We start from the raw sequence: 72,089 nt of genomic DNA on the forward strand, positions 1-72,089 counted from the left end.
CAGTACACCCCACTCCCCAAAGGCGCGTCCTCGCGCCAAAGAAACACATGGGAGGGGGGGTGGGTAGCTGAGAGACTCGTGCGGGACATACAAACTAGGACGGGACAGGGAGTCTCTCAGCTGGCTTCCCCTGGCTTGGGGTCAGGAGGCTTGGGCTCGGGGTCCGGAGGCTTGGGCTCGGGCTGTGGGTCTGGAGGCTTGGGCTCGGGCTGTGGGTCCGGCGGCTTGGGCTCGGGCTGTGGGTCCGGCGGCTTGGGCTCTGGGCTATCCGGGGCCATGGAAAGACTGGTGGGTGCCGGACTCCTCGGATATAATGTGCACCCCCCCAAAAAACATTTGGGTTGGCCCCTGGGGTTCCTTGGGCTCTGGAGAGAGCTCGGAGACGGGTACGGAGGCCTGGTGAGGCTCGGAGATGGGTACGGAGGCCTGGTGAGGCTCGGGCACGGGTACGGAGGCCTGGTGAGGCTCGGTTACGGGTACGGAGGCCTGGTGAGGCTCGGGCACGGGTACGGAGGCCTAGTGAGGCTCGGGCACGGGTACGGAGGCCTGGTGAGGCTCGGGCACGGGTACGGATCGGGGCGCTGGCACGGGAGTGCATCGGGGCGCTGGCACGGTAGTGCCTCGGGGCGCTGGCACGGGAGTGCTTCGGGGCGCTGGCACGGGAGTGCCTCGGGGCGCTGGCACGGGAGTGCCTCGGGGCGCTGGCACGGGAGTGCCTCGGGGCGCTGGCACGGGAGTGCTTCGGGGCGCTGGCACGTGAGTGCTTCGGGGCGCTGGCACGGGACACCAGAGGGGCGCTGGCTCGGAACACCAGAGGGGACCCAACTCTCGGAGTGCCTCTGGTGCAATCAGGACCGGTATCTGTGCCCGGGAAGGCCGGAGATTTTGACACTCATGGCCTTCCATATTCCGCTGCGGCGGAATCTCAGGAGCGCACTCGCGCTGCTTGCGCTGTTGTGCCCGCCGACATGGATGGCGCCGATGGAGACATATCTCTAAACATTTACTTTATTTCCATGAACTGAGAACAAAAAGACATGAGTTTTTAACTTTAAGACACACATTTTTATATAGTCTTAATAGTAGGCCTATGTAAAATGAATGTGGTTTGGAATGCATACCCTACATCTGCTTTTTTAAACATAAACTAACATTGGTAAACATAATTAAATAGCTTAATTCTGTCAGGAACCGTGACAGAGAACCGTGCAGACAGCAAAACGGAGATGAAGGGGACTTTAATATATGTACAGAAAACAGGAACAAAACAAAAACCCACGAGGGGGTGACAAAACAGGGTACACAATAAACTGAACTAACTAAAGACTAAACACTTGACAAGAATTACAACTACAAAACACCTAGACTAACAGAACACTCACACTGACTAGACTAACAACTCAAAGACATGGCATAGCATTAAGCAAGAAACAGTAAAGCATACCAGTACAACGAACGAGCACAAGACAATAGACAAGAGGGCATTAAATAGGGGAACTAACACAGGATAATTACTAAGGGGCAGGTGAAGGTAATGAAACACTAATGGGAAGGCTAACGAGACAAAAGGGCGGGAAACACTGACGAGACACGAGAAAGCACATGGCAGGTCAGAATCAAAACAAAGCCATATCTTTCTCACACAAAACCTAAGGCTATGCCATGACTCCGCTGCAAGACCAAGAATAAACATGACATGATAGCAGTATCATGACATAAGCCCCCCCTTAAATGAACACCTCCAGGTGTTCATCAAGGGGTAGACTGACAAGACAGGGCAGACTGGGACAAGGACAAAACAAGGCAAAACATGGAAAACAAGATTAAGGGCAGACAAGCATAAATTACAAAGGGGTTGGGATGACATAATAAAAATAACTAACAAGGGAGGGGGAGGGGAAACAGCAGAGTTCATGGGGGGAACAAAAGAGTCCATGGGAGGAAGTCCAAAGGGTTTGGGACATGGGGGAACAGTTTTTGTCCCTGGCGCTCGGAAGCGCGGAGTCCCAGGGGACTTAGGGGACACCCTGGGGGGCGGGACACCCGACTGGCACTCTGGCCTCGTCCCGGTTGATCACGAACCTGACCATATCGTCGAACCCCAGGGGCTTAAGCATCGTCTTCTCCGATGGCATGAGACGGTTGGTGAGGCAGCCATCAAAGATCACCTTTAATTCCGCATCACCGAACTCTGTATCCCTCGCCACCGAAGAAAATGCCCTGGCGAACTCCCGCGTCCCATGATCCCCCTGACGGAACCCAAACAGCAAGTGGGCAAGGCGATATCGCAGGAATGATGCAGAGCTGTCCATGTTGGCTGCCTGCTGGGTTCGGTTCTGGCTCGTTCGTTCTGTCAGGAACCGTGACAGAGAACCCAAGTGCAGGCAGCAAAACGGAGATGAAGGGCTTGAACAAGGACTTTAATATATACAGAAAACAGGAACAAAACAAAAACCCACGAGGGGGTGACAAAACAGGGTACACAATAAACTGAACTAACTAAAGGTTAAAAACACTTGACAAGAATTACAACTACAAAACACCTAGACTAACAGAACACTCACACTGACTAGACTAGACTAGACTAGACTAGACTAGACTAGACTAGACTAGACTAGACTAGACTAGACTAGACTAGACTAGACTAGACTAGACTAGACTAGACTAGACTAGACTAACAACTCAAAGACATGGCATAGCATTAAGCAAGAAACAGTAAAGCATACCAGTACAACGAACGAGCACAAGACAATAGACAAGAGGGCATTAAATAGGGGAACAAACACAGGATAATTACTAAGGGGCAGGTGAAGGTAATGAAACACTAATGGGAAGGCTAACGAGACAAAAGGGCGGGAAACACTGATGAGACACGAGAAAGCACATGGCAGGTCAGAATCAAAACAAAGCCATGTCTTTCTCACACAAAACCTAAGGCTATGCCATGACTCCGCTGCAAGACCAAGAATAAACATGACATGATAGCGGAATCATGACAAATACAAACAATTAGACAGCAAAAAGTACTATAATATCAAATAATTATTATTATATTTTAACTACTACTACTACTGCTTTTGCACAGCTTGAATAGAAGACATGGATACATTTGCACACGTGTGCGCATGCGCAGGCGTGCTTCAATGAAAGCAGCGCGTTAATTCAAAACTGCGAACTGCCTGGAACAAACCGTTTGGATCCACATAGCAGCCAATCAGAAACTGTTGGGTCAGTTGATATAATACGAAAGAGCGACGTTTGAGACGTCATTTTCCAGGGTGCTGCAAAAAGACATAAGGTAAATCAAAGCAATGTAAATAAATATAGCTAGGATGTAATTTGTTACTCTCCCATGTTTTGTATAACGTTTAAGCTATTGTCAGCGTGATAAATTGACCCAAATGTCATTTTAGCAGTTATGTTGACTTACTGTACAGTAGACAGTGGAGGTGACTGAAGGTGTTTTTATTTAGATGAGGGACAACTAAGTTGATGTGTTTTACTAACTTGTGCATAAAAACTGAAGACTAAAACTAGCCACATTTTTTTGAGAATTATACAAAATGTGGCTTAAAATGGACAGCGGTGTTGTAAAGTTAATATAAATGTACCAAAAATTGAAAACAGAATTACCCGCCGCATATGCTTAACTTACTGACACATACACCAGAAACACACAACTTCACAAATTCATCGATTGCACTGCAATCCAAATCATTATAAGATCCAAATTCACTCAGCCGACTGCTGACGTCATTTCCCGCTTAAATGATACATTCAAAAACTGGCGCCTAAATGCGCATTGCATCATCTTAAACCGCAGTGAAATCAACTCTTATTGGCTCTCCTCTGACCTATGTTATAGGAGATTCGCCATCACCGAGTGATAGCTCTACGCCGCGCAGAGGACTGTTCCATATTCGTCATTTGAATTGGTTAATATTTTTTAATGATTACATTACACTTATTTAATTGTTATTTTTAATAAGACAAATTATTTATTTTAATCTTGTTAGTTTTCGTATTGTTGAATACTTGAAATGTTTAGAAAAAGCCCTGATAAAGTTTGCTAATGTACCGCATTATTGATTGCACGATAGAACCGCAACATAAGACAAATGCAAAAAAGTATTTGTTACTAGCTAGGATCGTCTCCGGTATGCTAGGGCGAGGTGGAAGCAAAACCAGTCTATGCGCCAGCTCCCTCGATCGTCTGGGGAACGCGATGGCGTGTGCTGTGTGTGCGTTTTCTTTAGAGAAAGCAATTTTACCTTAGTCTGTGATTCAAACTGACCATAATCTTTCGATGCAACGGTATGAGCTAGCAGTCACGTATGACGGTGTACGTAGTAGTGAGCTGTCCCAAGTCGCAGACAAGTTGACATTCTGTACATTATGTATATTCTTAATATTTTTACACTCTTTATTTCTATTATAAATTGTCTTGTCATTATGTTGAATGTGTGTACTAGATCCGATACCATAGAAAATTATTTGTGTGTGCAAGCACAAGTAACGTTAGTAATAAAGCTCTAATCTATTCTGATTATAGTTCTGCCTGTCATTATTATGATAAATGATGCACTTGACATGTTTACTCATACATTCAATTGTTTGTGTTCTTTCTTTACAGTGAAAGCAGCATGGATGCAACATTGTGCTCGGTATGATCAACTTCTTTTCTGTGTTTTCAGACTTATCTTTTATCAGTATATAGTTGCAATGTCAGATAGAAAGTACTCTTCCCTCTGGAAAAGAGCAAAAAGATTAGAAGAAAAATGTGCAAGTGCTCAAACGCCTGCATCAGAGTTTTGGCCAACAAATGTCTCTCCTCCTTGTCCATCATTGCTTTCCCAAGAACTTGCACAAAAAGAATTGGGTTGTGTCAAACAGAATAGTGCAGATGACAGAGATGTTGAGGAGTTTTGGTCCCAGAGCAGCAATATGGAGACTAACCTACCACTTAGACATTCCATTGCACAGTGGACAAACGATTTTCATATAAAACACAATGCATTGGATTCTTTGTTAAAACTTCTGATAGAAAATGGGCACACAGAACTGCCAAGGACAGCAAAAACACTGCTTGCCACTAATGAAAGTGTTGAGTTTGAAATGAAATCAGGAATGAAGTATGTCTACCTTGACTGCAAAGATCAGTTCCTCAAACATTTAAAAATCTATCCTTCACAGGATATTTCTGAATTGGATTTCATTGAATTTTCGATAAATATTAATGGCTTGCCACTTTTTAAAAGTACCAAAGTGACACTATGGCCGGTATTGTGCAAATTAAATTTATCTCCTCTCTCCATATTTCCATTGGCTTTGTGTTTAGGTACGTCTAAACCAACTGATCTTGACTTTCTTATCGATGTTGTCAATGACCTTTCAAGTATTATACAAAATGGATTAGAGACAGACAGTGGTTTGATCAAGTTCAAGCTACGTTGTGTTACATGTGATGCCCCAGCTAAGGCACTTGTGAAGTCAATAAAACTTTGTTCAGGCTACTATGGGTGTGACAAATGTACTCAAAAAGGACTGTGGGATGGTCATCGTGTGATTTATCCTGAAATAACTAATCTAACATTGAGAACTGATAAAACATTTAGAGATCAGTCTCAGGAGTACCACCACCTGCCTTCGGTTGTGTCCCCCTTCTGCCATCTTCCAGTAAACATGATTGAACAATTCCCTTCAGACTATATGCACCAGTGTTGTCTTGGTGTTATGCGCAAATTGATTGTCCTGTGGCTGAGGGGACCACTGGGAATCAGGCTGTCATCTGGGCATGTTAAGCAGGTCAGTTTTCAGCTGCTGAACCTTAAACCATGCATTACAAATGTGTTTGCAAGAAAACCAAGAGGCTTGGAAGAAGTTGACAGATTGAAGGCCACAGAACTGAGACAATTTGCCCTCTATACAGGAAAAATTGTGCTGAAAGGAATTATTTCTGACCAGCTCTATGAGCACTTCATGGTTTTTAGTGTGGCATTATGCATCCTTGTTTGCCCAAGACTGGTAAAACAGTACAGTCACTATGCCGAGGAGTTGTTGGTGTACTTTGTAGCACAGGGAACACATTTGTATGGGGATGAATTTCTCGTTTACAATGTTCACAGTTTGGTACACCTGGCTTCGGATGCAAAAATGTTCGGCAGTCTTGACGAGTGCAGTGCTTTCTCTTTTGAAAATTACTTGCATCAGCTGAAAAGATTAGTTCGTTCTGGCCGAAACCCTCTCTCACAGATTGTGAGAAGGCTAAGGGAAGGAGACAAACTGAGAAGAATACATTGCAGACCAAAAGAGACAGTGAAAATAAAACAACCCAACAATGTTTTCACTCTAAGTGATCTAGAGTGCTGTGAAGTTGTTGCAGAATCTGGTGAGACTGAACATGGGGAGAATATCTTTCTCTGTCGTGTCTATGATCGACTTGAGGCATTCTTCATGCAACCCTGTGACTCAAGTTTGATTGGAGTCTACATAGGACAGTCACACTCGGATGAAAACATTATCTGAGAGGCATTTGAGTAGGAAGGCATTTATGACCAAGGCAGAGCGTGGTTTGAGGATTGTAGTTACATTGCTTCATTCATTCTAAGAAGTTGACAGACTTTATACACTGTTCCATAGTTGTTTATGTATTATGTCTCTTTTTTTTGAGCAATGGTTCATTAGTAAATATTGGACACATTTGGCTGTTTTGTTCTAGTATTTTCAGTCATTTTTCATATACCTATTGCTTCTGTTTTAAATTGTGTGAAAATTCAACAACACACATACAAGTGGTGCGTACTTGTAAGATAATATCAATTTAAATCAGGAAATTGTTCGAAGAATCACAGTGTGACAACATTATTGTATTATATATTATATATTTTTCAGAGCACTGTCAGAAATTATGCTGTTGTCAAGTTCCTGAAGACAAACACAGTTGATGCTGTGCCAACTAACTGGCTAGAGAGAACTGATAAGGTATTTCCTACTTATTATGCAAGATATAATCATGTAAGCTTGTGCTGTCTTTAAGAAAGTGATTCAAAGCTCGTGATGTATTTCAACGGGGACCAATTAGCTATCAAGTGTTCTTGTCAGTTATTCTGCAGGTCTTGCAAATTTTTTAAATCCATAGTCATTGCTCCATAGTCCATTGCTCACGTTCGAGTTGGTCCAAATCTGTATAAATAACTTTGTTTTTATTAAAATATATTTTTAAAAATGCTTTTAAGCAAACAGTTATAGGACCCTATTGATTACCATAGTATAGGAAAACTCACAATATCATTTTTTTATGTTGAACACGAACGATAATATTTTGAATAATGAAAGAAAGCAAACAGTTCTGGGGCACTTTTGACTACCACTGTTATCTTTCCTACTTAGTCAATTGGGTCCAAGAACTGTTTGGTTACAAGAATTCTTCCAAAAAAAATTCTCTGTGTTCAACCAAACAACTAAATTTGTACAGGTTTGGTACTAGAGAATGAGTAATTCATGATAGAATTTTCATTTTTGGGCAAACTATATCCCTTTTTGCATGCACACCAGGTGAATAGATCTGCTCTAACATCACACGAATCCTCTGTTAAAAATAAGTAATGTTTTTGGTTTTTGCATCCATTGCTGACCAAACAAAATAGTCGATCTCACAACTGCATAGCCTGTAATTGCAGCAATTATTCTTTGAAGATTGGAAACATGAGTATTTCCATCAATTTTTGAAAAACACTGTTATCTTAATAATTATAAGTCATTATTATTATATTACGCTTTATACAGTACAGAGTAGACAGTTTCAAAGCAGCTTTACAGTGGTAACAGGAAATCTTTTAAACTGTACTGCAGCTTCAAAAGAATGGTATCTTTATTAATTTGAAGTCAGTTTAGTGCTGATTCTGTTTGTTTTTAAAGTTAATTTATTATTAAAGTTTTAGATTACATCTATAAACCATTTCTGCAAAAAAGCAGATTGTCATTGATTGTCTGGCTTAGGGTAAAAAACCACTGTCATAATGCAAAATGTCGGTTCCTTTTTGTCCTTTTCGCTGCTTGATGCATTTGATGTAAAAAAGCGACGCACATTTTCCAGATAGCACAATCCATCTGGCTTTCATAAGACGTCTGCATTTACATCTGCAAGACATCTACAGTAGATAGTTTGCCCATCTGCAATATGTCTCGGAGCTCTCTGACTTCTGTTATACGTCTGCTAAAGATCTGGAGATCTGCTGTGTAAAAACATCTGCCAAACAACTTAGAAAGAGCAGCTTTACATCCAATCTAAATCTTAAACATCTTACCATGACGTCTGACAGGAGACGTATCCGAGACGTATTGCAGATGAGCAAACAATGTATTACAGAAGTAAATGCAGAAGTCAAATAGATGTAAGCCAGATGTATGTGTGCTCACAGGGTTGTTGCATTTTATCAAAAATTGAGAGGTCTGTGTCTTTTTTAAATCTACAAGTTAATGGTTTTAATAAAGACATAGACAGACCATCTCTCATCCACCTGCAAACCCACCCTTAATTATTAGGCTAATTACACAAAGCCGCCATATTAGATTTCATATCAGCGTGGGCATGCTAACTTCCGGTCATATAACACTTTTTGGAAAATACAGTATATGGATTTTTGGCCTGCAAATATGAGCGTTTTTACATAAAGATATAAACTGATATATCAGTGATATTAAAAAAAACCCTCTGTACATTTCTGAGTACCTCGTTAAGCCAACACAACTGGTTATAAAAAAAAGGCAACTGAAGTTTTATACCACCAGTTCGTGCAAATCCATGTGTTTCTCCTCATATCACCATCTTCTTTAATCATAACAACAATAACCTTTCATTCACTGCTTATACTGCTAGTAGATACATTTTATGTCTTTGTTTTAAGTCGTTACAAGTTCTATATGATGAAAGTCAGGCAGATGGAATACTCTACATTGTGGGCAAAAGAGCAACTCATTGAACACGTTTGCATGGACAACAGTAGTGTAATTATCTGCCTTATTCTGAGTAAACTAATATTTTGATGAAGGTGTTTACATGAGTTGCTTAAAGAATATACTTTCATGTTCATGTTTTACATGTTACACATGTTATTTTTAATATAAATAACATCTATATTTGTGGGCCAAAGATCCTAATTTTCCCATACATGGTTTTACTGAAATCTAATAGGGCGGTTTCGTGCAACGAGCCCATTAGAAAATATAATTTTTATTACTTGGTCTACCTGACCCAAGGATTATTAACACTGGATGTAACCTTGATTTTATCCTTAGCTTTTTAAAAAGTTCAGTCAATGTGTTTTTCATTAAAGGAGTTATTTTAGTTCACTATTTAGGGCAAAGACATAGACAGTAAATTTTTTAGAGCCTTGTTCTGGGAAATGGCAAGTACATTAAGTAAAAAATGGTTATTGGTGATAAGTTATCAGCTTCTTTCGCAGCAACATTATACTGGATACATCCTGCAGCACCTATTGATTTCCCAAAATTTTCCGTTTGACATTTAGATTTTTTAGTCAAATTGACACCTGTGCTTGAAGCATTTAAGCTACCTGGAGTGGAAATGGTCACACTTCTGATCTATTGTTTACTGTACAGAGACACTTGTTTTCTTATATTTTCTGTAGACTATACTCTGCTATTGGCCTCAGAAGAATGTCACAGCAAGTTAAAAGGAGAGAGACACCAGACAAAACACGTTGGGTCAAATGCATAGTCAATGTTTTAACTTATACAGGTATTTAATTTTTTCTTACTATTTTATTTTGGTATCTATACAAACATTCACCTTCTAAAGAGATCTTTCAAATGATTACACTATTGTCACGTAGATAAAGGCATAGTTCATACAAATTGAATACATATTTAATATTGTCTGTCTCTGCTCTTTTATCTATTCTGACATTTTGTAGACACCAACAGCAAGGCCAGAGAAAAGGTCAACCAAGCAATAATAACCTCTAATTTGGAGAGTGACCAGGAAGAACAAACAGGGAGGAACATTGTTATTCCGGCTCGGTACCTCGACTCAGGTAAAAGACTGCTTAACGCAGCTTAGATTTTTGTGGCTTTGCCCAATTTTTTTCGAAATATAATGGTACCCTGTACATGCTTATTGGACATGTATGTACAAATATTTCTCATTAGATACAGATATAGATGAGCCCTCAGCTAAGAAAATGAAGAAAAACCCTGCCACACCTGCCACAATGAATCATTATCCACAGATGCCAACAAAGCCTTCCTGTAAGTAAATAGGAATTGAAAACCACAGTGTTTATTTGTGTATCTTTGTGTTCCTCATAAATTGGCAAATAAAGATTACAGTGACCTGCACTGACTTTACAACTTGATATGACCTTGTGTTTTTTAGTCACTCCATCAATGGATTTATTTTCAGCCAGACACCACCAGGACAGTCCAAGTAAGTCTTTATTTTAGAACATTATTAACATTGTTTTTACCTCTGTCCAGAGAACATCTGTTAATTAATACCTTCTGAAGCGAATCTATGCGTTTGTTTAATTTTTTTTATTAATGACACTTCTTTTATGTCCTTTTTGGAACTTTTTTGGACATCAGGATTGTAATCAAGAGCCCTTACAACACTAATTGCACCTCTATCCTTTTCCCATTTTTGTTTTGCAGGTTTGCTTACACATTTGGATGTAACCTCAACCAGGACTGTGCTACAGAGCAGTGGCAAAGGTATGTCTGTCATCACTGTATAACTTGCTCATAAGTACATAATTTAATTGTACATGTCTTTTATTTTGTACAAAATTAGATCCCTCCAACATCAGTGCTCCAAATACAAGTCAGGGCACTCCAAGTAAGTTAGCCATTTTTCCTTTCCATTAACTTGTTTATGTTCAGTGAAGTGCTGCATGTAATTGATGTGTCGATGAATCTTCGTGTTCTGTTTATGCTGCATTTTTGCGCATGTAAAAGCACATTTTTAATGGGTTACAGACTATTTAATTCTAACATATCATTATCTTGTTGGTTTATGGTTAATGATTGCCTAGTGCATTTTGGTTAACGTCACTATCTTTTGAGACCCTGATTATATTTGTATCCCTTTCTTTCTTTTTGAAGCTTTGGGCACAAATTTGTCTCTAACCTCAACCGGGACTATGTTACAGAGCAGTGGCAAAGGTATGTCTGTCATCACTAGAAAACTTGCTTATAAGGACATAATCGAATTGTACACAGTTTTAAAGTGTTATTTTGCAATTAAGGTTCCTCCAGCACTCCAAATACAACTTCAAGCACTCAAAGTAAGGTGGATTGTTGATCGTTGACATGCAAGTATTTTCAAAGAATGGCAGACAGTTTTAGTGTAGTTATATGTAAATAAAGAGAACTATTCAGTACCTGTGCCCTGTTTGACAGGATATAAACACATAAAAGCCTTGTGTGAAGAAAATGTTTTATAAGCAAAGCTTTAAACTGTAATGTCACCTGAACACTACTGAATTGTAATTGTAGAGTGTATTATAATGTAGAGCATGTTATTATCTCTTGTGGTCAATATGGACAATTAAATGTTTTTTTTCTGCATTTCAGATGATTCTTGCACACCTATGTGAGGGCAATCTTCACGAGACTAGACAAGATTGAAATGTCTCTCTCAAACATCCAATCAATTTTAACTAAAAACATCACTTCTGATGACCCTGAATTGGAACCGATAACCAGGCCACTACAGACTACAGAAGAACTAGAAGAAGCTTCAGACAAGCTGAAAGACACATCTCACAGAAAGAAAGTTGTATGTGAAAATATGTCATCGCTGTGTATTGCCGGCTTACCTTCTGTTTTTCTAATAATGTGTTAAAAACATTAGGTTTATGTTGTGGGAACATTATCTTCCTGAAAATTTCTTCAAATCATTTCAACAGCTCCTTATTAAGCTGAATCAGTGAAAAGAAAAAAACACAACTGACTTCCACCTACAGCCTTAGATAAAATCAACTGAATGCTGACTTCCTTCCCTGACACAAAATCTCTATTTCAGCAGATAATTAATCAACTCCACAAAAATGACTATTTAGTTTGAATTTATATCTGTAATTAATTTAAAGAAGGTTTAAAAAAATTCTCACAGACATTAGATTATTAAAATACCATAAAATGTCTAAAACATTAGAACAGCTAGCTAGGTTAGCTGTTTACCTAAAAATCCATAGATATCGCCTACTGTTATACACTTTTTCCAACAAGCAGATGTAACGAGACCCGGTTACTGATTTAGTCATGTCACATTCTACATGTAACCTATATGGTGATGAAGAAAGGTTTTTCTGAAGATGAATACATTGTTTCGCAAGTGCGTAAAACTAATATTTTGTAAATAACCATTTTTTGGAAAGATTTCTGAGTGACTTGGAGCACAAAGGACCTCAGTTCTCTTTTTACATTCTTGGAATTGAGAGCCTTTGTTGTAAGCATCCAACATTAACCCATTTTTTGAGCCAAAAAGTAATGAAACTTTATCTGAAGAATGGTTTTAAAATACAGTTTTCTGACAACATTATGATAACATTCTTCCAATAAAAGTAATAATATACATTGATTTCTTTAACATTGTTTTAAAAGACTTTAGTTCTAACTCTTACATGACCTTTAAATAAAGATAGGAGAAAAGTTATGAACAATAACTACGGGACAGGCTGTAAAACTCTTCCATATTTCAAGGGTATTCTAAATCACCAGACATTTGAAGTTAGTTTGAATCTAAACATTTTAGCTATGTTTCATGAATGTTTCACTTACAACGTCTTCTCCCAACATTATGTGGACTTTTTAAATGTTTTGGTTCTACTCTTTCAAAAAGATTATTAACATTGAAGAAGCATTCTATTCTATTCAGTAGAGTCATTCAGGTTCCTGGACACCACCATCTCTCAGGATCTGAAGTTGGACGCTCACATCGACTCTATTGTAAAAAAAACCCAGCAGAGACTTTACTTCCTCCGGCAGCTGAGGAAGTTCAACCTGCCACAGGAGCTGCTCGTACAGTTCTACTCAGCTGTCATTGAATCCATCATCTGCACCTCCATCACCGTCTGGTTCGGCTCAGCCTCCAAAACTGACCTCGGAAGACTACAGCGGATAGTCCGGACTGCAGAGGGAATCATTTGCACTACTCTTCCTACACTTAAAGAACTGTACTTATCCAGAGTGGGTAAAAGGGCTCACAAAATTACCCTGGACCCCTCACACCCAGCACACTCTCTGTTTGAACTCTTACCATCTGTTCGACGCTACAGAGCACCGAGCACTAAAACATCCAGACACAGGAAGAGCTTCTTTCCTCAGGCCATCTACCTCATAAACAGTTAAATGTTCACCTTTTGCAATAAATGTGTGCAATATTTTTGTGCCAGATTTTTCGTATATAGCACCTTAAAATGTGTATATTTTAAACACCTGTAGATATCTCATAGAATCTGTATATACATATCATACACCCTACAGTGCAATAAATGTGTGCAATACTTTCCCTCAGACATTTCACATGTATAAACTCATAACTTGTATATTTTAATATGTCACACTGCACTTTCACCTTTGTGTGCTTAACTTTTATTTTTATTCTGTACTTTCGTTGCCTTTGTTGATTGTTACTTGTCTTGTAACCTTACTTGTGTACTGGAAGCTTCTGTAACCAAGACAAATTCCTCGTGTGTGTAAGCACACCTGGCAATAAAGCTTGTTCTGATTCTGATTCTGATGTTTTTGAAAAAATGTTTTATAGCTTAGTGAGTGTGTCCTCAAAGCCGCCAAAGTGAATAAACTTCAAAGTCACAGACAAAGGTTTTTGTGGATTTAACATTGGTGCAGTTAAATACTGAGGTGATACTGATAGGTGACAGATGCCAGATCTTCTGATTGTGATAACTGATCTTTGGGTAAATCGGATTTCAACTAATTTTCTGATTTTATAAACATTTCTAGATTAAATAACTAATATTACTGTGTTTTATTGTTTATTGGGGGGGGGCAGATATATTGACACTCAAAAACATGACCAGAAGGTTTATCAAGACAAGAATAAAACAACCATCAGACAACATTTTAGTTGAACAATTAAACTTAAAAGAAACTGTGAAAGAACAGGAAAGAAAAGGAAATCACTATATAATACAAACCTTGTTCTATCAAGTGTTATCTTATCAGGTAACTAAATGTTCTCTCTTTATAGGTCCAATATTTGTCTCTGCTGGGAGGTAAAAGTCCTGGTGACTCTGTGAGACGAATAATGAGAAAACTGGGAACCAATCCCCTTTGGGCCAACTACAGTTTGAAGGGTCGAAAGGGGAAAAGAAATTTCCAGAATCTGACTTTATATTCCACCATAATCGGTATGTATTTTTTTTGTGGCCCAAAACCTTATCGTATATTTATGTGTCCCCATTAAATCAATTTTACAAAAACAAAGAAAAAACGCTTTAAACCCTTTTTTACCTAACATTGTGTATATATGGAAGTATGTAGCCAGTCAGAGACATACCTGATGTGTCTTAGCCAATCCAAGGTGTTTAAGTTCAAACAAAAGTTAAAACCTTTGATCACAACCGAAAATACCTTTTTGTTTAGAACAAACTCAGAGGTCAGCATGTTTGTTTCATTAATTATGTTGTTACTCTTTTTTGTTTTACTTTTTTTATTTCCACAAATTAATATCAAATTGTTGGTCTTGAAATACTGAAATCTTAAAGATACGATGAATTAAAATCAAAATTTTAACCTGAGCTTTTGATATATAAGAGGGATACGTATTCAGAACTGAAAACGCCCTTGTTACTGTGATTACATCTTTTATTAACACCAGGCCCAGCGAACACTATCTATGAAAGGTTGAACACTGCCTCCACAGAAAAATATCAACTACTACTTCTCTAGCCCCACCCACTGGTTCACCGCATTACAGAAGCAGGGCGCAGAACCAGGTAGAGCGAGCAAGCAATACAAAAACATGCCGTTAAAGATAGCTTAATATTGTGCCATCCCTGGTTGGGGAAGAGCACAGTCGCTGCATAACCTTCCTTCGAATTCCGATATTAGGAATAGGGGCTTAAATTTGTTATTAAAGACGTTCCAGCTGATGTGGGAAAAACATGAATCGTTTGTACGTTTCGAGGATTCCTTTGTGAACAAGGCACAGGTCGACACTGAAATTGTGGAGAGTTTCAAATCAAAAAGCAGTGCTGTGCCTTCAATTGGATCTAATAGTAATGGCGCAGCAATCTTATGCGAGTCAAACCTTTTTGTACTATGCGTCACATTGCTTTAATAGAGATTGCTTGATGTGACCCGAGCACTGTTCGAACCTCTAGTCACTTGTATTAATTGCAGAGGTTGTCTGTGATCTTAAGTCCATGCGAATCGCCATCTCTGTGATTTTGTGGTGTTATATATAATTTTCCAAGATTTTCTACACTGTTTGCGAATAATGGAGGCTGTTTTGTAATATTTTGGGTGCTGGGTGATATCCACAAGTTACCGGGAGTCTCTTGTTTGTTTATTTATCATGGAAACTCTCACAAAATTTGAGACACGAGATCGGGGTGATCTTTTTGTCTGGTTCTGGATCACTGGTCTCAAATGCTGACAGGTACAGTCATATATCATTTAATGCAATACAAGTATAGGCTATACAAACTCGCAGAACCTCGCCATCACATCTGGTAAATAAGTCAGTAAATTTCAGTAAAATTGTGCCCTGAGATTGTGTTACATGAAATACTGATGTGGGAAGGTCCTTTAAAAATCACAGAAGTAGTCCAGATAATGATAATGGCCTGCAAAAACTGAATTGTGCTTATGTGTAACTTAACATTACGTATCAAACCAAATTCACAGAAGAACTACGCAAACTGCTCTCCAATCAATGCAGTGGGCGTTAACTTAAAAATAGGCACGCCAATTAACACCGAGCGTTTGCAGAGCTGGCCTCAAAAGCTGGATAGAAAATAGCCTATTACTTATTGATTTTCATGTTTCTGGATGTAAAAACCTTCCGGGCGTCATAAGTAGACCTCACATAACAGTTTAAAACAATAAACAACACTACTTTAAGGCTACACTTACTTAATTCTTGTTTTTTTACCTCTTTTCTACTGTATATATTTAGAGGCCTGCCACAAGATTCATCCCACAACCCAGCAGAAGACATTTGAAAACTGTATTGCTGATACCCTGAGATATGCTCCACACAGAGGGACTCGGGTCACTGTTTAGTTGTTCAATTCTGAAATTGTTAATTAAAGCAGTTTCAGTACTGAGTATTTCAACATTTCTCCCTTTCTTAACCGTGACAGAGATTTGATAGTGTATAACACCATTTGCAGGGATCTTTCAAGATAAAAAATTATTATAACAAATTATAATACACTCACATTATATCACACCACCCCCTTGCATTTATTTATAATTCGACCACAGTATATTTTTAACTTAAGTAAACTGAAGTAAATGAGCTAGTAAAATTGTGCTACTTAATAAAATAGAACATTATGAAAAAATATTACTTCAATTTAAGTAGATCTAAATACAAAAGAAAAAAGAAAATGTCACAGTAAGATACTGGTTTATTAACATAATTGAACATTATACAGGCATCGGTTATAGGTATCTGTATCAGCGAGTACCAGAAAAAATATATCAGTACTCGTACCTGTTTTTTTTTAAAAGGGTATTGGTTTATCCCTCATGTATACAGTGTATATACATAAATAAATCCTGAAATAATAAGCTGACCCACTGATGTACAGTTTACAATGTAACTGTAGCTGATATCTGAAAATTGATATGGTATAAATTGGATTTTGTCGATTTGGGGGTTTGAGATGGTATTGTGCATGTCACAGTCATGTTTTTCATTTGTTACAACATAAGAAAATACACCTCTTTTTAAGAAATGTCCTTCGTTAGATTAAGATTGCAGAATTGACATTAACTTAATTGGCATTTTGCCCAATTATTTGTCTTTTTTTATGTTTATAAAATACCTAACCTTCAGAATAAATAATGTAATAATGTGAGCCACATGAAGGAATAAATGACTTCCCAAAACAAGTACATCTTATTACAAATAATTCAGATTTTACATGATATTATTGTCTGTGCAGGTGGACAATGAAGTCACGTGTCTTGCCACGAGTCACAATAAGGAAGATGCACCAGAGGAGAGTGCCACGTTTGAACCTGCTGCCTCCGATTAATTTCTTTCATAATGTTTTTTATAATAGTTAATAATTTTTCATAGTGTTTCTATGCTGTTTTATTTTATTGTTGTAGTTTTTTATTCCTACAGTTTACCCCTTAAAATGTTCAATATAAAAATGGCTTTTTTAATTTCACTTTCAAAATTATAACAATCTTTATATGTTTAATATGCACATTATTTTAAGAGAGTAACTCATTGTTCTGTTGAAGCGAGTACATTTTTGTTATTAAAGCATTATTTGTGTAAACATATTTGTGTATGTTATTAAAGCATGTACATTTAAAAAAATGTCTGGAGGGCATATAATGTTCCAGCAATGTTACCCAAAAGATAAAAGGTTACAAATAATAAAGGTCCAAATAGTTTTCACTAAATATTTTTTAATATTAACCCGTCATTTCTCTTCACATACTTTAAATGTTGCTCTACCTTTTAAAATAACACTCTGGGAACATAAATAGAATGATCTGTTGAAAATATTAAAATTATGTTATAACAATGTTGTCACTAAGTATTTTTTGAAGATTTTGAAAATAATGTTAGCTTACCTTATAAGATAACGTTTGGGGAATAAAAATAAAACTACCTGTAGAAAATTTTCAAAGAACATTATAGAATGGAATGTTTTAACAATGTTTCAATTAACATCCTTTGAATGTTGCACTCTTTTAAAAGAACGTTTTTGGAACATAAATAAAATTACCTGTTGGAAACATTAAAAGAACATTAGCAAAGTATGTATGTTGTCACTAAAAATTTTTGGAATGTTTTTAGAGAATGTTAACCTACCTTACAAGAGAATGATCTGGGAACTGAAATAAAACTACCCGCTGAAAACGTTATAAGAATGTTAAAGTATAATGTTCCAAAAATGTTTACACTAAACGTGTTTACGATGTTTTTTGAAAATGTTTTCCTATCATTCAAGTGAACGTTCTGGGAACTAAAATAAAACTACCCACTGAAAACGTTATAGGAATGTTAAAGTATAATGTTCCAAAAATGTTTACACTAAACGTGTTTACGATATTTTTTGAAAATGTTTTCCTATCATTCAAGTGAACGTTCTGGGAACTAAAATAAAACTACCCGCTGAAAACAGTAAAGCAACATTGCTTGGTAATATCCTCAGAACGTTTTTAGGCTGACACAGTCTATTGATTTTGCATTGATCATCTTTTCACTGTTGAAGTACGAGTTTTTATAAATAGTTTGTAATATTATTTCACTTCAGCATATTCTTGTACACTGTGCAGGGGCAGACTGGCCATCTGGTGTACAAGGACTTTTCCTGGTTGGCCGCATCTAAACTTAACCTGGAACCCCTGAAACACAAAACAAAAGCACGATCGAGCCAGAACCAAGTTGTGAATGGACGGAATTGATTGGACCACTCTTGGCCAATGAGCTCAGGGCCAAGAAATTAGTCCTATTTTTTGGGTAGAAATTATATTTCAATATGATGAATATTTAAAAAAGATTATTTTTGGGTCTAGTGGTTGCAGACAGTTTGTCAAATGCACCCCAAACACTGAATTTTCGCCACAGTACACTGTAAAGACAGTGAAGCATGGTGGCCCAAGCATCATGATATGGGGATGATATTCATACTATGGTTTTGGGCCTATTTATCGGATTCATTGGGATCATGGATCAGTTTGAGTACATTAAAATACTTAAAGAGGTCTTGTTGCCTTATGTCGAAGAGGAAATGCCTGTGAAATGGGTGTTTCAACAAGACAACAATCCCAGGAACAACAGTAAGCGAAGAGTATCTTGTTTCCAGACCAACATGATTAACTTTATGAAGTGGGCAGCCTAATCTCCAGACCTTTAAACCAATAGAAAACTTTTGGGGTGACATCAAAAACTCTGTTTCTGAGGCAAATCCAAGGAATGCAAAGGAATTGTGGTCTGCAGTGCAATCGTCCTGGGCTGGAATACTTTTCACAGGGTCAGAAGTTGGTCATCTGCATGCAACACATGTGAAGCAGTTCTCAGAAACCGTGGCTATAAATATAAGTTCAGTGATTCAAAAGAACGCAAAATCTTCAAGCATACTTCATTTTATACAGTAAATGTTTGACTTTGTAAAGAAAAATGCAGACACTGCTATTTTTTGAACAGCCTAACATTCCTTTTTCTACACTTTCTCTATAGTAGGAGTTGGAGTTTTTGTGGCTTAAATAAGTGTGATAATATTGCAAATGTTTTTTTGAAGATGACTAAGTAGGCTTAATAAATACAAATTCATGCTAAATTAACATTTGACTTCATTTCGTTCTTAAAATATTAATGCATATAGAATATGACAGAATATGATCACAGTATTCTGTTTTCACTGGATTACAGTAATTTGACCACATTACACGAAAAATTAATCACTTTTGATAATCTATAAAAAGATCTGTATTAACAAATGCAGAATAAAAAAAGTGATTCCTTGGAGCGAGAGAAGAAGAGGTCAAAGTCAATAGTGGCTGTCTGTACAAAGCTGCCAATTACCTGACAGTCACCCTATGAGCGTTTTAAATGTGATTAATCCCCTGATAATGTTGATAAACTATATGACCATAATCTATATGAACCAATGCAGAATAAAAATAATGTAATTTTTTCGAGAAAGAGTAGAAGATTAGCCTTCTCATCAAAGTCAGCCCATGTTTACAAGGGAGAACTAAATAATCTTTGGGAAAAGAGAGAAGTTTTCTGAGGGAACAAAAAATATTCTTGGAGGAAGTTTTGCAAGTCAACCATTGTGCTTGGGGAGAGCAAAAGCTTGAAAATATTTTCACTCCTGTTCATATTTTTTTTCCACCACCTATGTCCCTTTGGAGGCTCATTACAGCGTCGCAACAGGTTTGACAGTGCGACATAACTTCTTAGATACAGAAAGACTTGCATATAAAAATTATAGTAACTTTTAAGATAAGCACAATATAAGAGCATCCACACACTGTCAGTGTCTAAGCGCAACATCTCTGTCTGTACCATGTGGTGCACTTGAGCATGCATGGATTTTTCTGAAAAAATGATTTTAGCATTTTATGAAATTAAAGACAAATAATAGACATTAATCTTTTGTTTTAGCGTCATAATTGACAAAATTATAATTTGCTTATAGGAGGTCCAGGATCGGTTGATCTAACTAATGTTGACTAAATCTTAGAAGATTTGTATTATGGAAGTGTAGTGTGTGCAAGATTGAAAAGATGTGTCTTTAGTCAACATTTAAACTGACCGATTGTGTCTGCATCCCAGACAGTACAGGGAAGACTTTTCCAAAGTTAAAGCGATAGACAGGAAAAGGATCTGGACAATTGGCACTTGATTTTGAAGTTCTAGGTACTACCAACTGAAGCCTGAGAGTGTAGGTGCACATGCAAGTCTAGGTTTTTTTTTTACAAAGGGCCTTATAACAGCCACTTTATATGTTTTAGGCACATTAGTTCAGATCAGAGATTAGTTAGTAATGTCAAGAAGAAGATCTATAATTCTGGATGTAGGCCTATCTCTTTAAGTAGATTTGTAGGTATAGGATCTAGCATGTTGTTAATTTAGATGATTTAATGATTTTAAACAGTTCATTGCGATCTACTGTAGAAAAAAAAAAGTTCTCCCTAGGGATGCTGTAGTTAGTTGTTTGTTCAATGATTGTCGCCTCTGGGTGCATTGTTATAATTTTTTCTCTATTATCTTCAATTTAATTTGTGAAGTAGTTCATAAATTCATCACTGCTGTGCTGCTATCCACAAACAAAGTTGCTGACTGTTTATTTTTGTTAATTTAGCCACTTTGTTAAATAAAACTAATTTAGCCACTTTGTTAAATAAAACTTATAGTGATTTTCTTCTATTAGGGGTTTTTGGAAATTTTCCCAGAAGTCTTCCAGTATACTTGCACGCAGTATGTTCCTCCACAGAGATATGACTTTAGTGTAGTATGATGACTTGAGAAAATCCCACATATATGGAAAAGAATGTGCAATCGATTACCTCTGTAGAGTGGTATGATCCCGAGAGGGAGATTTTTGTCATTCAACAAGATCTTAATTCCACAAGGGTCACCCCTGCCATCCTTTGGAGAACTCTTATTCATCTGAACCACAATGTTGGCCCCAATGCACTCTTTCCCCTTGATTTTCCCAGTAATCCCCATGGATTTCTTAATCTCCTTCGGAGAACGTCTCGGTTACGTATGTAACCTCTGTTCCCTGATGGAGGGAACGAGACGTTGTGTCGAACCGACAGATGGGGTTCGCCCCTGAGAACCTATCATCTTCTGACTATTTTGAAAAGGCCAAAGAAATTGGCGAATGAAATTTGCATGCCGGGTTCCGCCCCCGGATATCCGGGTATAAAAGGGGAGCCGGCGTGCTCATTCATTCACCTTTTGTGCTGAGGAGCCTGAGAGCATCTCACGATCGCTGCAGCGGACGGCTAATGTTATGGCATGAGGGACACAACGTCTCGTTCCCTCCATCAGGGAACAGAGGTTACATACGTAACCGAGACGTTCCCTTTCTGTCGGTCTCTCGATGTTGTGTCGAACCGACAGATGGGGTTCCTATTGAAAACGCCACAGCACTAAGCCGTGTCACAATCTCTAGCGAAGCGACGTTGACCGGCCTGGGTGAGCCACACGTGAGCGCTATCGCGAAATTTGTAACCTTCCAGTGGGCAGGCAGGGGCTCCCAGAGCTGTTGGCAAAGATGCGTAGCCCCTGCCCTCGGCCACCACAGACGGAGGCCTTGTTCTCTAAACGAGAAGCCGTCCGGTACCGTAGGGCTACTGGGTAAGCGCTGTTCCCTCAATGTGGACGTGCGCTACGGAGACCACTTCCCACCATAGGGGGGAATACAGTGGAGACACCAACATGGTCTCACCAAATCAGGGGAGAACTCATGGGAGGTATGTGCGGAATGCCGCAAGGTGGATGTCCACCTGGGGGAGGTCATGGGTTGCCACGCGGGGAACCATCTCATGACGACATCTCAGACGGAACCACCCTAGTGGGGGGTTACTACGTGTGGGGCACTAGGTCCGGTTAGAGCTATATGTAATAACTCAGCTTGATACCCGGCCATAGGCGGCAGGGCTGCTCTGCCGAGCCCGCCGCCCTGAGTGCTTATTGATGGATGGACGGACTGCCTATTCTTCACCCTTGGGTAAAGAAGGGAGGCAGCCCATAGCGCACTGATCCACCTAAGAAGGGGAATGGCGCTATGCGCAGGCGTACGCCCTACGACTGCTGGTCTCACCTGTTGGCAAGACTCGAGCTGCCGACTCCCCACGGAGGTTGCAAGCCTCTGCAAGGTATAGCGTAGCCCAACCCGCAACTCTATAGATGTCTGCCAGAGAGGCGCACTGAGCCGATGCCCACGAGGAGGCCACACCCCGAGCGGAGTGTACCGTCACTCAAATGGGCACGGGCTAGGATCGGCACGCCGTAGTGACGTCGTGTGCGATCCAGCGCGACAACTCTCCTCGGAGACAGCACTCCCGTTGCTGACCTCCATAACAGACAAGAGCTGCTCAGGGCCTTGAAGCCCTCCGTGTGGTTCGAGTAGAGGCGCAATGCGCTTACTGGACACCCCACGTACAGGTTGGGTCTTTCTCCCGCTGTGGGAGCGCCTGCAAGTTCACCACCTAGTTCCCAAATGGGGGCGGCGGAACTTTGGGAACGTAAGTCGGCCGGGGTCTCAGGATCACGTGAGAGTCACCGGGCCTGAATTTTGGGAATCGGTGGACACGGAATGCTTGCAGGTGCCTAATTCGCCAATTTCATTGGCCTTTTCAAAATAGTCAGAAGATGATAGGTTCTCAGGGGCGAACCCCATCTGTCGGTTCGACACAACGTCGAGAGACCGACAAAAAGGGAACTCTTTGTCTTTGAAGCGATTGTTTCTAGAGGATGAAGGTTGCAATTCAGCTCATTTAAGGCCTTGTTCCAAGATGCACAGACTAAAAGAATGGCCGCATGATTGGCAGCACAGTGGTCAGTGACGTGTTTGATATATTCTCTATCATTTTTTGAAGAATGATTTCGTAGTCTGCCTAAAAAGAATTACAGTAGACATTTGCAAGGTTACTGATGGAGTCACAAAATGGATCTGGTAATCCTCAGCAGTGCCTCCTGGAAGTTCATCTACAGCAAAAACATAACAGTTCTCTTTGGTGGTGAAATGTATGCTGTTTAAGTGGATTCCCTCCTGTGTGGTTGCATCAAAACCTATGGTACAGTGTGAGTTCACTAAAAGTGCTTCGGCAGTCTGGAGGTCACTTATTATCCCTAGTTCTCTGGTCATGGCTTCCACAGTAACTAATTTTGAAGCGCAGCACGAACTCTTTAATCAAATTGTGGATGTTCGCAGTGGGCACCTGATTGGATATCACATCAAACACCATCAATCGCATTTCATTTGAGTATGACTTCCCATCTGTTTTTGTAATCTTATTTTCACTTTCCAAATCCTGGATTTTTTCTCCCAAAAGAAGGTTTTCGACCTGAAGATCATGAATCTCACTGTCCATTGAATTAATTATTTATTCTAATTCGCAGCATCTTTGTTCGACATCATCTACAGCTTTTGATTTGTCCTCTCGCCTCATGTGTGTAAGGGTTTTCTTCAGGCACATTGGACTTCTTGCTTTCACTTTTGTATTACTTTTTTAATTTAGCGATGGTTTCAGCTTCATGTGATTTCAACTTATTTTTCAAGTCGGGTATTTGCTTTTGTTTTCTTTTCACTTTCTGATTAAGTATCCTTATTGTTCCCTTATTTTTCTGCCGTGCTCTGAGTGCCTTAATTGGCAGGTACTTGCTTCTCTGCATCTGCAGATGTTTCTGCCTCACGTTTTTTAGAGACTCCTTATATCTGGTACAAGAAGGACAATTGGTCCTAGCAACCTGTCTTGTCTTCAAAGGACTATGTTTCGGAACTTGTTCAGCAGAAGGAGACTTTGCACAGGGGGACTGTGGTGGTAGTGGAGATTCCACAAAATTTCCGGCTTCATACTTCTTCAAACTGACAAAATTCTCGCTCATTAGTTAGCTTTCTGTATTTTGTTAAAGTTTTTTCAACAAGCAGCTTCACTTTAGTTTTCGCCTGATCTTCAGTAATTTCTGGTATGTAGATAATAATTTCTCTTGCAGTTGCAGTTCTGCTGGATTCTCCAGCTGGGATGTAAAGATAGAGAATATGTCCAATTTGTATCAAATGAGGAGATGGTACATCACAGTACTTGTCCAGGAGGTACTGTCTGGTTAGACCTGGCTGTGTGTTGGGCCCCTTTCTCCTTCTTTTCATAATTAGCTGTAAAGACATAACATAAAATATTAGGCTAACAAGCCCCTCAACTGTACATACATTGATTAAACCTGAATTTCTCTAGCATAAGCAGCAGAAATAACAGTTAAAGCCCTTTATAGGCCACGACATGTTGAAAAAAGCCTCGATAGGCCACAACATAGAGACGAAGGCCTCGATAGGCCACAACATGGAGACTAAGGCCTCGATAGGCCACAACGTGGTGATGAAAGCCTCGATAGGCCACAAAGTGGTGATAAATGACTCGATAGGCCCTGACATAGTGACGAAAGCCTTGATAGGCCACAATGTGGTGATGAAGGCCTCGATAGCCCCCAACATAGTGACAAAGGCCTCGATAGGCAGTAACATAGTGATGAAAGCATCGATATACCACAACGTGGTGATGAAGGCATCGATAGGGCTGTGACATAGTGACCAAAGCCTCGATAGGCTGTGATATAGGGACAGAGGCCTCGATAGCCCACAGCTTGGTGATTAAAGCCTGATAGGCCACAACATGGAGACGAAGGCTTGCGTCCCGTCATGAAGTACTAAGGCTTTAGCTTATAACTGTATAGAAAACATATTTAAGAAGTAAACATAAACATTATCATAATACTTGTATACCAGCAGCCTTAATTGTATAGAAATGCCCTTTCATTTTAATTCGCTATTGAAAGACTTATTTGCTACGGGATCACAGCCTGGTTTGGAAACTTGTCTGTTCAACAGAAGAACAGATCGACTCATATCCACAAAACAGCCATGAAAATCATTGAAATGAAACAATATGAGATCATGCAGACTTTATATGTACGGGAAGTGATGATAAAAGCAAATAGATTGAAATTTAACAATTAAAGAGTCATTATTTTGTGATTTTTAAGGTACTTGAAACAAAAACTGAAACTGATAATGTAACTAAATATAATTGACATTGGTTTGAAAGCTTTTTGAATGTTGTTTTAATAAGACGAGAGAAAAATAATAATAGGGCTACGGACTTAATTGCAGTCCTGCAGATGGAGCAACGAGCACATTCTTTGCTCGAGCAACAAAATATATGCTTTTAGCAGAGATAAATGCTTACTGTGCAACTAGGAGTTCTCTGATGGTTCTCAAATAAAGTTGGTTCATGTTATAGCACTTTGAAACCTTTAAAACATAAACGTAGCATCTTCAATCAGAGTTAGATTATCAAAGCAGCTGTTTAACGAAACGCCTGCCATAAACTGTATGAGGTTGTAGTAACAAACAATATTAAACGACCCAGAAATCATTGACTCTCGAAAAAGAACTGGGGAAAGCAAGTGGCTATATGAGCTGAAAAGATTGCAGCTGATTTAACCTAGTATTGATTTAGTAAATAGCCGTGTAGTCATAAACAGCATCTGTAACATCCTTAGATCACAACTGAACAGGATTACGTGAATATCAGCAGCTTTAGAGGCAAACAAAGCAAAAGAGTAAGTGGTGATCTTATATACTCTAGTGTAAGATGATGATTGGTTAGGTCTTTACGTAGTAAAGGTCTTCCCGGCAGAACTTGCACTGGAGCATACATGGACAGAGTTATTGAGATATCAGAATAAGTTAGCGACGACAGTGATAAGTAACGACTTTAAAATACACTAATATTAAAACAAAGAGAGGGTAGTCAGCCTCAGCCCACGGATCATTGGCTTAATGTTTGATGCATAAGGCAAACTTTTCTGGAAACACTTCAGTATGTTCGAAGTCGTCATCTGATTGGTTAAATTCCACAGGATTTCTGGGAGACGTGGGTGTCATGAATTTTATTGGTCTGCCTGAAACAACATGAAGCAATCTGATCAAAGAAGTGTTTACATCGGTTACAATAATAATTCATCACGATTGACTAAATGCAAAAAGTTTCAAAAGTATGTTAGATTAATGACACACACTCTTAAACATTGTAGTAGTTGGTGTTCATTTTTGACACGTTTTGACTCGTCTGTTACCGTCTGGACATGTCTATGCCTCTAAGACATGACACAGCACAAAACAAAATGTTATTGGTTGCTTTACCTGTCAGTCTTTAGGCCTCTTGGGCGGGCCTTTTCAAATGAAAGCAGCCAAATTTCCCAGACCTTCAGTATAAGGACTTGAGAACTGACACAGGGTAATCTAATGTAAATATACCTGTATACTTTTTACTTGTGAGAGGGCCATCTTATATTAAACTTCGGATATAATGTAGATGAACCACGTGACCACACAGTGGCAAGATTGTGTCGCAACTCTTATATTCAACAGCTCTGATACAGACTAATCATGTACTAATGTAAGCACACATGACACTTATTTAAGAGTATGACTGTTTGCAGCTAAAAACATAATTATAGAACATTATAAGATACCATCTCCTTTTGTTTGTGAACATGATGCTTGACAACATAATTAGAATCATGGGAAGATGGTGTTTCACAGCAGTCTATGAAAGCGTCTGTGTTTGTGGCAGAAACTTTATTCAGAACAGCCCAACTAAAAAGTGGTTAGTGTTTCTCCTAGTCTAGTTTAGTCCTTTTTGCCTCAACTTAGTAAAGGCACTGAACACCTAAAAGTCCCAACCTTAGGTATGTTTTTTTTTCATTCCTATTTTAGTTTATATTATTGAGTTCTATTTATTCCAAAGTATATTTTTCTCCACAGATATCATAAAGAATGTTAACAAAAATTATTTTAGGTAAGTATTTGTATTTGTTAGGTAAGTACTATTGAGTCTCAAGTCTTTTGAATAATAATAGTTTTACTAGAACAATATAAATGATTGTTTTTGCATTATTTTAATCTTCTTTAGGATTTGCCATGCTTCTTTTTTTCATGGATCCAACAGCAGAGTTTGGAACCACTCCAAATCTTCAACAGATTATTACTGGACGGTGTTATGAATATGTTACCTTGGTTAAACCCAGCTCTAGGTAAGATATCCCTTGTGTGAAAAAGTGCTATTCCGTCTACTTTTTAAAGTTTACTTATGCATATATAATAACTTTCTTTGACAATTTATTTATTTATTAAAGTTATTATATGGCGGTTCTATGTGTTTAAAATATAGGTTAAAGTGTACTGTTCAATGTACAACATGTCAGTTTACACTACACTTTAAAGTGAATTAAATGTAATGTATTTTAAAAGCTATTAATGGAAAACCTGTAAGTATGGTAATTCAGTAATTTATTAGCCTATAGTTTAAATTGATATGAAATGCATTTCGTTTAACTAAAGAGTGATTTTTGACCCACTTAAGTTGTTAATGCTTATTTAGTTTTGCACACTTAAAAAACATTTGAAAACTGTTATTTCACAGAATGTTAACCATGCATATGACAAATAAGTATAATCCAATAATTCCAAATGAATGACAGGCACAATCACACATGTAACACAAGATAAAACCAGACAATGAACACATGCTAACACAGGCAAACACAGGGCTTAAATACAAAGAGAGAACATTATCAGGGAGAACATAAACAGGTGTGGTGCAATACTCAACCTGGGAAACTAATGAGGGAACGCAAGCAAAATAGGCACACAAACTGTAGAATCAACATCCAAATTCCATGCAAGGGGCCCCGTGGTGTAGATAGAAATGTTTATTCTAAGGTAATTAAACATTTATCATTGTGTAAGCACTGTTGCCAACTCCTAAGTAAGGAAAGTAGCTATTGGCTGTCCTAAAAGTCGCTAGAAGTGATGTCATCACATACTTTGCATAACTCTCTGGTGAAGTTACTTAGTTTTTTTGTGTTCGTTTCTTTTGTGTTTATTTTTTTATTTTGGCTTGGGTTTTAACCTACAACAAGACATAGTAAAACATGAACATTTTAAACGGTAAATATTTTTTGTATATAATTTGTTTTCTTATTTTTGGTTTTTAACCTAAGGTTCACTTAGGAGGCTACAACAAATCGGAGTGAAATATGTAAATTTTTAACCATAACATTTAAAAACTAAATGCTTACACAATCTAGATTGACAAAATTTAGACTGAGACATGATGAGCTAGCAAGCTAGTTTAGCTTATGTCACAGAGAGGCACACACACAGTGGACGAGAGTATAGTGACTGAGGTTGTGTGAGTCAATAAAATGCAGTGATTTATTTTTGTGCAGTGATTTAATTAGTTTAGAAAAAGAACATTTTATATCCCATGCTGAATTGTAAGCCAGGGCAGGATCAGCCAGCGGCGGCTTCCTGCACATGTGCGCAATCATTTGCAGTCTCGACGCGGAGGGATGAACATCTCCTGCTCTGACTGCAGCTGGGGGAGGGGCTGCTTCGCGAGGACTGATGTGACTGCTTTGGTGCGGCTCACGGCAGTACCCGCTGCTCGTTGTGAAGAGTAAGAACGATATGTCCTTTCAAGTCAGAGAGTCTCCAAAAGTCTCCAATAATATCAGAAAAAGTTGTTAGATTTGTCGGTAGTCTGTTTTTTGAAAATTTTAGATTAGATTAGATTCAACTTTATTGTCATTACACATATAAAAGTACAGTGTAACAAAATGTTGTTTAGGTCTAACCAGAAGTGCAATTAGCAAGTGCAGGATATACAGTTGAAATAAATACATAATACAATATTGAGAAAATATTAAACAGTGGGCATGGACTATGAAAATATGACAGTAGGTATGTACTATGAACAATATATACAGATGACTATATACTATGAACATTAACACTTTGAACATTAATGTACAGGTGGATATGAACAGATAATAATTTAGACTAAACAATAGTGCAAGTGACTTAAGTGTGCATAAATGATTGACATTAGCTATTTAAGTTGCAATGCAATAGGTGAGTTAATGCAGTCGTTGCAGTTACAGTGCAGTGGATTAGTTAATGCGGTTATAAAAGTTACGGTGCAGTATACGAGTTAACAGTTAATAGGTTGCAGTCCAGAAGATGAGTTAATGCAGTTAATAAGGTTACAGTGCAGTAGATTAGTTAATGCAGTTATTGAAGTTACAGTGCAATAGATGAGTAGATGCAGTTAATAGAGTTACAGTGCAGTAGATAAGTTAGTGCAGTTATGAAGGTGGTCCATTAGTGCAAATGATCATTCTAGAACATTCTAGAAAATGTGCCCCTAGAGGGGTCTGAATACTCGCTAAATATAGCGACAAAGGGGCTAAGTTGGCAACACTGTGTGTAGGGTCTTTATACACCTCTGAATCGATAGTAATGTATATGGGCAGTATTTACATTAAATGTGTTTAAAATGAGGCACAGATGAAATATAACTAAAACGAAGTATTAACAAAAATAGCAATAGTGACCCCAATGTCCAAAAACCGGAACAACTCCAGTCAAATGCTGACACAGACGAAGAGGAAAATCCAGGAGAGCTTGAGATTCCTATGAACCTTCTACCCCTGTCACCAGCCGTTACGCATTAATGCTCTGCTTTACCAGGGCTTTATCCCAGGGCCCTGGGCTGGGGGGGTCTTGGTGATCTCAAAAACATTATGAAGTGTCTATTTAAGTTATACTGAGTGCAAATAGCCCAACTTGTTGGAAGAAACTATTTATGTTCTGCCCACCAGTATCTAATTGTAATAGAGAAAGAGTAAGAATGACAACATTTGGAAGAGCGGCATTAGGTGTAAAGTCTGTATAGACTGATGCCTTAGAATGCGGTTAGATTCCAGCCCAGCCAAATTTGCTATTTTGCCTTTTTCCAATCATTAATTAGACTATTGGGGCCTTCTATAGTCCAATTTGTTATGCCATAGTTTCAATGCTACCAAACAAAAATTAAAGGCTACTTCTCATGACAATATTTCATTGTGTTGTCTGTTTCCCATTCTGAATTATTATTAATAGATTTGACATGATTGCTATTTTTATTTTATTTTACAATTAAAACCGTGCAACTCTCTCATGTTGCACAACTCCCATGCCAGACAGAGACCAGACAAGACAGAAGCCACAACAGATGACAAGTATCACAGTTTACAGCTGTAAAGGATATGCACTGCATGAGACAAACAAGAAAATAGCAAAATTTGTCAGACTATGTCGCGATTTAACTGCTGCTGAAATTCTGATTTATAAAGTAACAGCAGGTTGGATTAAACACGAGATGTTATTGGGTTGTGTTCAGTCACTATTGTATACTCATTTTATGTCTGACAACAGAACAGATAATATGTGAAAATAGCATTCAGTTGTGTTAAAATATTTCAAGATTTCAAGTGCCAACACTAGACCAAATGCATGTGTCGTCACAAATATGCTAATTAGTGTGTGACGTCATCAGCGCCACAGTCACTCAATGTGTTTAATCATAAAATTTAGGAACAAGTTAGAGCTAGGTGTAGGGCTTTAATATCTCAATAAGTTACCATAATTTTAATACTTTTATTAAATGTAATGATTTAGTCTCTGTTCCCTTTCTGTCGGTCTCGCGACATGGTGCAGCGGAGTGTCCCTTCTTCCTATCGGTGTCTCGGAAGTTCCAGAGGGGTTCTAAAAGAGAGTATTGCCTCAGTGTGGCCGCAGCTCTCGTGGGTGCAATTCTCTCATTGAGGAGGGGGACGGACACGATGTCTGCCTCAGGTTCTTGGGGGTCCAACACGCTGGGGTAGCCTTCGTGGATACATCCTGCCCAAACTGCGGCAGATGTCTATTGAGACGTTGCGGAGCACGCCGTCTCCCGTTTATGCCCGGATATCCGGGGGCAGAGTCTGACATGCAAATTTAATTCGCCAATTTCATTGGCCTTTTCAAACTAGTCAGAAGAGGATAGGTTCTCAAGTCAAACTCCATCTGTCGGTTCGACACAAAGTCTTGTTCCCTCCATCAGGGAACAGAGGTTACATACGTAACCGAGACGTTATCATTGCATAGTGTTTAATGCACAACAATACTGAGGTGCAAACAGTAGATGCCTTTAATTATATTACTATTACTACTGTTAACACTTAATACAAAGAAAAGAAACAGCTATTTTATTTTGTGTAAAGCATATCAAAGTAAGTAAGGAAGACTGGCTCGGCTTTCCCGGAGCTTGTCCGTTTATTTACTCTCCGAAAAGTTCAAAACAAAACCTGCACTTCCACAAACATTCATTAAAATAAAGACAATTGGTCATAGCTGTCTCACAATGTTCAGCATATGCGCACGAGTCCTCACACCAGTTTCTCTCTCTCAGCTTTCTGCTTCTGGCTGCTTTTCTCCGGGCTCCCGAAGCCACTCAGTGCATCAAGTCAGGTGTGTGTTATTTGCACTTGACCCTCACCGTTCCTTTTCCAACCTTTTCTCCTGTCGCACAATTTGCTAATCCCTGCCACAATATTTTGAAGAAATGCCGCTATTTTCATTTAGTGTAACAGAACCCATGTAGCAGGTGTACATTTAAAACCAGTATTTTGTGATTCCACTTGCCATGATCATATATGGATTTCCTGTGTATCTGGCATTCATGCTGATTTGGGGAGTTAGCACAATTAGCTTCTTCCCAGTCTGCATGTGATCTAGCAGCGGTAATCACTGATGTTTCTGTAGTGACTCAATTAGATTTATATTGCATAAAATCGATTGGTATAACTCTAACGTCTCAGTTACGTATGTAACCTCGGTTCCCTGATGGAGGGAACGAGACGTTATGTCGAGACTGACAGAATGGGGTTTGACTTGGGAACCTATAATCTCCGATTCTACTTTGAAAAGGCCAATGAATTTGGTGAATGGGACGGCACGCCCATTCAATCATCATTTTGGGCTGAGGAACTTGAGAGGCTCTCTCGTTCACTGCAGCGGGCCGGCACAGCGCTCGTTACATGATGAACACAACGTGGGATATCGACGTTGTGCCGAGATAGACAGAATGGGGCTCCTGTCGAAAACGCCACGGTGCTGCGCCATGTCACTACTTCCAGCAGAACGACACTGAGTCACAAATGAGCGTCCTTGCAAATCGTAACCCTCCAGTGGTGTTGTAAGACATCAATTCGTGTGACCACGAGGAGAGGTTCTTACTACCGGCCTTACTACAAGAGGCGAGTAGGCCGCCCGGCACTGTAAGGAACACTGGGAAGCGCTATCACCTCGCCTTCGGGGGGGGGGGGGGATGGGGGGGGCGCTACGGATACCACATCTACCGAAGGGAGATCATATGTGGAATATCTACTTGGTCTCACCAGTGGGGAAAACTCATGGGAGTAGTAGTGTGGTTGGACGCAGCCCAACTCGCAGCTCTGCAGATGTCTGTCAGAGAGACGCTCTGAGCACGGGCTCAGAGCACCAATTGATTTTATGCAATATAAATCTAATTGAGTCACTACAGAAACATCACTGACTTACCGCTGCCAGATCACGTGCAGACTGGGAAGAAGCTAATTGTGCTAACTCCCCAAATAGTAAATAATATCTAATGTCAGCAGTCTCCCGGTGGTTTATTTAGCATATTTTGCATTCAGTCAATGCCTGACTGTAAAGATGTGTCTTTAATCTAGATTTAAATTGGGCGAGTGTGTCTGATCCTCGAATAGTATCAGGAAGGCTATTCCTATTCTATGCTACATATGAGAAAGCTCGACCCCCTCTGGTGGATTTGGTTATTCTAGGTATTATCAAAAGTCCTGAGTTTTGAGATGGGTTGTAGTGTGATAGAAGCTCTGTAAGGTAGGTAGGGGCTAAACCATTTAAATCCCTCAGAGCTACATTTTGTCAATAACTGGTTCCGGGAGAGTGAGAGGGTTTGGTACGAAGCTCACTATCAGCTCCAGAGAGCCATATGCCACATCAGAACATCAATATTAGGCTTCTCAGCTGTAAATTAAGTCCCAGATACATGGTCCCTTTCCATCATCTGTCAGATCAACCCGATCACATACATGCTCAAACTACCCACCTCTTACCGCTTTTTAAAACCTAACCATTTAAATAGTTCAACACGTTAGTTCCACACAATTATCTGAGGTGGATTTCCAGTTCCCATCATGCTTTGCATTTTGGCAGTACATTTTGAAATTTCGTGATGTTTATGTATTTTACTGCAAAGATAAAGACTTGTTTCTGCATAACGGTAATTTAGACGGTAATTTTATTTATATTGCGCTTTTCACAATTTGCATTGTTCCAAAGCAGCAAGGGAAAAACGAACCCCCTCCAAAAAAAGGGTAAAACACAGAACATGAATAGTTTAACTTGTTATAAAAAGACCTAGTGAAAAATATCTAATGTCAGCATCTCCTGGTGGTTTATTATGCATATTTTGCATTAGGTGAATGCTTGGCTGAAAAGATGCGTCTTTAATCTAGATTTAAATTGGGCAATACCAGTACAATTGTGTAGGCGATCTAGAAGTATGTTATGGTCTACAGTATCAAACGCAGCACTAAGGTCAAGCTGGGGCCTGTACCATGAATGTAGCTGAACAAACTCAGGGTAGTTGGATTAGTTTTGGGTTGACAAAACCAAACCAACGTGATCAAGCTTTGTTGGTACCATGAAGCAGCTCATGGAGTTTCTTTGTCAACTCAAGCTTTGATCCTGAAGCTAAGATTAGTTTGCGCGCGCGTGCACATGAACGAGTGACGTCAGCATGGCTAAACCAATCGCATTATAAATGGATAAAGCGATTTCCACAATATGAACACAAACATGAATTTCAGCCATGGGGTGATATGTTTCTGCTGTCTACGCAAGAGAGAAGTGTTTTAGAAACACTGCTGATTGCGTTAATGCGCAAGTTAGAAGACTATATAGTACACACATTTACTGCAGTGCTGTAGGGCAAACAGGATCCGCGGGGTCCTCGGTGGAACTACAAGGGGTCGGTGTCCTTGCGGGCAACTTTTTTATGTAAGGCATGGGTACAGAAATATTACAACAAATGTTCATTGAATGTTCTATTGCAACTTTAACCTGCGCGCGGACAAAAAACACCCATTCAGGCAGCAGAAGCAGTTAACCTTACATCTGCTTTATCATTTCCCTTCCGAGTACACATGAGAGGAGTCGCGTGCAAATAAAGTTCATTCTCATATATTTCTGAACTTCTGTACAAATTTGTTAAAGCTGCAAACGGCTAATTTCACAGGCAAATGACACGCACCGCTTCTGCATTGTAAACTCTGACATCTTACGTGTTTAAAATCAATAAATGCACCGTGTACTGATGGTCCTTGTCAAACAAGTTGCCCAAAAAATAACGCTGACTGGTTGCATGTTGGTCTCCTTTTAGTCTGATATGATAAAAACTAGTTTTTTTTTGCAGAAAGAAGACAGAGCTCAGAATTATGAAATAGCGGTGTGTTCTGCAACAAAGAGAGGCGGAAGAAAATATAAGAATTACACTTAATAAAACGGCCTGCTTTTACAAAAGAATGCTTAAGCCTCTACCTTTAATAGACTTGTCTTTGCGCCATTAACCAGGGTCAGTCATTTCATTGAAGCCTTAATAAAAACTACTGTTCAGGACAAAGAAAAATGTCCTAATACAGTGAAACTGAAAGTGTTCCTAGATGTTCTGCACCACAGACAAGAATGTAAAAAATGCAATGCAAATACATGTGATACAATAAAAGTGGAATATAAGTAAGTAAATTGAATTTCATGTGAGTGTAAGGGAAAGCCAGCAAATCTGTAAAATCATATTTTACCTATATAGTAAACAATATTTGATTTTACATTTGTAATATATATTTTTTTATATTAGTATTTTTATTTGATTAAACCGTATAAAAAAATAACTAGCCATTCTAACACGCACTGTGAGTCAGTTACGTCACCTATATGTTTCTTTGCTCACAGCTGATTGGTCAAACTTCAGTCTGAGCTCTCGAATCCAGAACATAGCCTGCCCCGGAGCAGGTTAGCCGTGCAGCGTAAGATACCATGGCGACGAAAACCGAAGAAAGCCAAGCTACTCTCATGGTACCTAAAACCCAAGGTTGGCACAAACTAAACTGAAACATAGCTGGCTAGCCACCTACACCAGCTTCATGGTACAGGCCCCAGGACTAGGAGTGAGATGTTACCTTTATCTGATGCTATAAGCAGGTCGTTTGTAATTTTAACGAGAGCAGTTTCAGTGCTATGATGCGGTCTAAAGCCTGACTGAAATTTTTCGTGTATGTCATTATTTTGTAAGAAAGAGCACAACTGAGTGCACACTACTTTTTCTAGTATTTTAGACAGGTATGGGAGATTTGAAATCGGTCTATAGTTTCCTTATAGTTTCAAGAGTGCTATAAGTTCACAAGAGTGGTACATGTGCTTAGGCTGTGCGAGGTTAAAACAAAACCATGATGTATATTGCAATGAGCATTAACCGTGCTAATGCCAGTATAAAGACGTCTTTCATCTTGTGTTTTGATTTACATGGAGTTACTCTATATTTAATTTATCTATGACAACAAAATGTGTCAGTGAGACTAATAAATATTTAGTTCAGGTAACATTTCATCACAGGTACAATTGAGTAATCTTAACTTAATTCATTTAAGTAAATTTGAGTCAGCGAATTTAAGGACTCTTAAACGACGACGGGGTCCTCTGCCCTTAGCAGTGGGCTGTGGAGGGGAACTGTGACGAATCTGCCAGGCTCCCTCACCACACAACCATCACGAGCACGGCACATGAATTCTAATTGCACTCACCTGTACCTCATCACAGTCATTACCAGCCCAGCATCTAAGCACCTCATCCTCAGTCAGCGTCTGATCTTGCAAGTGATACAGACTCTTCCTGTGCTATCACTTACCTTGTGTTGCTTGCCAGCATGTTCAGATACCAACTCTCTACCTGAACTCGTGTTCTACCTGAACTCTCCTCAAGTATATTTACCAGTCTCCAAGACAACTACACTCCAGCTCCACAACAAGTCTCATTTCAGCTCCCTCACCAAGGTTTGTGCTCCCACGGATATCCCATCTCTGGGTCCCCACCTTCCCTGTCTCCGTCAGGCTTTTGCCTCACCGGGTTTCCATCACCTCATCACCCACACTCCTGTAGCTCGTCCCCAGTAGCCGCCTCAGATCACTCATTAGTTTTCACCTGCAGCTTGTTTCCGCTGTTTAGGTTCCCTCTTTTTAGTCCCTCTTGTCCGCTTGTTCGTTGTCAGATCGTTGTGTGTGTCAGCTCACGTTCATAGCCCTTCTTGTCCAAGTTACCTTGTCTAGTCTTGCATTTAAAAGTTCCTCAGTGATTCTCCTACTCTTGTTTCCTTAGTAAAGGGAAAACTCAGGGAACGAAGACTTTCAAGTTTTGTTTTAATTTTGCCCTTCAGTCCTCGTTGGCATCTCGGACCTCCGTGCTCATCTCTCTACGAACATCTCTCCACCAAGTGGTCACTCTCTCTCATCTGGAACCGGTGGGTGGGTCAAGGCTCTCCCCGCCATGGTCTCTCCCTGCCGTGGTCTCTCCCTGCAAGTTCTGTTTCTCCCGGATAAGGCCTTCTGCAGTTTCTCCTGAGAGTTGTGTCAGGTCGAGTACTCTACTATCGGTCTCTCGTGGTATCGAGGGTGCTTCTGGCCTGGATCTTCGGAGGTGGTGTTTCTGCTCTCCCGTAAATCTCGGTGGGTCGAGTCCTCTCCCCTCCGGGCTACGTGGCCGTTTCTCAAAACTGGTGTCGTCTGGTGGAGTTGTTGGACTTGCATTAATAAAGATCTTTTGTTTTCCAGCATCTGAGTCTCCAAACCTTCTTGTGTGTCCCAGTGTCATGACAGTACTCACCGTAATTCTTATATCTGCCAACTCTACTTACCAGCTCTCTATTTCAGTCACCTGTCAAATTAACATCCCGTTCCCTTTCTGTCGGTCTCTCGACGTTGTGTCGAAGCCGACAGATGGGGTTCGCCCTTGAGAACCAATCATCTCTGACTATTTTGAAAAGGCCAATGAAATTGGCGAATGAAATTTGCAAGCTTGCGGTGCAGCCCTGGTGCTCGCCGCTGGGTACTCGCACATTGGGCCCGGCTCAAGTGCCAAGTTTTACCGAGCTGCATAAGGAGTTCAGTAGGACCTGGAGCGCCCCCTTCGGCGCGCTTCCGTCTAGCTGACTCTATCGCCCTCTCTTCCCTCGGGGCGGGGAGGCAGCTAGGGACTATGTCAATGCACCCTGGGTGGAGCATGCAGTCGCGGGTATCCGCAGACGGCGGCCACCTGGGGAGCTTGACCTAGGCTCACCGTCCAGGGCATGTAAGGTCTCGACATCGCTGGTGTTGAGGCTGGCAGTGCCGTGGACCAAGCTGCCTCCACTCTTACGACATGGACCCTGCAGGCCAGGGCGCTAAAGAGAGCTCCACGGGGTAAGACCGACCCAAGTAGTGCCGCCGCCGACTGGCCCTCCGGGGACCGCGGTGGCAGCGCAGGCTGGGTCGGACGATGTCCACATCAGTGGCCCGGAAAGATGCCTCGGACCCAATCTTGCGCAGGGGGGCGAGCTCGAGAAAGGCCACTTTCCCGACTCCCCTCTCGCAAGGTCGGCTGATTGGTGGCGCTGTCAAGGACTGCTCCAGCAGCCTTTTGACAGTGTAGAAACAGACCGGCCTGCTGTGACCCGGCCGCCTTTCGGCCGTCGAGGTCTCGCACATGGTCTGCCCCAGCAGCCCTGGCCTTCTCCAGCGTCGACTCCGGTTCCGGTGCCCCCGCAGGTGGCCCCCCGGAGGAAGACGTCGAGAGAAGGACCACCTAGAGAGATTGAACCATCGCGCCCGACCCAGCCTTGGTTGCTGGATGGTCGGAATGGGGCGGTCCCTGCCGTGTCCCAAACACCTTCTGGGCCCCTTCAAGGGCCTAGTGCCCGCCTTCTCACAAGGAGAGGTCTCTCTCTGGGTCCCACTTGCAGCCGCTCTCACCCTCTGAAAGATGGTGTTCGGCAACTCGACGTTGCGTCGTGGCGGCACGCAATGACGAGTATAAAGCAGCCCTCAGCACTCTCGCTTCAACGGTGCGTCGAGCTGCGCCATCGCCTGGCAGGGGGACCTGTCGCCTCCCTGAACACCACCCAGTACCGCTGGGCATTCCTTGGACGAGGACCCCCTCGACACGGAGGCCCTAGCGCGCAGCCTCCAGTGGAGACAGCAGGTGGAAAAGCCCCGGCATGTCACACGCCCACCGGGTGTCCTGAACCAGACAGCCAAGCGCTCTCTCGTCAGTTGACGCCTCGTGGGAAGTGACGACTCCACCCCTGGTGGAGACAGCAGGTGGCAAGGCCCCTGCATTTCACACGGCCACCGGGTGTCCTGAACCAGACAGCCAAGCGCTCTCTCGTCAGTTGACACCTCGTGGGTAGTGACGACTCCACCACTGCGGCCGGCTTGGGTGTGGTTTGGGCGGGCACAGGTGGACCTGTTGCCTCCCTGAACACCACCCAGCGCCGCTGGGCACTCCCTGGTCGAGGCCCCCCCTCGACACGGAGGCCCTAGCGCGCAGCTGGCCGCGGGACAAGCGGAACTACGGTTCCCCCAGTGAGCTTCATTGCGCAGGTCCTGTGCAAGGTCTGGGTAGGGAGTATCAAGTGCTGCTAGTTGCGCCGTCCGGGCCCAACTACACTTGGTCCTCGGAGCTAATACTCCTGACGACAACTCCCCCTGGCCAAATCACCTGGCGAAGGGCCTACTCACAGGGGGGGGGACACGTTGTGGCATTCGAGCCGGACCTCTGGGTCTGGCTCCTGGATGGGACGAGGAGTTCCTGGATGACCTACCCCCCTCAGTGGTGGAGACTGTCACTCAGGCAAGGGCCATGCCCACAAGGCTGGATGCCTTTAACTGGCGCCCCTTCTTGTCCTGGTGCTCTTCTCGAGGAGAAGACCCGCGGAATTGCTCGCTCAGGAACGTGCTGTCCTATTGCAGGAGAGGCTGGGGAGTATTCTCCCCTTCCACATTGGAACGTGGGTACCCGCTGTCGCGGTTATCACGTACCAGTTGCTGGTGAGCCTCTGGGGTGGCATGACCTGATTATTAGGTTCCTCTAGGGCGCGAGGGGCTAAGGCCTCGTCCGCGCCCCGTACCCTCTTGGGACCTTAAGGTGGACCTTTGGGTCCCCTTTTTTCGGGCCCTGCCGAGAGCCCCTTCCTCATTCTGCGAGGGGGGTTGGCTCTCCTGCTGGGGCTCGAGTCCGTGGGGAGTCGGCAGCTCGAGTCTTGCCAACAGGTGAGACCAGCAGTCGTGGGGCGTACGCCTGCGCATAGCGCCTTTCCCCTTCTTAGGTGGATCAGTGCGCTATGGGCTGCCTCCCTTCTTTCCCCAAGGGTGAAGAATAGGCAGTCCGTCCTTCCATCAATAAGCACTCAGGGCGGCGGGCTCGGCGGAGCAGCCCTGCCGCCTATGGCCGGGTATCAAGCTGAGTTATTACATATAGCTCTAACCGGACCTAGTGCCCCACACGTAGTAACCCCCCACTAGGGTGGTTCCGTCTGAGATGTCGTCATGAGATGGTTCCCCGCGTGGCAACCCATGACCTCCCCCAGGTGGACATCCACCTTGCGGCATTCCGCACATACCTCCCATGAGTTCTCCCCTAGTTGGTGAGACCATGTTGGTGTCTCCACTGTATTCCCCCCTAGGGTGGGAAGTGGTCTCCGTAGCGCACGTCCTCATTGAAGGAACAGCGCTTACCCAGTAGCCCTACGACTGGATGGCCCTCGCCAATGGGGCCGTCTGAGTTGGCAGAGGGCAGGGGCTACTCATCTTGGCCAAAAGCTCTGGGAGCCCCTGCCTACCCACTGGAAGGTTACAAATTTCGCGATAGCGCTCACGTGTGGCTCGCCCAGGCCGGTCAACGTCGCTTCGCTAGAGATTGTGACGCGGCTAGTGCCGTGGCGTTTTCAATAGGAACCCCATCTGTCGGCTTCGACACAACGTCGAGAGACCGACAGAAAGGGAACGTCTCGGTTACGTATGTAACCTCTGTTCCCTGATGGAGGGAACAAGACGTTGTGTCCTTCTTGCCACGACAATAGCCGTCAGCTGCAGCAGTCACGAGATGCTCTCAGGCTCCTCAGCACAAAAGGTGAATGAATGAGCACGCCGGCTCCCCTTTTATACCCGGATATCCGGGGGCGGAGCCCGGCATGCAAATTTCATTCGCCAATTTCATTGGCCTTTTCAAAATAGTCAGAGATGATTGGTTCTCAAGGGCGAACCCCATCTGTCGGCTTCGACACAACGTCTTGTTCCCTCCATCAGGGAACAGAGGTTACATACGTAACCGAGAAGTTATACTTTTCCCAAGCTGTTCTGTTACAACCGAATCAAACCAAATAAAGCATTGATTGAAAGCATGGAGCAAATTTAATTCTCTGTTAAATAAAATTATGTATTAATGACTATTATTAAACATAATTATTAGTGCCTGTGGATTTAAGTTCTTGAACTTTGATATTGTAGACAGCGTTTGTCGTTGAGAAAAAGTTGCTAATTTCTTTGATACTCTTTGATAAAACTACAAAGTAGCCAAAAAGTACTTAAGTACAGTTACTTAATAAGTAATATTCAGTAATATTTACTCCAGTAAGATTTTTTGCATAACATTATTGTTCCACAGTACCTAAACATTCAGTTTTGCCAATAGTAAGCAATGCACCAAAAACATGGTTACAAGCAATGTGGTTCATTTTCACAAGGGCCAGGTATTGCTCAAAGTTTGGGCATGTCATATTCTTGGTTTTTGCTAAAATTGGATTAACAGGTAATAAAAATGTATGACTGTGGACAATTCTTTCTTCCAGGTTTAACTGTGATGTGATATGGCAGGAGTTTGAAAGAGCTGTTGTCAGAAGGTCATCCTGCAGTGTAAGAATGAAAGACTACAAAGGAGTTTTCCAGGCCACAGCTCAGATTTTACCTTGTGATAAGGTAATGGTTAATTAAAAGCATATAAATTTTTTTTACAGAAAAAAAACTTAACAACAGTATAGAAACTAGCAACAAATGACTTAAAAGATTAGGTTCACAAACACTTTTTCTATGCCATGGTGTTAGCCATGCATATGGTGTGCTAAACCAAGTGTTTATTTCTAAAGGGTCAGGAAAATCAAATGAGAATGTCATGATTTATCCCTATCAATAAGTCAAGTCAAGTCAGCTTTATTTATAAAGCGCTTTTGACAATTTTCATTGTTACAAAGCAGCTGTACAAGAAAACATTGACTATGAGGTTAAAACACAGGTCAAATATCAGAGAGACTATAAATTCCTATATGCAGTGTAAATTAAATAAAACTATACAATTCTAGCAGCCCCCCCAACCAGGCAAACTCAATTGAAGGAGAAAAAAACCTCAGAGGGAAACCAGGCCTAACTAGGTGGTTCCAGTTCCTCTCTAGCAAAAGCTGCAGCCTCTGCACAAGCTCGACAGTGCTTGCACAACAAGGCAAAATAAAAAAATAATTAGATTTAGGATTATCATTATTAATTTTGTAGAGTCGCCACGTCCTTTGTCCAGCTCTATCATCACAGCCTTTTTCAGTATTGGGCAGGGACCGCGTCCTGCCCGCTCTGTTAACCTTGGAACAATGACACAAGACTGGCTGAGAGTAGAGTACTTTTCTTGAGTACAAATGCATCAGTTGTTATTCTGAATATATTTATTATGATAGTGTAGGGTATGCAAGATTAAAAAGATGCGTCTCTAGTCTAGATTTAAACTGACAGAGTGTGTCTGCCTCCCGGATAGTGCAGAGAAGACTCTTCCAAAATGTAGGTGCTAGATAGGAAAAGGATCTACCACCTGCACTTGATTTAGAAATTCTAGGTATTACCAACTGACCGGATGCCTCAGAGCGTAGTGCACGTGAAGGACTGTAATGCAAGATAGACTTCTGGGAAATGCTAAAATAGTTATTGTAAAGTGCATTGACACCTCCCCTCTGCCTTTTAGAGGCTCATGTTTATAATAATAATCTTGGGGCACAGACTCACGTTTCATAATTAAATGACTTCATCAGCAAATTGGCTTTGAAAATGAAGGATGGCGATAATCATAAAAAGGCTTAACATCGACCCCTAATATCTCTACGTTTGAGTTTTTTGTCACAATACAAAGAATGTTTCATCGTACTACATTCAATTTATAAAATGATGAATCTCAAAAGATCTTGGATTTTTAATTTAAAGTTGCTCTTCTGGAGTAAGACAAGAGACATCATTCACAATTATGTAGCTGTCACACAGAGCTTCTGGACCTTGGAAAACACACTGGTGGGATACATTTTCAATGACCTTATCTGGTGTGGACAGACAGAAATAGACAGAGGTACCAGATTGACATTTTATATGTAATTATAAATATTTTGCTTTAGACACATCCATTATGTTTAATGCATTGCTGTCCCATGTTATATCCATTAATAGTAAAGTCCTATCTGTCCCAAGGCTTTGATTATCACTTCTGTCCTGATTGGTCAACATGTTTGAACCATCCTGCATTGTCACTGTGGAAGCAAGCTTCTCAGAATGTAAGTCTAACCCAAATCATGGTAGAGAATATGGAGGGTATGCACTGACGTCACGTTTTCACTGGAACACGGACATTAAAATCAGGTACCCAGTCATACTTGAAAATATCAGCTTTCAATAAGAGAAACAGCGAAAGCTTGACTAGAACATAGAATTATGTGCTACAATCATACCTGTCAACATTGAGATTTGAAAATAAGGGAAATTTTCAGGGCCGTCCGAAAGACCCCAACCCTGCATTATATAAAAAAAGACAAAACAGAATATAAATTCAGCACAGGTTTATTTATTACATATTACATTTATTATTTAAATACAGCGTGTAAGGGAATTGATGGGGATCTGCAAGAGACTTGTTATACACATAGGTCACTTTGCATTCCTTAACACTTCCTGAGGAGTATATTTTTTAGAGCTTGACCAAAATTATTTTTTTAACTGTAATACTGTTTTTGTGACATTCACCTTTTTAATATAATGATGTAATACACGTCATGAACACATTAAACTCTTTGACCTATTAAATTATCCTGCCTTATATAAACTAAAACAATGCTCTCAGAGTGTTTCATCTCAGATTTTTCATTTTGGTTCACATCACTTTTCCCTAAAATCCATGCAGCAAATATTACAAAAAGCATGACTTTGCCCGATGTTGCTCTTTGTTAAGTACGAAGCCTCCCTCTCCCATTTGTTAAGATACTTGCAGGTACTCCAATGCCATCTCTCTCATGTTCGTCCATTCTCGGGATGCTGCTGTTCTTCTTCGCACGATTTTTCCCCCCAAACTACTTCAGCGGAAAATCCCGCCCTGATTTTATTGGACATGCGAATCACAGTACTGATTGCTGATCGTAACCTTACCAATGAAATTAGCTGCAGAGCAGGATTTCTGCATAACTATTTTGCGCCTGTAATGAAGCACCAGAAGGCTGAGGGTTGGAGCAGGCGGAGCTGGAGCCCACCAGGGCGGAGCAGAGGACCACCATAATTGAGCAGACAAAACCGAAGCCCACCAGGGCGGAGCAGGCGGCCAGTGAGGAGACGACTCCTCAGGGGGACCAGCCAGACCTGGCGGTTCAGGGGTATAGAGAGGATCCGAGGGTACACACACATTATTGCTGTGACCATTATGGTCAGTGCCTCTTCCTCAGGCTCAGGAAAAGGAACCGGAACAGATTCAGGCTCAGGCTCTTGAACAGATTCAGACTCAGGAACAGACTCAGGAAAAGGCTCCTGAACAGATTCAGGCTCGGGAACAGGCTCAGACTGTAGAAGGGCCGACATGACAAGGCGAGACTTTGGAAGGGCGGTGGCCACTTTGTCCAAGGGCTCAGGCATGGCAGACGTGACGTGAACAGTCTCTGGCTGGGCATCTCGTGCAGTGGCGCTGGGCTGGCGGCCATCTCATGCAGTGGCGTTAGGCTAGCGGCCATCTCGTGCAGTAGCTCTGGGCTGGTGGCCATCTCGTGCAGTGGCGCTGGTGCTTCTGCTGCCAACTGCGCTTGACACTGTTGGCCCCCAAAAAAACGTTATTTGGGGTTTCAACACTGTCCCCTGCCTCTCCCACAGTGGACGGAGAGTCACATAACATCAGAGAATTGTCGATGATGTCCCTTAAACTGCCATCATACTCCCCTCTAGGTAACCATGACTTAATTGGGTCATTCAGTCCGAAACTGAACAAGTCCTTAAACAAAGCTTCATAATAGTATTGTACTTGATAGGATATCGCACAGAACTGATGGACATACTACTCAATAGATAGGCCTCCTTGACGAAGGCCCAATAGCTGATCTACTGGGTCAATGATAGAGCTGGAAAGTTGACATGCTGACCTTGAAGCTGGAACAGTCATCTCAGTAAAGAGAGTGTACTGGGTTGCTGAATCCAGGTGTGGTGAAGTATTCTGTAATGAAGCACCAGAAGGCTTAGGATCCATATGCAGTATGAGAAGTACTGGTCTACAGTATTGAATGCAGCGCTAAGGTCAAGCAGGACTAGGCCTGAGATTTGACCTTTATCTGATGCTATAAGCAGGTTGTTTGTAATTTTAACGAGCGCAGTTTCAGTACTATAATGCGGTCTAAAGCCTGATTGAAATTCTTCGTGTATGTCATTATTTCGTAAGAAATGTTTCTAGTATTTTTGACAGTTAAGGGAGATTTTAAATTGTCTATAGTTTCCTAGTTTATTGGGGTCTACATTTGGTTTCTTGATAAGAGGCTTAATGACGGCCATCTTAAAGGGTCCTGGGACATGGCCTAGATGACTACTTATGAGTTGATAATGTTGTTAAAGGGCCCAATTGCAACGGTTAGTAACTCTTTTAATTATTTAGTTGGTATGGGGTCTTAGAAGCAAGTTGTGGGTTTAAATGTTGCAATAAGTTTAGTTAAATCTTCCTGTTTTATAGGTGAAAAACAATGTAGCCTGTGTTTTGGTTTTCTGTGTTCCTGCATTGTCCTGGTTGATGATTGCCCCACATCTGTTTCTGTTCTCCCTGATTATGTTCATTGAGTATTTAAGACCTGTCTGTTCCTGAGTTTATTGTCTACCTTCGATTATGTTTCATATGGTTGGTTTATCTCCTGTGTTTCCCCCTGGAAACAAGACACATGCTGCATGCCTCCAGCTGTTTGTTTGTACATTCAATCTCATTACAACTTTTTCCTGTTTTAAATAGAATACAGATAGTGACAAATCTTTATATTTATTTCTTTATTGTCATTGTAACAAGTGAAAGTGCAATGAAATGTAGTGTGTTCAGTTCAGGAACAATAATGTAAGAAGATTAGACATACAAGGATATTACACAGATTAGATATTGCACTGACAAAATACTGCACGGATGAAATATTTCACAACAATTTCACAGTTGTCGTCAACATTCTTAATTCAAACACAGTCCTTTTGGTATTTAACATTTTTACAGCTACTGGGTAGAAGCTAACTCCTTTGTCTTTGATGTATTCAGGAGTATGTTGTCCCTGCACCACACTAACAGCCGCTATACCTCATCATGGTAGGCAGACTCGTCTCCCGAAATGACTCCTTAGCTGTCATGTCATGTGCATACCCTCTAATGAAATCAGTCATAAATGTATATAATCTCTCTACAAACCAGCAGTGATTTATTAGAGCTTAAAAACTGTCAAATAATGATGCACTGATGCATTTCACAAAAAAAACAATGGTTACAGTTTGCAGCAGCTGCATGCGGAAATATTACAGTGTTGCTAAATGGATCAATTCATCAGGCTTTCAACAAAAAAAGGTGAGTATGCTTACTATATTAGATATGTTGCATAAATGTGAAATGTTTGTGATGCCTTTACCTTTAAAGGTTTTATTTATTTATTTCAAGAGGATATTTAAAGGATAATTGATTAAGTGAAAAGAAAATCAAATTCTCAATAAAACACAATATCAGCTGATTTAATCTTATATTAGAGTAATTTCATAATAAATAAAAGTAAATAGAACATAGCCGCAGGAAGTGCTGCGGATGCTGCAAGGTGTCAAGGTGGTGTAACCATTCAAGGAGCAATTTTGTTAATAACCCAGCCACCCTGCGGAGGAAGCTTATTTCGGCCGCCTGTATCCGGGATCTTGTCCTTTCGGTCATGACCCAAAGCTCATGACCATAGGTGAGAGTAGGAACGTAGATTGACCGGTAAATCGAGAGCTTTGCCTTGCGGCTTAGCTCTTTCTTCACCACGACAGACCGGTACATCGACCGCATTACTGCAGAAGCTGCACTGATCCATCTGTCAAGCTCCTGCTTCGGTCGTACAGGGACCTGACAGCCCTTAGCAAAGGACCCCGGACCCCATACTTCTAAAGCACCCTCCACAGGACGCCGCGAGGGACACAGTCAAATGCCAAATCCACAAAACACATGTTGATTGGTTGGGCAAACTCCCATGAACCCTCCACCACTCTGTAGAGGGTGTAGAGCTGGTCGAGCGTTCCACGGCCCGGACAAAAACCACACTGTTCCTCCTGAATCCGAGGTTCTCCTTTCCAGTACCCTGGCATAGTGATCCCCCTGTAGTTGGAAAGCAACCCCTAACCATCAGATCCAACGATCGGATCCAACTCACCACCAGGTGGTGATCAGTTGACAGCTCCGCCCCTCTCTTTACCTGAGTGTCCAAAACATACGGTCGCAGGTCAGATGAAACAACCACAAAGTCAAAACGACCACGTGCACTGATGGACACCCTTATGCTTGAACATGGTGTTCGTTATAGATAAACTGTGACTAGCACAGAAGTCCAATAACTGAACACAGCTCGGGTTCAGATCAGGGGCGCCGTTCCTCCCAATCACGCCCCTCCATATGTCACTGTCGTTGCCCACATGGGCGTTGAAGTCCCCCAGTAGAACGGAGCACTTTCCAGCACCTCTCCCAGAGACTCCAAGAAGGTCGGGTACTCTGCACTGCCGTTCGGCCCGTAGGCACAAACAACAGTGAGAGACCTATCCCCGACCCCTAGGCACAGGAAAACGACCCTCTCGTTCACCGGGGTAAACTCCAACACATGGCAGGAGAGCTGGGGGGCTATAAGCAAACCAACACCAGCCCGCCGCCTCTCACCATGGGCAACTCCAGAGTGATGAAGTGTCCAGTGTGGTTCCAGAGCCCAAGCCATACGTAGAGGTGATCCCGACTATCTCTAGTCGGAACCTCTCAACCTCACGCACCATCTCAGGCCCCTTCCCCGGCAGCGAGGTGACTTTCCACGTCCCTAGAACTAGTTTCTGTGTCCATGGATCGGGCTGTCGAGGCCCTCTCCTCTGACTGCTGCCCGATCCATTATGCACCGACCCCCTATGGTCCCACCCGCATGTGGTGAGCCTACAGGAAGGCGGCCCCACGTCGTTCCTTCGGGCTGAGCCTAGCCGGACCCCGTGGGGAAAGGCCCGGCCACCAGGCGCTCGCATACGTGCAACGACCCCAGGGCTGGCCCCGGTTGTGCCATACCGAAAAGGAAATCAAGACATGAGAAGGCAGGATCATGACACAAACTTTGTTTGTTCTTTGTCACTTTGTTCACCTTACGTATGTAAAATATATTTGTTATTGTATTATTATTGTATAAAATATTGTATACATTTTCTGGCCTTCTTTCATGTTTTCAGTGTGCAGACTATTTCGGCTACTTCACTGAAATGTAAGCATTGGGGTTGTGTTCCATACTGAAAAGAAACAGCTAAACCCAGTGTAAGGCCTTAAGCCGGTAAAGCAGGCTGGTTTTAGAGGGGTTTTGGACACTTTTTTTAACTAGTCAAGCTGAAAGATCAGCTGACCCACCACCTAAAAGTAGCTAAACACACCCTGACTGGCTTTGCAATGCTGGGTGGACCAGCTTAGGCTGGTTTTGGTTGATATTTTTTTTAGTATGGTTAGCCAATTCCTTAATGAATGTTAACAAAACATCCTTATTGAAAGGTGTTGGCAGTGATATTGTGAATATGTATTTTAATGGACATTCTCCAATGTTTATTCCCCAGCATGTTTGGCAGCGTGGAAGTTGACAATCTAAACCCAAGGATGGTCTCCCATGTTCACATAAAAGTTATATACAATCTGGATGGACCTTATGTGTAAGAGTGAATACTTAATTTTATTTGTTGACGCAATTAAAAGTTGCTCAAAGCAATTCACAGCAGACATTACATCAGGTAAAACAACACAATATGTAACGCTTTGTAAAACAACAACAAAAACAAATAATAAAATCAAGCAAAAGCAATCCTAAAATAAAAGGTTTTAAGAAGAGATTAAAAAGTCGCTAGTGAAATTGCCTCCCTGTTGTCAGCTGGGAGAGTGCACAATTACCCATGGACCGAAGCCATGTATTGGTAAAATTTAAATATGGTGTGTTAGGCAATAACAGATCAGACAGGTACTGAGAAGCCGATTCAAATCAACTTTATTTATATAGTGCTTTTTACAATTTTCATTGTTACAAAGCAGCTGTACAAGAAAACATATTGACTATAAACTAAACCTATAAGGTTCATAAAACATATAAGTGAAAACACAGGTCAAATATCAGACAGACTACAAATTCCTATATGCAGTGTTAATTAAATAAAACTATTAAAATCTAGCAGCCCCCCCGGCTAGGCAAACTCTGGCAAAAGCTGCAACCTCTGCACATGCTCGACAGTGCTTGCATAAAAAGGCAAAATATAAATAAAATAAGATTTAAGATTATCATTAATAATCTAATAGCGGCTGAAATTCTCTAGTGAAGACGTGTCAAGTCGCTGCGTCCTTCTTTATGCAGCACTGTCATCACAGCTTTTGTCAGGTCTGGGCATGGCCTGCGTCCTGCCCGCTCTAGTAAAAGGATGTCTTGACTGTATACTGAATAAAAGGCTCAAATGACAGCGAAGCATCAAAAAAGATTTGTTAGTTTGCTTTGAAACTCCAATATAAAGTTATAGAGCCTGCATTTTGCAGCTTATGGGGAGAAAATGGTTTTGGAGCCATTTAGAGCAGACATCCAGTGCTTAATCACGTTGACACAGTTACTATAGATAGATGCACAACGTCCACATGTTGACCTGGTCTTGAATGAATATAAATCTGTGTGTCATCAGCATTAAAATTATAATTAAGGTTAAGAGATCTTAGTAGTTCACCTAGTGAATATACATGTATATATATATATATATATATATGACAAATAGTGTTTTGGCAGCATAAAAGTAAATTAATTCATCATATGTTTTTCTCAATTTCTCAGTTGGGTGTAAGTCACCAAATCCAACCTTATATTACCTGTACATACGGGTATAATAAGTGCCCTTCATTCACCTTTTTGGGCTGAGGAACTTGAGAGGTACACTCGTTCACTGCAGCGGGCTGACATAGCGCTCGTTAGCCAGTAGACAAATACAGGTCCTTCTCAAAAAAATTGCATATTGTGATAAAGTTTATTATTTTCCATAATGTAATGATAAAAATTTAACTTTCATATATTTTAGATTCATTGCACACCAACTGAAATATTTCAGGTCTTTTATTGTTTTAATACTGATGATTTTGGCATACATGAAAACCTCAAAAAATCTAAGAAGAATTAGCATATTTCATCCGACCAATAAAAGAAAAGTGTTTTTTAAACAAAAAAAGTCAACCTTCAAATAATTATGTTCAGTTATGCACTCAATACTTGGTCGGGAATCCTTTTGCAGAACTGCTTCAATGCAGCTTGGCATGGAGGCAATCAGCCTGTGGCACTGCTGAGGTGTTATGGAGGCCCAGGATGCTTCGATAGCAATAAGCTCATCCAGAGTGTTGGGTCTTGCGTCTCTCAACTTTCTCTTCACAATATCCCACAAATTCTCAATGGGGTTCAGGTCAGGAGAGTTGGCAGGCCAATTGAGCACAGTAATACCATGGTCAGTAAACCATTTACCAGTGATTTTGGCACTGTGAGCAGGTGCCAGGTCGTGCTGAAAAATGAAATCTTCATCTCCATAAAGCTTTTCAGCAGATGGAAGCATGAAGTGCTCCAAAATCTCCTGATGGCTAGCTGCTATCAGGAGTTGGTGTGCAATGAATCCAAAATATATGAAAGTTTAATTTTTATCATTACATTATTGAAATTTTGTGAGAAGGACCTGTAGACCTGATTTCCAATCGCTCAGCCAATGCTGCTTCTTTCTAAATGTCCAGTAACTGACTCACAGTAATAATGTTGCGTGCAATCAGCAACCTACTGAGTCCAGGAAAAAAGAAGCTGTCCGTTAGATCCATTTGAGAGCCACAGCTTAACGGTTTCTCTGATAATTAGTGAAGAGAAAATACATTTTCTGGTTTTGGAATAGCAAAATGACTCCAGACTTTAATAATATTCTTATAAAAGCCTGGCAGTGTTGATGGGTCCAGTTTTAAGGGCCCTTCAAAAAACTTTTATCCACCTGCATTTTATTATAACATGCAACAGCAAGCCACCTAAAATTAGTCAAATACTTCAATTTGTCTAAGCGTCCATTGACCATTTCAATAACACCTTCCCAAATTTTCTGTACTACTGTCTCATCACCTGAAAACACCCCTAAATATTTATAACCAGTAGGCAGTCTTAGTTTCCCACTGTTCCATCTTCCTATCAGCAGTGCATCACTTTTGTTCCAATTTATTTTAGCGGAAGATAAAACTTTAAACTTCCCAAGTAATTCTGATTAAATTTGTATATCACTTTGCTTCCTTTTCATAACTATTATGTCATCAGCGTACGCTGATAATTAAAAACTACCACTGGCAAAGATGTACCATTCTTATTTGCTGTATTAAGAGTAGCAACATTAACGTAACACACATTTAAGGGAGACAAATGTAAAAAAAGAAAAACCCCTTGCTGGGCTCAAAGAGCGTCAACATGAACCGCACACTAATCCCCCCCCCACTTGATAACCCAGGTTACAACCCCCTATGAGGGTCAACAAGGTATGTGGTTGTTGTGGAATTTTCTTATTCCTTAATCAAGGTGAGTCAATTTTGACAAACGCAATATACAGAGACATCAGGTACTTTGCAAAGTATTTTATTGTCGTTTAATCTGCATCATAAGCAATGAGCATGGTGCAGAGCAAAGGCCCTCTTTCCTTCTGCACCCAGAGTATATATATGATTAAAAACGTGACACGCCCTCCCTTTGCCCCCTAGCCAGAATCCTGAGCTGGTTTCCGAGAAGTGATGCCCATTATTCCAAACAGAACATCTTGGCCTCTGCTCGAGGGCAAAGGCAGAGTGGTATGACGCGTATAGAGAAAAACATGATAACAAAAAAAAGAAAATATAGATAAAAACTTCATAAACATATAGATAGACACATCAAGAAGCTAGACTAGAAAATTTCCATTACATTCCCCCCTTTTATCATATATGATAACCAAAATCCTTATACTTTGACCATGTAAGATGAGCAACGCCCTTTCTCTTACAGGTTTCATTCTTCTATCTAAACAGTTCTTAAAATCCCACTAGAATTGGTAACACCACCTGCTTCAGCCTTCGTCACTTTCCATATTTCCACTCTTATTTGGGAAGTTGCTCCCGTTCCCTCATAACTAAAATTTTTCTGAGTTAGAGCTAGTCTAAAACTTTCTCTTTTTCCTTTTTATTTGGCCGTCCCAGGGGACATAATGGCCCACATTTTCAAATTTTGTTGCCTTATCCACCACATCACCTGAGGTACACGTACCTCTACACAAATACATATTTGTTCCCCAGTACCTAGCAGAATTAGGGTAACACTGTCCCTCCCCATACCATTTTATTAAACTTGGAATATAGTGTTGCACAAAAACAAAATTCTATAATCTCTAATTTCTCGGGGTTCGATGTGTTCCGACTCAAACTGTTGATTCCCTTTGCGAGCACCAGCAGTGTCGCTCCTCCTGTCGCTTGCAGGACCATTGCGAAGAGCCATTGTGGATGCCATTTTGATGGCCTACGGTTGGAGTTGCCACTCCTTGGACACCTTTTTGCAGTGGGAGGCGTGTCTTTTCCATGACTTCCTCCTGAAATCTTTGACTACCACGAAGCCTCCTGGCTGGAGCTGTGTAATGGTTTGTCAGCTCTGTCTGCTACTGCTCTTTTGACCTGCACAAACATTTTGAGAGCAAAAATACAAAAACACATTGCCTTGTAACATCCCCCCTTTTGACGCGTGGTCTCGGCCATTCGCGTGTGAGTGCAATGAGCTCTGCTGTCTGAGCAGAGAAATGGTCCCTAAAAATGATATCAATTGCTTCTTTGCTTTTGGACTTGCGATGTCTGTAATTGCAGACACGCTTTGCGGACAGCTGTCTGCCGCGGTCAGTAATTTTGTGACCCAAAAAACGAACAACTTGTTTTGCCAGCTGGACTTTGGAGACATTTACTTTGTGTTCTTTTCTCTTATCTTTTTAACTGGAAACAAAGGCCTGCGCAACGGTAAATTTGGGCATGGCACAACTATGCCTTTATTTTTTAATCTTTTTAAACTCATTAAATATTGGCCTTATGCCATTGAGGGCTTCTGATTTGAGGCTTCTGTTTTGAGGGGGTATTGCTGTTTGCGTGGATGAAAATTACCCTTGGGCGTTATCACAACAGGCTCACAGTTCCTAATCACCCCAAATAATATTTTCCTGTTACCATCAGTTGAACTGGCACCTTTCCCAAAATTTCTGGTATGTCAATACTCTTCATTAATCTTTTTTAGTGTGTGAAAACACTTCAAGTCCCCTTGTTGCTGACAGACAGGCATGATTCTCACGATGGGCGTGCAACAAATTTGAATATTGCACGTCATCCCTTTTAACCCATTCTATGGCGTGGGTATATTTGTCAGCAAAACACCCACAGCTCCCCACACCATTACAATCAACGTCATGAGGCTCTGTGAGGCAATACATTCTACATCATACTTACGTAATTCAAAACTACATCGTACAGTTGTACGAGCGCTGCACTTGGGTCGTGTTGGTATCATGCTCAATCTGTCATCATACACATTATGACTCTGCCCAGCAAATGAATCGGGCAGCAGTCAGACATGAGAAACCTGTGTTGAAATTTGACACTCCCCAACTCACATTGCACCCTTTTGACATAAATTATTTTACATTAGAGCCACTAGCATTTAGGGAAAACACAGATAGTTTAGACTCTGGCAAATTTAAACACTTCTTGTGAATCACAGTAGGCTATTCGTTGGCCCTGAATCTATCAAAAAATTCAAGCAGTTTGTTGCACACGAGCATTGTGCATTTTAGCAAAGTTCAGAAAGCGGTTTCATTCATCATGAAATGTGAGCTAAGCAGATCTTCATTGCATACAGTAGGAAAAAGCATTTCTTCATTGCATATGCTAAGGGAAATCATACTCACCACCCTCGGAATGATGCCTCACCTCCTCACTTCCATCTACCTTTTCTCTTGACCTCCGCGATCTCCGAGGCTCAGGACAATCTTTGTGCCAATGCCCCATTCTTCCACAATTGAAACACTTCTCTGGATCATAATTACTAGAGGGTTTAAAACCTCCTCTCCCTCGCCATCTTCCTATTCTTCCGTGTTCTCCTCCGATATTCATTAGAGCAATGTGGAGTTCTTTATCTTGTGTGTTTTTCTTCTGAAGCTCTTTCTTGCCTGTTTGTCTTTCGGCGTGTACAGCATGACGGACAATCTCACTCATTCTCGCGCGATCTGGCTCGATGCATGATTTTTCCACTTCTCGTCTCAGCTCTTCTCTTAGGTTCCGCAGAAAAGCGGATCTGAGATGTCCTTCGAATGGACCAATGTCTGGTCCGTCTGCATCAGGTTGAAGTCCAGAATTTTCTTTAAATACTTCCTACAGTCTGGCCAAGAAATCCTCCACTCTTTCATCCGTTTTTTGCACACAAGCAGCAATCTTGTCCAGGTTCAGAGATTTGTGAAACGTAGTTATTAGTCCTTCTAAGAATTCTTCCAGAATTCTCCTGTACTCTGCATTGTCTGCATGCGACCAGTTGACTTGTTCCCTTCTATAGTCCTCCACAGGCCATTCACCCTGTAACTTTCTTAGGTCAGATGGTTTCAGTTTGACTTTCAACAGTCTCTCTAATTCTTTCATTGAGGGTGAGAATTCTTTGCAAAATGTCAAAAGTTCTTCATACGTTGGTGCTGGACGCGATCTTTCCTGCTTTTGACACACCACGGGCTGTGGCATGTGTGGCACTGGTGCTGGTGGAGACACTGGTGGGGGCACTGGAGCTGCCTCGATCGGGTTCAGATGTCGGTGAGGAGGGACACAATCATCCTCCGGTTGGTGTTTGTAGCAAGTCATAGATGGGGGTAAAGAAGACAGAGGGGTTAAATCATTATATTCAGGCAAAACAGGGTACAATGGAGCATGCGGCGGTGGGGGTGTATGACACGGCAGTGGCAGTTCTTCCAAAGCCTTTTCTTTAAAAACATGGTCACGTCTATTTGCTTCCTTTTCCCATAATTCTAAACATTTACACGCTTCGTCATATTTTTCCCTTTCTTTTTTGGACATTTTAAATATGTCTTTTTTCCCCATGTGTTCTCTTATTTTCTCTAATTTTGTGGTACTAAATGTACCGTTTTCAGGAAAGTTTGCTTTTTCTTTCAGATAGGGTACACCTTGTAAACTTCCCGTTCCCCACCTTTTCCTCATTTCTCTGTATGTTGGTTTATCCATATTCATATGGGATCTTCCTTGTCCCATTTTTCACGATTCAGAGTAGTCCCCCTCTACAGACTGTTTAGAAATGTTCTTTCTATTTCAGAGTAGTCCCTGCTCTACAGACTTTTTAGAATTCTATTTTATTTCAGAGTAATCCCTGCTCTACAGACTGTTTAGAAATCTAATAATTCAGAGTAGTCCCTGCTCTACAGATTTTTTTGAAATTTACTATTTCATAGTAGTCCCTGCTCTACAGACTTTTTAGAAATCTACTATTTCAGAGTAGTCCCTGCTCTACAGACTTTTTAGAAATCTATCTGACTCACCACTTTTCCTTTTTGTGCCTTGCACTGAGTTCTTTTGGGATCACGTCAGCTTGGGGTCCGTAGTAGAGTTCTCTCGTCCCTGTATGGGGTTAGAGCTGGATTTGCTATGTCCAGGATGATCAGTCAACTCTAGTCCGTTCTCCGTCAGCCTTGTGATCCCATACCTCGTCGCCAAATTATTGTGGAATTTTCTTATTCCTGAATCAAGGTGAGTCAATTTTGACAAACGCAATATACAGAGACATCAGGTACTTTGCAAAGTATTTTATTGTCGTTTAATCTGCATCATAAGCAATGAGCATGGTGCAGAGCAAAGGCCCTCTTTCCTTCTGCACCCAGAGTATATATATGATTAAAAACGTGACACGCCCTCCCTTTGCCCCTAGCCAGAATCCCGAGCTGGTTTCCGAGAAGTGATGCCCGTTATTCCAAACAGAACATCTTGGCCTCTGCTCGAGGGCAAAGGCAGAGTGGTATGACGCGTATAGAGAAAAACATGATAACAAAAAAAAGAAAACATAGATAAAAACTTCATAAACATATAGATAGACACATCAAGAAGCTAGACTAGAAAATTTCCATTACATGGTCAGCTCTAGGATTGACTCAGGTAGGAGGACGGCCCCTGCCTCGCATAGTCCCATGGGCTACGCCATTTAAACAACCAGGCAATTCTCATGACTGGGCATGATACATTTGGGAAACAACCTCAGGTTTGATCACCCTGTAGCTGGTCACCTTTGATGAGGGTGTATAGTGTTGAAAGGCTGAAACACCCCCTGATTCAAAGGTACACTACTGATGATAAGTCCCAAATTTACAGAAGTCCTACATCTGAGATACAGCTCTCACGCTACTCTCAACATGTGCATACCATCCATTGGCACAATGGACAGTAGTTACCATCACGTCCCGTGTTTCATGATTCAAAGCTCAATATTTAGCTTCCTCTTTTTCAGCCGATAGACCTCTTTGTTCTATATTGGAAACATTGTTTTCAGATGCACAAACATTCTCATCAGTTGTTGCTATCACATGTAAGTTATCATTGTTTTTTTCAATTCACTGTACGCGACCCATTTCCATGAGCCACATGTGATGGTCCTGTTTCACCAGGTTCAACGTTACAACATTGCCTGCCCACAATTAAAACATTTAATCTTTTCAGTTGTTGCATAAACAATGTAATCATACTCGACAACCCGAAATTACAGAGACACATTTTCAACCCCAAGCCTCACTGCAGACTCTGTTGATCTTCGCCTTGATTCCTTTAACTCAAAAGTTAAGAATGTTATTGATGATACTGCTCTTGTGAAAGTCAGTGAGAAGACCTTGGAGAAAAATCTGAAAAGTATGAAACAGTATGAAAAGATGATGCAGAAAAGCTGAACGGATGTGGCGGAAGACAAACTTGAAATTCATTATAGCAAATATAAAGACAGTCTTCAAGCTTTCAATGCGAAACGTGGCACAGCCAGACAGACCTTCTTCTCAAACCTTATAAACCATAACTTGAAACAAAACTTGCACCCTCTTTGATACTGTTGAGAACACTAACAAACCCTCCAAGTCAGATTCCCAATGTAATTGCTCTCCGACAGCAAATGCGATTATAGTTACCTCAAATCTACCTGCTATCTTGACACACTTCCAACAGAAATAAGGTCTACTCAAATAAAGCACCATGCACTGTCCACACACTCACCATCAGCAATCACACAGAGAGAGAGAGAGAGAGAGAGAGAGAGAGAGAGAGAGAGAGAGAGAGAGAGAGAGAGAGAGAGAGAGAGAGAGAGAGAGAGACAGAGAGAGAGAGAGAGAGAGAGAGAGGGGGAGAGAGAAAGAGAGAGAGAGAGGGGGGAGAGAGAGAGAGAGAGGGGGGGAGAGAGAGAGAGAGAGAGAGAGGGGGGAGAGAGAGAGAGAGAGAGGGGGAGAGAGAGAGAGAGAGAGAGAGAGAGAGAGAGAGAGAGAGAGAGAGAGAGAGAGAGAGAGAGAGAGAGAGAGAGAGAGAGAGAGAGAGAGAGGAGAGAGAGAGAGAGAGAGAGAGAGAGAGAGAGAGAGAGAGAGAGAGAGAACACACTCTCTCTCTAACCCAAGAGGACAGTCTTAAAAGACAGCATAGTATACCACCATCATTCTTAATTTAACTGCCAGTCAGAACAGTCCTTTGTGGTACTACAAATGTGTCAGCATAGGATAGTTGTTCACAAAAAAGGCATCTTGCATTATAAAACTAATGTGTAACACTATATTCACATAGATAAATGAATAATTTGGTGCCAAATTAAGAATATGAGACATTTTGCAACATCAACACACATAACAATTAAAAGTGATTAATTAATAAGAAATGTGTTGACACTGTAATGCTTTGTTTTTGTCTCCCTTTAGGGAATCTTGCGCTTGGGGTTCCATACTTGAACTCATCAAGGTTTTAAAAGCACGGGGTTTCCACTGGACCTGCACAGAGAACGACCCGTATGTTTGATTACTTATTTCAAATATTTAGAACTAAAAACACCTTTAGGAATGTTGTAATATGAATTATTCATCTTCATGTACAGTACATCCAAAACCTAATTACTTTTTAATCTGTGGACTTAGAAGTTGAATTTATTTATATAATTTTTAGATCTACTTGTCTGGGCTTGATGAATTTTACATTTACAAAATGAATCCATGTTCATTTTGATGCACTATACAGACCAGAGACGTTGCGTTTTTTGACGTGGTGCATTTTTTTTACTTACTATTTCACATTGTGCATAAATGTGCAACAAACATTTAGGAAGTAGACTGGTTAGCAAAGAAAAACAAGTCAAGTAAACTTTATTTCTATAGCTCTTTTTACAATGTTCATTGTTACAAAGCAGCTATACAAGAAAATATATTGACTATAAGCAAAACATGTAGGTAATGCAAGCCAAAACACAAGTAAAATATCAGACAGACTATAAATTCCTAAATGCAGTGTTAATTAAATAAAACTTAAAATTCCAGCATTTTATGTTTTGTCCGAGTTCAGTAATAAGAAATTGTTACTCATCCACTTTTATATATCAACAATGCATTCCACTATCCGATGGAATTGCTGTGTTTCATGAGACTTCGAGGAAATACAAAGTTGCGTATCATCAGCATAACAGTGAAAGCTAACTCTGTGTCACTTTATTACATCTCCTAGAGATAGCATGTATAATGCAAAGAGCATAGGCCCTAAGATGGAGCACTGTGGTATACCGTACTGGACTTGCGATTTGCGTGACACCTCGTTTATTGCTACATTTTGAAAACGTTCGGATAAATAAGATCTAAGCCATTTCAAAGCTATTCCCTTAATGCCGACATAATTATCGAGTCTATGTAGGAGCGTGCTGTGGTCAATGGTGTCGAATGCAGCAATTAGATCTAGCAGCAACAATAAGGAGATACAACCTCGGTCAGACACTTTAGATATGAAAGGTAGATTCGATATAGGTCTGTAGTTAACTAGTTCTCCAGTGTCGAGATGTTTTTTTAAGGGGGCCTTATAACATGCACATGTCCTAGTGTCGAAGATGAGTTAATAATGCTAAGAAGAGGATCTATAATTTTTGGGAGCATTTCTTTCAGTAGATTTGTAGGAATAGGGTCTAGCATGCATTGAGTTGATATAGATGATCTAATGATTTTAGATTGTTCATCGTGATCTTTGGTAAAAAATAATCTAAATTTCTGTTAAGGGGTGCTGTAGTTAATTGTTTGTTCAGTGGGTTTCACTTCTGGTTGCATAGTTATTATTTTTCTCGAATATCTTGGATTTTATTTGTGAAATAGTTCATAAATTCATCGCTGGTATACAGAATCAGAAGTCGCTGACAATACATTTTTGGTTAATTTAGCCACCGTATCAAATAAAAACCTGGTTTTCTTCTATTAGTGATGAAAGGTAGGCGGATCTAGACGTTTTTAGGGCTTTCCTGTATTTTTGAATACTATCCTTCCAGGCAGTACGTAATACCTCTAATTTAGTTTCCCCTTCAGTCGGTCTCTCGACGTTGTGTTTGAGAGGCTGACTGGGGTTTGATCTTGAGAACCTACCTTCTCAGAGATAATTAATTATAAAACGCCAATGGGCTTGGCGAATGGCACGCGCACGCCAGTTTCCGCCCCGTACATACGGGTATAAAGGAAGATGGCGGCGGTCATTCCCTCATCCATTGTTCTTCGGAACCTGTGTGTTTGCTACATGCTACACGCGATACTCGACTTCGAGACTGATTTTAACCTGCTGGATTTACGACGCGGAGCAGCGGACCTCTCCTTTCGGTGGACTTCCCCTGGGCGTTTCGGCAGAAGGCTACAGACCTTAAGAGGTAAGTCCCTCCGGCTACGAGCATGTCTCGTAGCTGTGTCCTCGGATGCGACAGACTCATCCCGGAGTCTGACGGCCATGATACCTGCGTCACTTGCTTGGGGATCAAGCATGCTGAGGCAGGTTTCACTGATTCGGCATGTCCAGTGTGTGCGGACATGGCAATCAGGGTGTGCAGTCACGGTTGGCTTCGTTCTTTGTGAGCGCGGTCACCTGGTTCGTCCCCTACGAGCGGCAGATGGCCGTCTCATAGTGGCAAGACTTCCTATAGGGATGATGACTCCATTTCTGTCGCTGCATCGGACAGCTGCCTGCTGGCATCGGATGCGGGAAGACTCCTCTGATCTCCTGTCGACAGGCAGTCGAGTGCCGGAGGAGACTGACGCTGAGATGTCGGCCATGCTCTCTCGGAGCGCATCCTGGGGGTCGGTACGTCACCAGGATTGGTTCGTGGCAATCGACCTGAAGGACACTTACTTTCACGTCTCTATTCTCCCCCGACACCGGCCGTTCCTACGGTTCGCGTTCGAGAGAAGGGCGTATCAGTACAGAGTCCTGCCGTTCGGTCTGGCCCTGTCTCCACAGGTTTTTTCCAAACTAGTGGAGGCTGCCTTAGCTCCTGTCAGGCACACTTATCTTGGCACACTTGCGAGATGTGTTGTGCACGCACAGGGACCTTGTGCTTCTGCACCTAGACCGTCTAGGCCTTCGGGTCAAGCAGGATAAGAGCAAGCTCTCCCCCGCGCAGAGCACCTCTTACGGTATGGAACTAGACTCTGTCCGTATGTCAGCACGTCTCACCAACGAGCGTGCACAGTCAGTGCTGCGCTGTCTGAGGTTGATCAGGCAGAATCCCTTGACGCCGCTGAAGAACTTTCAGAGGCTCCTGGGGCACATGGCGTCCTCGACAGGGGTAATCCCTCTCGGGTTGATGCACATTCGGCCGCTTCAGCACGGTAACGCCTCAGTGTCTTCGCACTCTATTACCCTGGACAGACTTGACCTTTCTCCGAGCGGGGGTTCCGCTCGGACAGGTTTCGAGGCGTGTCGTGGTAACGACAGACGCCTCCTTGCAAGGGTGGGGTGCGGTGTGCAACGGGCACGCAGTATCGGGTCACTGGACGGGTCCCCGACTGCGGTGGCATATCAACTGCCTAGAGTTGCTAGCAGTCCATCTGGCACTGAGGAGGCTCCAGCCCCTCGTGCAGGACAAACATGTGCTAGTTCGGTCGGACAGCACGACTGCCGTTGCGTACATCAATCACCAGGGCGGCATACGCTCACGACAGTTGTCACAACTCGCCCGATGCCTCCTCCTCTAGAGTCAGCAGGTGACCAAGTCCCTGCGGGCCATGTTTCTCCCGGGCTACCTGAACCAGACAGCCGATGCGCTCTCTTGTCAGGGTACTCCCCGCGGAGAGTGGCGGCTCCATCCCCGCGCAGTCCAGCTCATATGGGAGCGGTTCGGCCAAGCACAGGTGGACCTGTTTGCCTGCCCGAACTCCACCCATTGCCCGCTCTGGTACTCCCTGACCGAGGGTCCCCCTGGCATGGATGCCCTAGCACACAGCTGGCCATGTGACAAGCGGAAGTACGCCTTCCGCTTGGAAGTTGTCCTGCACAAGACGCCGCAGCCTCCTCAGTGCAAGTAGCACAGTTAACAACTGCAGGCAGTAGATATGCCAACGCAGCCGGGAGCCCGTCCGCCGACCGACACTTTGTGCCCGTTGCACACAGCACCCCAAGCCTGCAGGGAGGCATTTGTCATTACCACAAAGCACCTCGAGACTTTCCCAAGAGAGACCCCTGTCCGTAAAAAGATAATCGAAGACCAAGACTTCTCAGCTTTACACCTAAATGCATGAATACAACCTCAGTGGCTTAATAAAGGTCTTCTGAATTAAAATATAGGTGTGTGTGTGTGTGTTTGAGAAAACAATTTATATATTTTTTTATATACAGGTGCTGGTCATATAATTAGAATATCATCAAAAAGTTGATTTATTTCACTAATTCCATTAAAAAAGTGAAACTTGTATACTAAATTCATTCATTACACACAGACTGATATATTTCAAATGTTTATTTCTCTTAATTTTGATGATAAAACTGACAACTAAGGAAAATCCCAAATTCAGTATCTCAGAAAATTACAATATTACTTAAGACCAATACAAAGAAAGGACTTTTAGAAAACTTGGCCAACTTAAAAGTATGAACATTAAAAGTATGAGCATGTACAGCACTTAATACTTAGTTGGGGCTCCTTTTGCCTGAATTACTGCAGCAATGCGGAGTGGTATGGAGTTGATCAGTCTGTGGCACTGCTCAGGTGTTAGCTTCTGTGGCACTGCTCAACCTCTGAGTCATATTTGATGAACAGCTGTCCTTCAATGATCACATCGCAAAGACAACGCGATCCTATAGATATGCCTTATTCAACATTCGAAAGGTTAGACCCTACCTCACTGAGCTTGCGGCACAACTCCAGGTCCAGGCCCTTGGTAATCTCAAGGTTGGACTATTGCAATTCTCTCCGTGCTGGTCTTTCGGCAAAGGCTATCAAACCACTTCAGCTGGTTCAAAACGCAGCAGCACGCCTCATCTTCCAACAGCCCAAAAGGGCTCACGTGACACCCCTTTTCATCTCTCTCCACTGGCTACCGGTTGAAGCCCATATCAGATTCAAGTCACTGATGTTGGCCTACAGGACAATCACTGGATCTGCACCAGCATACTTTCACACCCTACTACACTCCTACACCCCATCAAGAACCCTGCGTTCAGCAAACGAGCGGCGCCTTGTAATGCCTTCTCATAAGGGCATTAAATCACTCCCCCACTCATTCTCCTTCACAAATCCTTCCTGGTGGAACATTCTTCCTAACGCGGTCTGGTCAACCACATCTCTCCCAACCTTTAAACAACTACTTAGCACACCTCTTCTGTGAATACTTGACAGACAAATGAAATAAAAAAAATTAAAAACATGGTCCTTAAACCAGGTACTGGGTGCTTTGGCAACGTGGATTGTAACCCTTTCTTCCTCCAGACTCTGGTACCCTGATTTTCAAAGGAAATGCTAAATTTACTTTCATCACAGAACAGCAGTCCAGTCCTTTTTGTCTTTAGCCCAGGTAAGACGCTTCTGACGCTGTCTGTTGTTCAAAAGTGGCTTGAAACAAGGAATGCGACAGCTGACACCCATGTATTGCAAACGTCTGTGCATAGTGGTTCTTGAAGCACTGACTCCAGCTGCAGTCCACTCTTTGTGAATCTCCCCCACATTTTTCAATGGGTTTTGTTTCACAATCCTCTCCTATTGCTTGTACACTTTTTTCTACCACATCTTTTGCTTCCCTTCGCCTCTCTATTAATGTTCTTGGACACAGAGCTCTGTGAACAGTCAGCCTCTTTTGCAATGACCTTTTGTGCCTTGTCTTCCTTGTGCAATGTGTCAATGGTCGTCTTTGGGACAACTGTCAAGTTAGCAGTCTTCCCCATGATAGTGTAGCCTACAGAACTAGACTGAGAGACCATTTAAAGGCTTTAAATATGTTTTGAGTTAATTAGCTGATTAGAGTGTGGCACCATGTGTCTTCAATATTTAACCTTTTCACAATATTCAAATTTTCTGAGATACTGAATGTAGGATTTTCCTTAGTTGTCAGTTATAATCATCAACATGTTAAGAAATAAATATTTTAAATATATCAGTCTGTGTGTAATGAATGAATATAGTATACAAGTTACACTTTTTGAATGGTATTGAAATAAATCTTTTTGATGATATTCTAATTATATGACCAGCACCTGTATATAGTTTATTATTTCAGTTAATTATAACATGCGTGTCATTTTATTACTGACAAATAAGAATTACAGACAATTGATCATATTTAAACTAAAAAGATTCAAAATGGCAAGTGGTTTAAAGTCACAGTTCATCCAAAAATGAAAATACTGTTTTCATTTACTCACGCTCTTTTTATTTCAAACCTTTATCACTCTCTTTTTACTGCAAAACATGAACCGAACAGCGCTAGCATCCACTCGTATATATTGTATGGCCACAAAACCAATGCAAGTGAATGGGTGCCGGTTAACAACATTCTTCAAAATATCTTCTTTCGTGTTCTGTGGAACAAAGAAAGTCACATAGGTTTGAAATGACAAGTTAGTCGTAGAGTAAATTTTCACAGAATATAAATTTTTGGGTGAACTATCCCTTTAAGTGTAAGCTGGAGTGCATAAAAATTAAGCTAGAATAAAAGCGGAAAGTAAAGTAGAATATTAATAAATACTTTCTATGTATTTTCTTGATAGGACGCTGATAATTCTGCAGTGTTTGAAGAATCCCAGATGGGCAACCTGTCAAAAATGTTCCATTTCAAAAGTATTACCAACTGGATAGCTACAAAATTAAAGCATGACCAAACTTTAAATGGTGAATATGTTCCAATTCATTATGTTCAAAAGTTTAGTCAAATACATTGAAGTTTTAACATTATAAATAAGATTTTGTTAATGGAAACGCTAGGGATGTAACAATATTATTGATATCTTGTTATCGCAATAGCAACATTATCTTAATATTATCGTGGTCACATGACTGTATGAATCGACAGGTCTTCCAGGCCTAACATAGAGAATGTTCGAAAAAATAATAGATGTTACCTTTGCCAATGTCCATCTGTTGCAATTTTTTATTTTGTAAAAAGGATTTTTTAGATTTTTTTCAATTTGACCCATTTCATAACTGTTTATTAGAGGTATGAGTTAGAGGGTAAAAAGAAGAGGATACTTAGGGCATGTTTCCAAGTCATCATTTTAAATTTTAAATATTGCAATAAATACAGTACTGTGTACTTTATACCGAGGTACTATGGTAGAGTGAGATTTCGATGCTGTTTATGTATACTGAATAAAAAAACCCTGACTTTATGTCGGAAGTCCTATGTACAAACTAAATAACGTGTTTTGTTAATACATTTTTTAATTTAAGAGATATAGGCTAGTGTCAGGGTCCCTGTTAAGTGTGTCTGTTACCTGTCAAATGTTGATGTTTTGTTTATTTTGAGGACATGGTGTGGTTGAAAGCCTGCCATGCGTTTTCTTGTAATTGTGTTGTGACCCCGGCCCCTCGTTACCCTGTTATCGCCTCGTTTTTGATTTATTCTTTGCACCTGCTCTGATCATTGTCTCATCTCTCTGCTCTCCTGTCTCTTGTTTTCTTTATGATGCTCACCTGGGTAGGGTTGTACCAGCCATTCGTAAGTTGTTTCTTAAATGTGACATTTTGTTTTTTAATTCACATTAAGAACGTTAAGTTCACACTAGAGTCTTGGTAAATAGTTTGAAACTAACTCTGTACATTATTTGGTTGTGCCCTTGCATAGCTTTCAACACCAAAGAAAATCACCTGGCAAGCACACCTGGCCATAATGCTCTTCTGATTCTGACAATAATAAACACATGTTATTCATACTTTGATTCACACCCACCTTGTCTGATTACGGCAGACTGGGTCCCAAGGCAGTACTTCATTGACCTACTTTGTCTATAATGACTCAGCTGTGGCCTAGTGGTTACCTGATCGAATCTCAGTGCCAGCAGGTCACGAATGAAGTGCCCTTTAGCAATGCACCTTACCCCTGATTGCTCTGCAGTGATGTGCCACTTTAAAAAACTACTTGTATGTCGCTTTGGATAAAAGCGTCTGCCAAATGAATAAATGTAAATATTGCTTATTGCTCCCCGAACTCTTTGTAAGTCTCTTTGGATAAAAGCGTCTGCTAAATGACTAAATGTAAATGTAGCTTTATAGCCAGATGTGCTTGCCAAGCGATTTTCTTTGGTGTTGAAAGCTTCTAGTACACACATTCAACAAAATGACAAGACAGATTATATTAAAGATTTACAGTTTAAAAAGATTCTTAAAACAACATATATAAAATAAGAATAATGTACAGAAAATGGGAATAATAACAAGATAAACTGTACAGATAAACTGCAAACAGATGGTAAAGGCACAAAAAAGTTTGTTATGTATTGTAAAAAGCAGGGACGTGCACAGGGGGGTTGCTCACGTTGCCCTTCCGAGGTGGGAAATTGTTTTTAAATAATCGTACAATGGATGCAGAATTTCATGTAGGCCTAGATAAAAAAAAACCGCAAAGCCTCATTCACTTCCATATTCAGGCACCGAAAATGAAACTAGACCGGCACCTGAGCTAAACCTGCATGAGCAGCCCTAGAAGGAGATTGTCCCGGTTGTCTAGTGAGACGACTCAACGTTGTCGGAAAAAGTGAGTTTGTGATGTATAACAAAACGAACGTTCGTCATCATCAAGTTTTATGAAATGAATTAAATCTTCATAAATCCAGGCTGAGTTTGCCACGTTTAGCCTAAATAATAAGACAGATAGCTTGCAGTCAAGCATCCTAGGCTACAATTTTTTGGTAGGAATTAGGTAAACTAAACTACATGTCTGCTACTCTACCCGTCTCCACTGCAACGATAGAATGTTACTTTTCAAAGCTGAAGCTGGTCAAATCAAGGCTCAGAAATCACTGTCAAGTCAAGTCAGCTTTATTTATATAGCGCTTTTTACAATTTTCAAGCTGCTGTACAAGAAACATTGACTATAAGCAAAACATAAAAGGTTATGAAAGTCAAAACACAGGTCAAATATCAGACACACTATAAATTCCTACATGCAGTGTTAATTAAATAAGACTATAAAAGACTATAAAATTCTAGCAGCCCCCCGGCCAGGCAAACAGTGCAAAACAGTAGGCAAACGGTGGCAAGGAACCCAAAACTCCATTGGAGAAGAAAAAAACCTCAGAGGGAAACCAGGTCTAACCAGGGGATTCCAGTTCCCCTCTGGCAAAAGCTGCAGCCTCTGCACAGGCTCGACAGTGCTTGCACGACAAGGCAAAATAAAAAAAATTGATTTAAGATTATCAGTAATAATCTTATAGCGGCTGAAGTTTTGTAGAGTCGCCACGTCCTTCGTCCAGCTCTATCGTCACAGCATTTGTCAGGTCTGGGTATGAGAGTAGAGTACTGTTCTGCACTCTTTGATGGAACAAATGCATCGGTTGTTATTGGAAGTGTTTCTAGTTCCGGTTGATCTAACTAGTGCAGCCTAAATCTTTGGAATATATATATTATGATAGTGTAGTGTATGCAAGATTAAAGAGCGGTCAAGAGCGGCTGTCTGACCTCCTCCTGCTGGCAATAGAGAAGGACATAGGAATCGACAAGAAAGAAGTTCTTAAGATTTTTGTTGAAATGGCCCCTAATAGGCGCCTTCTTCTTTGAAGCTTTGCATATTAAGTATGTAAATTTGGAGAAACCTATCAGTGACTTGATAGGATATTGATATAGGGATTTTCATGACTCAAGTCTTGTTTTTCTGTGTTATTATTAGTAGTAGTTAAGGTGATTGAGTGCTGTATTTCAGTGTTTTGCTTCTTTGTGTATATATATTTTTTGGGGGGTGCCCTTTTTATCAGGTCAGAGCAAGTGCCCCTCAAAATTCATGTGCACGTCACTGGTAAACAGGGCACTTTTAATTAATTTTCTTTCTCATAAAGCAAGTTACATTTAACTTAGCCCAGTGTTAATTAACACAATTGTCACGGAACAGGTAGTGAAGAACCCAAGCGCAGGCAGCAATAAGGGGTAACACGGATTTTAATGAAAAAACAAAAACCCACGAGGGGGTAAAATCCAGGGGATAACAAAGACAGCAAAAAAACAAGAATGAAAACTCACAGAGGGAAACAAGAACAGGATACTACCGCTGGGACACAGCGTAGGGATAGAGCAAACAGTTTCCACGAGGTACAAGATTTACAAGAACAGGCAACATATACAACCAACGAGCAACAAGACAATAATTAAAATGGGTATATATATATATATATATAGGGAAACTAACAAAGGAGATAACGATGGGCAGGTATGGGTAATAAGACACAGGAGGAAAGCTATACTAGAAACGAGAGGGGCGGGGCCAAATGACGAGACAGGAGAGAACGCATATTATGTTCTGATTGACAATAATATGTTTCTCTCCACATAAAACACGTGGGTCTGTCATGACTCTGCCCCTAGACCAGAAAATCAAGACAAGAGAAGGCAGAATCATGACAACAATAATTAACAAACAAGTACTAACATGTAATTAAGGTAGGCGTTAGTCACACATGAATATGTGTGACTCATCAGGAATTAACCTTAACTACAACATAAGTACATGCCTTAAATCATCATTAGTTCATAATAAAGTAACACTTATTTTGAACACTAGTACATGATAATTTATGTACTGTTATTGTAAAGTGTTACCACAAGATTAATAAACCAATGCTGACTAAAACCAACACAGTCCATAATAAATGACATGTAATATGGGTGATTTCCTTTTACTGCTAACTGCCAAATAAATACAAAAAGATTAATTTATTTTGACGTGCCCAACACATACATGATACAGTAGGAATGGTTGTTGTTAGAGCCACTAAAAATGTAGTCTCATCACAAAATGTTCTCTATTTTAAAAGGTAAGTGACTGTAAATGTCAGCATTATTATGTGTGTAAATCATTGAAGAATGCAGAGTGAAGCAAGTGCTTTTTCCTTCAGTTCATTGAGTCTGCTTTTTTTATTCCTAAAGTTACTCCTGACTGGAGGATTCCGTAAATATTTAGTTGATACATAACATTACGATTCAACTTAGTTGAATGGTGCAACTCAAAAATATTGAGTAGTGCGTGAGTTGTAACTTCGTACCTATTTAAGTGAAAACTGGTGCAACTGGCCCCTGCTCTGCTCGTTGTATTTCTCTCTCCACCCTCCTGTTTCTATTTAGGTTCTGATTTCCTTCCCTTCATATTTCCTTCTGTTCTCCTGTCCTGTTACAGATCGTTGTGTGTTAATTCCTGTGTTGTTTCACCAGTACTGACTGCCTTAGCCACAGTATCCCTTGCCGTGTAGATCCACCTTGCCATTGTGTTTTTGTTTGACCCTTTTTTGACAGCCTTTTTATACCCCAGTGCCTCCACTTGGCATCCCGGACTGCTCTACCTGATGACTGATGAATGGTGTGGACACTTTTGTAGTTAGATTTTTGGAAGATAAGGAGCATGCACACACTTTCTCTCTCGCACGCACACACGCACACACGCACACACGCACACGCACACACACACACACACACACACACACACACACACACACACACACACACACACACGGAGATAGATAGATATATATGATTTATTTCTTAAAATAAATGCATAAACTGTTCTAAAATATGACACACAACTGTTTTACATTTTTTGCAAACAAGTTTATTTTCTATTTGGGAAGGCATTGTAATTTGCTAGTGTTTCCTGTCATAGCTATTTAACAATTTCTTATGGAGTCTGGTTTGGTGTTGGCTGTGCTTTAAAATGTAATTATAATGATCTTTATTCACTTGATTAAGGATTTTGAAAGCGTGACAGTATTCAGTACTACTGTAAGATTAAATAATTAAATATTTGATTGATTGAAATATTTGAAATGTACAAAAGTAATCAAAAAGTTACTTAAATAAAGTAATTAAATAGTTAAACTAATCATTACATTTTTAATACAGTAACTTGCAATCTGTAACCTTATACCCTCCCAAAGTTACCTTCCCAACACTGTTGATTAAAGTGTATTACCATGTATTGTGATTATACGATCTGCTGAAAGACAAATAAAACAGGCTAATCAAATTCAGAAAAAAAATATTTTATCAATTTATTTTTTAATTTGTGGCCCTGTATTGCTTTAAGTTCATAGACGTCGCAATATGCCTTAAATAATTATTGCTTCTGATTGCTTCAACTGCCATTATGAAAAGTAATACATTGTTACATTTGTAATACATGTTTTTTTATTGAAATTATAAAAAACACTATTTGTTAGAGCTAACACTTAAGTTTTTATAAAGACCTAGCACTCTATTAAATGTAGCCAGACTACAATGTTACAATATTGAGTGCATACAGAAATCTCACTCAGTCAGACGAAACAACTTGATGGCCCAAATAATTAAATTCACAATTAAGGTGCAAACCGATGCATTTAGTTCCCCTTCAGTCGGTCTCTCGACGTTGTGAGAGACTGACTGGGGTTTGATCTTGAGAACCTATCATCTCCGAGATAATTAAAAAACACGCCAATGGGCTTGGCGAATGGCACGCGCACACCAGTCTCCGCCCCGTACATCTGGGTATAAAAGGAAGATGGCGGCGGTCATTCACTTATCCTTTTTTCTTCGGAACCTGTCTAACACATGATGTTCGACTTCGATCGTCTTCGAGAGACCTTTTCCTGCTGGATCTACGACGCAGTGCAGCGGATTTCTCCTTCTGGTGCGGATTTCCACTGGGCATTTCGGCAGAGGAGCTGCAGACCTAAAAGAGCGAATTTCTCATGGCTGTTTTCACAGCCTCCGCTGTTTCCTTGGTTGTGACAGACTCATCCCTGGGTCAGACGGTCATGAGACTTGCGTCACTTGGCAAGTATGCTGAGGCAGGTTTCGTTGATTTGGCATGTTCTGAGAACATGACGATCTAGGTGTTGCGGTCACGGCTGTCAACTTTCGGGTGAATGTTGCCGCCACCCCGTTGCTTCCCAGGCGAGTTTGACTGCCGCTTCGGTGAAGTCGACCGCGTTGGCGAGCAGCCGGGGTGATTTGGGGGTATCTATGGATGTTGCTCCGTCAGCTTCGACTCGCAGTCCACCCATACCCCAGCACGCTCACCTGACTCGTCCCCGATGGGGGGCAGCAGAGCGTCCCATAGTGGGCAGACTTTAAAGGGGTGGTGATGATGAATTTTCTGTCATTGCATCGGACAGCTACCTTCTGGCATCGGATGCGGAAGATCTCTCTGAGCTCCTGCCTCCAGGCGGTCGAACTCAAGATGAGACTAATGCTGAGATGTTGGCCATGCTTGCTCGGGCAGCCACGGGCCTCGGGTTGCAGGGCGTTAAAACACGCCCTCCCTGAGACGCTCGCGGCTGCACTTGTTGTTTTGGGGGCGGAGCGTGCGCTCTGCCCCGGTGCCATCTTTTTCTGGAGGTGCATGAGGAGCTTACTAGTCTTGGACTGCACCCTTCGGGGCGCATTCCAGGATAGTGGGCTCTGTAGCTGTGACTTTCCTGGAGGGCGGGGCGGCCCAAGCCTACGTCGGCTTCCCCCGGGTGCAGCATGCGGTCGCGGGGCACCTGTGCTCGCAGACAGTGGCCACCTTCCATCCAAGGCTTGTAGGCTCTTTCCGACATGGGTCGGGGGCTTCCAATGCTGAGGGACAGGCCACTTCCGCTCTCCACGCTATGGCGGTCCTCCAGTTCTTTCGGGCTAAAACCCTGAAGGATCTGGATGGTGGGAGGTCCAGATCATCCCTCTGGTCCCGCTGGCGGGGTTCTTGGGCGCTTGGCAGCGCACCAGCCCGTCACGCTGGAAAGAGGCTGGTCCGTCTCGGTTACGCGATCCAGTTCGCCAGGCACCCCCTAAATTTTGGGGCATTCTGTATACCTCGGTGAGAGGAGGGAATGCCCCATGCTTCGGGAGGAGGTTGCTGCCCTTCTGGCTGTGTTCGAACCCGTCCCTAAAAACCGAGATGTCAGCTGGGTTTTACAGCCCGTACTTCATTGTGCCTAAAAAAGGGGGGGCTGCGCCCCATTTTTGCTCTGCACCTCCTGAACAACCACCTGTACAAGCCGCCGTTCAGGATGTTGACGCAGAGGCGCGTCCTGGATTCAGTTCGTCACCAGGATTGGTTCGTGGCAATTGACCTGAAGGACACATACTTTCACGTCTCTAATCTCCCTCGACACCGGCCGTTCCTACGGTTCGCTTTGGAGGGAAGGGCGTATCAGTATAGGGTCCTGCCCTTCGGTCTGGCCCTGTCTCCACAGGCAAGCTCGTGGAGGCTGCCTTAGCTCCCGTCAGGGAGCAAGGCGTGTGATTACCAAACTATCTCGACGACTGGCTTATTTTAGCACACTCGCGAGATGTGTTGTGTACGCACAGGGACCTTGTGCTTCGACACCTAGACCGTCTGGGTCTTCGGGTCAACTGGGAAAAAAGCAAGCTCTCCCCCGCACAGAGCTCCTCTTTTCTCGGTATGGAACTAGACT

The 72,089-nt window shown here is 41.4% G+C and overlaps 1 protein-coding gene across 1 annotated transcript; it reads left to right on the forward strand.

Annotated features, from left to right (window-relative positions):
• Nucleotides 1-9,404: 9,404 nt before the first annotated feature.
• On the forward strand, nt 9,405-58,031 carry LOC306912102 (ADP-ribosyl cyclase/cyclic ADP-ribose hydrolase 1-like; the record flags this gene model as incomplete). The annotated part of the gene is made up of 12 exons (XM_079487969.1): nt 9,405-9,411; nt 9,936-10,055; nt 10,171-10,273; nt 10,397-10,447; nt 10,672-10,731; nt 11,122-11,181; nt 41,284-41,410; nt 42,671-42,809; nt 42,929-43,011; nt 46,216-46,289; nt 48,533-48,625; nt 57,935-58,031. The coding sequence occupies 12 exons, from the start codon at nt 9,405-9,407 to the stop codon at nt 58,029-58,031; spliced, it is 1,014 nt and encodes a 337-aa protein (XP_079344095.1).
• Between the last annotated feature and the right edge of the window lie 14,058 nt (nt 58,032-72,089).

This window comes from Barbatula barbatula (genome assembly GCF_947034865.1).
Source record: "Barbatula barbatula genome assembly, chromosome: 23".
In the NCBI taxonomy this organism is placed as follows: Eukaryota; Metazoa; Chordata; class Actinopteri; order Cypriniformes; family Nemacheilidae; genus Barbatula; species Barbatula barbatula.